Below are 72089 nucleotides of genomic sequence, written 5' to 3'. Positions count from 1 at the left end.
TGGGCTAATATCCACTTATCAGTGAGTGCATATTTAATGACTTCTTTTGTGATTGGGTTAATTCACTAAGGATGATATCCTCCAGATACATCCATTAGTCCAAGAATTTCATGAATCCATTGTTTTTAATAGCTGAGTAGTACTCCATTGTGTAAATGTACCACATTTTCTGTATTCATTCTTCTGTTGAGGGACATCTGGGTTCTTTCCAGCTTCTGGCTACTATAAATAAGGCTGCTATGAACATGGTGGAGCATGTGTTCTTATTCCCAGATGGAACCTCTTCTGGGTATATGCCCAGGAGAGGTATTGCTGGATCTTCCAGTAGTGTTATGTCCAATTTTCTGAGGAACCTCCAGACTGACTTCCAGAGTGGTTGTACAAGCTTGCAATCCCACCAGCAATGGAGGAGTGTTCCTCTTTTTCCACATCTTCCCCAGCATCTGCTGTCACCTGAATTTTTGATCCTAGACATTCTACTGTTGTGAGGTGGAATCTCAAGGTTGTTTTGATTTATATTTCCCTGATGATTAAAGATGTTGAACATTTTTTCAGATGCTTCTCAGCCATTCAGTATTCCTCAGTTGAGTATTCTTTGTTTAGCTCTGTTCCCCATTTTTAATGGGGTTATTGGAATTTCTGGAGTTCAGTTTCTTGAGCTCTTTCTATATATTGCATATTAGTTCCCTATCTGATTTAGAATAGGTAAAGATCCTTTCCCAATCTGTTGGTGGCCTTTTTGTCTTATTGACAGTATCTTTTGCCTTACAAAAGCTTTGCAAATTTATGAGGTCCCATTTGTCAATTCTCAATCTTACAGCACAAGCCATTGGTGTTCTGTTTAGGAATTTTTCCCCTGTGCCCATATCTTCAAGGCTTTCCCCTACTTTCTCCTCTATTAATTTCAGTGTCTCTGGGTTTATGTGGAGGTCTTTGATCCACTTAGATTTGAGCTTTGTACAAGGAGATAAAAATAGATCAATTCGCATTTTTCTACATGCTAACCGCCAGTTGTACCAGCACCATTTGTTGAAAATGCTGTCTTTTTTCCACTGGATGGTTTTAGCTACCCTGTCAAAGGTAAAGTAACAAAAGGTGTGTGGATTCATTTCTGGGTCTTCAGTTCTATTCCATTGATCTACCTGTCTGTCACTGTACCAGTACCATGCAGTTTGTATCACAATTGCTCTGTAGTACAGCTTGAGGTCAGGCATGGAGATTCCACCAGAGGTTGTTTTATTGTTGAGAATAGTTTTTGCTACCCTAGGTTTTTTATTATTCCAGATGAATTTGTAAATTTCCCATTTTATCTCAGTGAAGAATTGAGTTGGTATTTTGATGGGGATTGCATTCAATCTGTAGATTGCTTTCAGCAGGATAGCCATTTTTTACTATATTAATCCTGCCAATCCATGAGCATGGGAGATCTTTCCATCTTCTGAGATCCTCAATTTCTTTCTTCAGAGACTTGAAGTTCTTATCATACAGATCTTTCACTTCCTTAGTTAGAGTCACACCAAGATATTTTATATTATTTGTGACTATTGTGAAGAGTGTTGTTTCCCTAATTTCTTTCTCAGTCAGTTTATCCTTTGTCTAGAGAAAGGCCATTGATTTATTTGAGTTAATTGTATATCCAGCTACTGCACTGAAGCTGTTTATCAGGTTTAGGAGTTCTCTGGTCGAATTTTTGGAGTCACTTATATATACTATCATATCATCTGCAAATAGTTATATTTTGACTTTTTCCTTGCCAATTTGTATCCCCTGTATCTCCTTTTGTTGTCAAATTGCCCTGGCTAGAACTTCAAGTACTATATTGAATAGGTAGGGAGAAAGTGGGCAGACTTGTCTAGTCCCTGATTTTAGTGGGATTGCTTCCAGCTTTTCACCATTTACTTTAATGTTGGCTACTGGTTTGCTGTAGATTGCTTTGATTATGTTTAGGTATGGGCCTTGAATTCCTGATCTTTCCAAGACTTTTATCATGAAGGGGTGTTGGATTTTGTCAAATGGTTTCTCAGCATCTAACGAGATGATCATGTGGTTTTTGTCTTTGAGTTTGTTTATATAGTGGATTAAGTTGATGGATTTCCATATATTAAACCATCCTTGCATCCCTGGGATGAAGCCTATTTGGTCATTTTGGATGATCATTTTGATGTGTACTTGGATTCAGTTTGTGAGGATTTTATTGAGTATTTTTGCATTGATATTCATATGGGAAATTGGTCTGAAATTCTCTTTCATTGTTGGATCTTTGTGTGGTTTAGGTATCAGAGTAATTGTGGCTTCATAGAATGAATTGGGTAGAGTACCTTCTGTTTCTATTTTGTGGAATAGTTTGAGAAGAGTTGGAGTTAGGTCTTCTTTGAAGGTCTGATAGAACTCTGCACTAAACCCATCTGGTCCTGTGATTTTTTTGGTTGGTAAATTATTGATGACTGCTTCTATTTCTTTAGGGGAAATGGGACTGTTTAGATTGTTAATCTGATCCCGATTTTACTTTGGTACCTGGTATCTGTCTAGGAAGCTGTTCATTTCATCCAGGTTTTCTAGTTTTGTTGAGTATAGCCTTTTGTAGTAGGATTTGATGATGTTTGGGATTTCCTCAGGATCTGTTGTTATGTCTCCTTTTTAATTTCTCATTTTCTTAATTAAGATACTGTCCCTATACCCTCTAGTTAGTCTGGCTAAGGGTTTATCTATCTTGTTGATTTTCTCAAAGAACCAGCTCCTTGTTTGGTTGATTCTTTGAATAATTCTTTTTGTTTTCTCTTGGTTGATTTCAGCCCTGAGTTTGATTATTTCCTGTCCTCTACTCCCCTTGGGTGAATTTCCTTCCTTTAGTTCTAGAGCTTCTAGGTGTGCTGTCAGGCTGCTAATGTATGCTTTCTCTAGTTTCTTTTTGGAGGCACTCAGGGCTATGCATTTTCCTCTTAGGACTGCCTTCATTGTGTTCTTTAAGTTTGGGTATGTTGTGGCTTTATTTTCATTAAACTCTAAAAAGTCTTTAATTTCTTTCTTTATTCCTTCCTTGACCAAGGTATCATTGAGTAGAGTGTTGTTCAGTTTCCACGTGAATGTTGCCTTTCTATTACTTATGTTGTTATTGAAGATCAGTCTTAGTCCATGGTGATCAGATAGGATGCATGGGATAATTTCAATATTTTCATATCTGTGGAGGCCTGTTTTGTGACCAATTATATGGTCAATTTTGGAGGAGGTACCATGTGGCCCTGAGAATAAGGTATATCCTTTTGTTTTAGGATAAATGTTCTGTAGATATCTATTAAATCCATTTGTTTCGTAACTCTGGTTAGTGTCCATGTGTCTCTGTTCCCTACTTGGTTTCTGTTAGTAAGATTCTTACGTTTGTCTTTTGCCATCTGGTAAACTCTGGAGTTATTTGTTATAGTTTTCTCTGGTTGGAGCTTGTTCCTCCTGTGATTCTGTTAGCCTCTTCAGCAGACCTGGGTGTATAGCCCTCTCCTGAGTCTAGGTGGTCAGAGTCAGAGTACTCTCTGCAGGCAAGCTCTCCTCTTTCAGGGAAGGTACACAGATATCTGGCGTTCAGATCTGCCTTCTGGCTGAAGATGAAGGCCCAAAACAGGGTCTGTCTCAGAAGCTGTGTCACTTCTGCCTGTTCCAGAAGCTGTGTAGCTTCTGTAGTCCACACTCTCACCTGAGAAGACTAGTCTCTGAGGGATCTGGGACCCAAGATGGCTCCCTTACCTGCTCTGTCCGAGTCCTCCAGGGAAGATACCTCTCCTTTGGCGGGGAAGGTGCCCAGATGTCTGGAGCCCGAAATGGGGTCTGTCCCAGAAGCTGTGTTGCTTCTGCAGTCTGCTCGCTCAGCTGACCTGTGCAGACTGGTCTCTGGTAGCCTTGGTTTTTGTTGTTGTTGTTGTTGTTGTTTTGTTTTCCTTGTTTTTTTGAGACAGGGTTGCTCTGTATAGCCCTGGCTGTCCCTGAACTCACTTTGTAGACCAGGCTGGCCTCAAACCCAGAAATCCACCTGCCTCTGCCTCCCAAGTGCTGGGATTAAAGGCTCTGGTAGCCTATTCTTAAACTATGTTGCTAGCATGTAGTTGTGAGGGCTCTACTATGTAGGCAACAACTCGACTTCTCTATGCTTAATGAGTTGTATCGGTGTTGTCTTAAGCAATGAGGTCTTCTCATCAGTTTGTGGAGGGGAACCTATTGACTTGCCAGCAGCCTGTTTTGTCGGGGGTTCCCTTGGGACATCTTTGGCCCACAATTCAATTACATATAATCTATTCACAGTACTAGAAGTTTGATTTGGTGACAAGATATTCAGTTGGGGCTCTGTTTTCCCCAAAATTTGACTATTTCAGAACAAAGTTAAAAAAAAAAAAAAAAGACCTGAGCCATGGTGAACAATGCCTTGAGGGACTGTGAGAGAGTCTTCAGGAAAAAGGGCAGAGGGCCTTTTATGTCTAGTGGATTTTTCTACTCTGGATTGTAAAATTTATAAGATAGGTTTCTTCTTATTAGATATGAGATCATAACTATAGAACACAATTTGGTCAGCACACCCTGAATCTAGATATGACCTTCTGCCTTGCTTTCATGTTTTCCAAGATACAAATTATAGCAAATGCCAGGCAATTGTGTTTAAATAGGTCCGTCCTGAGAAAATTCCAGGAAAGGGCTGCTCTGTTAATATTTAGTATGAGCTTACTAATGTTTATTTACATGTTTTTCTGAACTGAAACAATCTTCCTTGGATCACTGATTTTCTTTTTCGTTTGTGAATAATGTACACTGAAACTCAGGTAAGGTTGTCTACAGCACTAGGCTCTGGTCCACCTGGTTCTTTCAGGTTCTCAGATCCCAGGTCCATCAGACACAGATCTACATAGGTTGGTGAAAGTTGACAGGCTATTTTATTTAGATTACCTCCATATATGTATACATTTTAGGAAACTTCTACTGTGTTAGGTTTCCACATAACCTCTCAAATGCCTTCAATTTTAGCTGTTTCTGTCCATATTCCCTCCCTCATGTCCCTATTTTCTCCCCCTCCCTACTTTATTCACCAATTCCAGCACTCTACCATCCACCCAAACTGTCTTATTTTTATTACTAGAGAGATCTATCTGCCTGTCTTAGTACCTTACCACTTAAACTTTGTGGTTATATAGTTGTAGCATATTTATCATTAACTAAACATCTAGTAGTCACATACAAATGAGTGCATACCATATTGGTCTTTTGGAGTTTGGGTTACCCAGTTCAGAATCATTTCTTCTAGTTCTGTCCATTTACCTGCAAATTGAATAATTTCATTGCTTTTAATGGCTCAGTAATATTCCACTGTGTATACATACCACATTTTCTTATCCATTTATCCTCTCAGGATACCTATGTTGTTTCCGATTTCTAGCTATTGTAAATATATCATCAATGGATAAAGCTGAGTGAGTATCTCTGTGGTAGGATAAAGCATCCTTTTGGTATATGCCTGAGAATGGTATAACTGAACCTTTAAATAGATCAATTCCTGTCTGTGATGGTTTGTATATTCTTGGGCCAGCGAGTGGCACCATTTGGAGGTGTGATCTGGTTGGAGTAGGTGTGCCTCTGTGGGTGTGGGCTCAAGATCCTCACCCTAGTTGCCTAGGAGTCAGTCTTCCACTAGCAGCCTTTGGATGAAGACATAGAACTCTCAGCTCTGCCTGTGCCATGCCTGCCTGGATACTGCCATGCTCCCACCTTGATGATAATGGACTGAACCTCTGAACCTGTAAGCCAGCCCCAATTAAATGTTGTTTTTTATAAGACTTGCCTTGGTCATGGTGTCTGTTCACAGCAGTAAAACCCTAACGAAGACAGAAGTTGGTACCAGGCACTGGGGTATTGCTGTGATAGGCCTGACCATGCTTTTATTTGAAAGAATGTGGATTTTGGGACTTTGGATTTGGAAACCAGTGGAATGTTTTAAATGGGGCTTAATGGGTCATCCTAGTAAGAATATGGAAGACTGTGTAGCTGGGAGTAAATTGAACTGTGTTGACCTGGCCCAAGAGATTTAAAAGGAGAAGAATTTCGGAATGTGGCATAAAGACTGTTTTTGTGGTATTTTGGTGAACAATGTGGCTACTTTTCCCTTGTCTGAAAAGTCTGTCTGAGACTAAGGTGAAGAGACTCAGATTATTTGCATTGTCAAAGGAAGTTTCAAAAAAGCCCAGCAGAGACTTTGTTCTCTGGTTAAGTCTTATGAAGAGAAGTTTGAACAAGCATAGCAAGCTTAGAAAGGAAAAATATAAATTATATGGTTTGAGTATTAAAGGAGTACCAGGAAGTGAAATGGAGCAAAATCTTGTGTTCTAGGAGATAACAGATTAAGGGAGTGGGACCTTGGGGAAAGATCCTACCCAGCTAAATTTAGATCCAGGCATGGTAGTACACACCTTTAATCCCAGGAGACAGGCATGCTGATCTCTGCATTCAAGGTCAATCTGCAGACCAAGATCCAGGATAGCTAAATTTAGGCAATGAAGGATTTGGAAAACATAAAGCCAGTGATAATGCAATAGTACAAGGGCGTGGGGGGGCATGTTCTAGTTACTGCAAGCAGCAGAACTCAGCAGTTTCCGTCATGTGGCTCTGGCTCTAGAGTTAAGAATGGAAAGGACTACTGGGACAATTAAAGCTGGTTAGCTGGAGCTAAGACATTAGCAGTGATTAAGAAGAGACCAGCATCACTGAGGTGAAATCTTCTGGGAATTGTTTTCTGGGAGCACAAAGAAGCTGTGTTCCAGAGATAGCCAAGGTTGTACCTCATGCTGCAGCTGGATTTGGTAATGTGTAAGAATCACTCAGGTGATACTTGTTTTGAAGGCATGAAGGTGTCATGAAGAACAGCTGAGGCTTGGCACTGTGAGAGGTCATGAAAGGCCATTGGAGAATATGTAGCCTCAGCTGTAGTTGATGGCCCAGGACTGAAGGGGTCATGCAAAGGATTTGAGGCTTGGCACCATGAAGAGAGCCTATGAGAGGCTATTGGTGAAGCCGAGTTGGAGTGGAATATCCCAGTGTATTGGAGACGTCAGTACCATCTCAAAGATGTTAAATATGTCAGAGCCATGGGATACATGCTGAGGAAAGCTGCTAACAGGAAGTGGAGCCAGCCCAGGAGAAAGCAGTTTGTTGCAATCAACAAAAATGAAAAAGGAGTGGAGATCCAAAGACTGCTTTGATATCAGCCATTGAGATGCAGAGTTTGGAGTTTGCCCAGCTGGTTTCCTATCATTCTTTGGGGATTACAGTTAAGTGATTGGATGAATCTCAGAAGAGACCTCGAACTTCGGATTTTTAACATTGTTGAGACTGTTATAGTCTATGAGGACTTTAAAAGTTGGACTAAATGCATTTTTCATTATGCTATGTTTAAGTATGCCCCCCTCCCACAGACTCATGTGTTTGAACAAGTCTATGGGAGCCAGGGAGTGGATTGTGATGGTCTGTATATTCTTGGGCCAGGACACAGCACCATTTGGAGGTATGACCTGGTTGGAGTAGGTGTGCCTCTGTGGGTGTGGGCTCAAGATCCTCACCCTAGTTGCCTAGGAGTCAGTCTTCCACTAGCAGCCTTTGGATGAAGACGTAGAACTCTCAGCTCTGCCTGTGCCATGGCAGCCTGAATACTGCCATGCTCCCACCTTGATGGTAATGGACTGAATCACTGAACCTGTAAGCCAGCCCCAAGTAAATGTTTTTTTTTTTTCTTTTTATAAGACTTTCCTTGGCCATGGTGTCTGTTCACAGCAGTAAAATCCTAACTAAGACACCATCTACCTGCAAAACTACCACATTTTTTTCCATAGTGATTGTATAAAAATTCAAATGCCACCAGCAGGAACTGTCACTTGTTATTATTGACCTAAATCATTGCAACAAAATCTCCAACTAGTTTTGATTTGATATATAAAGATGTTGAACATTCCTTTAAGCATTTCTCAGTCATTTGAGTTTCCTCTTTTGAGAATTCTGTTTAAATTTATACTCCATTTTTAATTGGGCTGTTTGTTTTCTTGATATCTAATTTCTTGAGTATTTATATATATTTGGGCATTAGTCCTCTATCAAATGTGTGGTGGATAGAAGAAATTCCTACTCTTTAGGTTGCTGCTTTATTTAAATGTCAGTGTCTTTTTCCATGCAGAAGTTTTCAGTTATATAAGGCCCCATCTATTGTTGATGTTAGTGCTTGCACTATCAGTGTTGTTTTCAGAAAGCTGTCTCCTATGCCAGGGTGTTCAAGGCTATTCTCTAATTCTATCAGATACAGTTTATCTGGTTTTATGTTGATGTTTTTGATCCATTTGTATTTGAGAATTTTGTAGTGTGATAAATGTAGATTTCTTTGTATTCTTCTATATTAAGCCAACCCGTTTGACCAGCACCATTTGTTGAAGAAACTGTCTTTGTTTCAGTGTATAATTTTGGATTCTTTATAAAAAAAAAAAAATCAGGTGCAGATTTGTCTGTGTCTTCCATTTGATATCATTGATCAACCTGTCTGTTTTTATGCCAGTACCATGATGTTTTTTATTACTATTGCTACACAGTACAACTTGTAGTCAGGGATGATGCTACCTCCAAGAGTTCTTTTATTATTTAGGATTGTTTAAACTATTTTGGATTTTTTAATGTTTTCATATGAAGCTGAAAATTGAGTTTTGAATATCTGGGAAGAACTGTGTTGGAATTTTGATAGTGTTTGTACTGAATCAGTAAATTCCTTTTGTGGGGAATGCCATTTTTACTATACTAATCATAGAAATCCATGAGCATGCAAGACCATTTATCTTGTAATATCTTCTTCCATGTCTTAAAGTTTTTGTCATATAAGCCTTTCATTTGCTGGGTTAGAATTTCCCCAAGATATTTTATATTACTGAATCTATTGTAAAAGGTGTTGAATCCATAAGTTATGTATATGGACAAGTTACTGATATCTGTAATTTCATTTTACATCCTGATAGTTTGCTGAAAGTATTTATCATCTGTAGGAGTTTTCTGTTTTTGATATCCAGCTTTGATCTGTAGTGATCACATAGGATATAGGGTGTTATTTCAATTTTCCTGTATCTGTTGAGACTTTCTATGTGTCTGAGTATGTGGTCAATTTTGGAGAAAGTTCCATGAGTCTTTGGTGTTTGTATTAACTGTCTGTAAATATCTGTTAGGTTCATTTAACTTATGAAGCAAGTTAGCTCCCACCTTTCTCTCTTTAATTTTGTCTGGATGACTTGTCTATTGGGGAGAAGGGAGCTTTGAAGTCATCATTTATCACCTTGTGAGGGTCAATGTGTTTGTCTACAGTAGTATTTCTTTTAAGAACTGGGTAAGGTTCTTGTGTTCAGTTCATAATGGTTAAATATTGCAGTATCTTGCTGCTTGATTTTTCCGTTGATGAATATGGACTGTCTTTCCCTATCTCTTCTGATTAGTTTTAAAGCCTCTTTTGTTATTTATTAAAATGGTCACACTAGCTTGTTTCTTAGGCACACTGGCTTGGAATATCTTTTTTCTATACATTTACCCTGAAGTGATATCTATCCTTGATGTTAATGTGAGTTTCCTGGATCCAGAAGAAAGATGGATACTGTTTTGCATCCATCTTTTAGTCTACATCTTTCAATCAGGGAATTGAGACCAATAATGTTGAGAATTATTGAGCAAAATTTATTGATTCCTGTTATTTTATTTTAGTGGTGTGTGTGTGTGTGTGTGTGTGTGTTTTCCATCTCTTGATTTTCTATTCTGAGATTATTTATTCTTTGAATTTTCTTGAGTGTGGTTATTCTCTCTAAGTTGGAGTTTTCTTTACAATGCCTTCTGCAGGGTTGAATTTTAGAAAGCTGTTGCTTAACTTTGGTTTTATCATGAAATATCTTATTTTATCCCTCTATTGTGATTGAAAGAGTTGCTGAGTAAAGTAGTCTTGACTGGTATCTGTGATCTCTTAGAGTTTATAGAACATCTACCTAGGTCCTTCTGATTTTTAGAGTCTTTTTTTTTTTTTACTGGAAAATCAGTTTATTTTTTTTCCATTTTTTATTAGGTATTTAGCTCATTTACATTTCCAATGCTATACCAAAAGTCCCCCATATCCACCCACCCCCACTCCCCTGCCCACCCACTCCCCCTTTTTGGCCCTGGTGTTCCCCTGTACTGGGGCATATAAAGTTTGCAAGTCCAATGGGCCTCTCTTTCCAGTGATGGCAGACTAGGCCATCTTTTGATACATATGCAGCTAGAGTCAAGAGCTCCGGGGTACTGGTTAGTTCATAATGTTGTTCCACCTATAGGGTTGCAGATCCCTTTAGCTCCTTGGCTACTTTCTCTAGCTCCTCCATTGGGAGCCCTATGATCCATCCATTAGCTGACTGTGAGCATAAACTTCTGTGTTTGCTAGGCCCCGGCATAGTCTCACAAGAGACAGCTACATCTGGGTCCTTTCAATAAAATCCTGCTAGTGTATGCAATGGTGTCAGCGTTTGGATGCTGATTATGGGGTGGATCCCTGGATATGGCAGTCTCTACATGGTCCATCCTTTCATCTCAGCTCCAAACTTTGTCTCTGTAACTCCTTCCATGGGTGTTTTGTTCCCAAATCTAAGGAGGGGCATAGTGTCCACACTTCAGTCTTCATTCTTCTTGAGTTTCATGTGTTTAGCAAATTATATCTTATATCTTGGGTATCCTAGGTTTGGGGCTAATATCCACTTATCAGTGAGTACATATTGTGTGAGTTTCTTTGTGAATGTGTTACCTCACTCAGGATGATGCCCTCCAGGTCCATCCATTTGGCTAGGAATTTCATAAATTCATTCTTTTTAATAGCTGAGTAGTACTCCATTGTGTAGATGTACCACATTTTCTGTATCCATTCCTCTGTTGAGGGGCATCTAGGTTCTTTCCAGCTTCTGGCTATTATAAATAAGGCTGCTATGAACATAGTGGAGCATGTGTCCTTCTTACCAGTTGGGGCATCTTCTGGATATATGCCCAGGAGAGGTATTGCTGGATCCTCCGGTAGTACTATGTCCAGTTTTCTGAGGAACCGCCAGACTGATTTCCAGAGTGGTTGTACAAGCCTGCACTCCTACCAACAATGGAGGAGTGTTCCTCTTTCTCCACATCCACGCCAGCATCTGCTGTCACCTGAATTTTTGATCTTAGCCATTCTGACTGGTGTGAGGTGGAATCTCAGGGTTGTTTTGATTTGCATTTCCCTGATGATTAAGGACGTTGAACATTTTTTCAGGTGCTTCTCTGCCATTCGGTATTCCTCAGGTGAGAATTCTTTGTTCAGTTCTGAGTCCCATTTTTTAATGGGGTTATTTGATTTTCTGAAGTCCACCTTCTTGAGTTCTTTATATATGTTGGATATTAGTCCCCTATCTGATTTAGGATTGGTAAAGATCCTTTCCCAATCTGTTGGTGGTCTTTTTGTCTTATTGACGGTGTCTTTTGCCTTGCAGAAACTTTGGAGTTTCATTAGGTCCCATTTGTCAATTCTCGATCTTACAGCACAAGCCATTGCTGTTCTGTTCAGGAATTTTTCCCCTGTGCCCATATCTTCAAGGCTTTTCCCCACTTTCTCCTCTATAAGTTTCAGTGTCTCTGGTTTTATGTGAAGTTCCTTGATCCACTTAGATTTGACCTTAGTACAAGGAGATAAGTATGGATCAATTTGCATTCTTCTACATGATAACAACCAGTTGTGCCAGCACCGATTGTTGAAAATGCTGTCTTTCTTCCACTGGATGGTTTTAGCTCCCTTGTCGAAGATCAAGTGACCATAGGTGTGTGGGTTCATTTCTGGGTCTTCAATTCTATTCCATTGGTCTACTTGTCTGTCTCTATACCAGTACCATGCAGTTTTTATCACAATTGCTCTGTAGTAAAGCTTTAGGTCTGGCATGGTGATTCCACCAGAAGTTCTTTTATCCTTGAGAAGACTTTTTGCTATCCTAGGTTTTTTGTTATTCCAGACAAATTTGCAAATTGCTCCTTCCAATTCGTTGAAGAATTGAGTTGGAATTTTGATGGGGATTGCATTGAATCTGTAGATTGCTTTTGGCAAGATAGGATTTTTACAATGTTGATCCTGCCAATCCATGAGCATGGGAGATCTTTCCATCTTCTGAGATCTTCCTTAATTTCTTTCTTCAGAGATTTGAAGTTTTTATCATACAGATCTTTCACTTCCTTAGTTAGAGTCACGCCAAGATATTTTATAGTATTTGTGACTATTGAGAAGGGTGTTGTTTCCCTAATTTCTTTCTCAGCCTGTTTATTCTTTGTATAGAGAAAGGCCATTGACTTGTTTGAGTTTATTTTATATCCAGCTACTTCACTGAAGCTGTTTATCAGGTTTAGGAGTTCTCTGGTAGAATTTTTAGGGTCACTTATATATACTATCATATCATCTGCAAAAAGTGATATTTTGACTTCCTCTTTTCCAATTTGTATTCCCTTGATCTCCTTTTGTTGTCGAATTGCTCTGGCTAATACTTCAAGTACTATGCTGAAAAGGTAGGGCGAAAGTGGGCAGCCTTGTCTAGTCCCTGATTTTAGTGGGATTGCTTCCAGCTTCTCTCCATTTACTTTGATGTTGGCTACTGGTTTGCTGTAGATTGCTTTTATCATGTTTAGGTATGGGCCTTGAATTCCTGATCTTTCCAAAACTTTTATCATGAATGGGTGTTGAATCTTGTCAAATGCTTTTTCTGCATCTAACTAGATGATCATGTGTTTTTTGTCTTTGAGTTTGTTTATATAATGGATTACATTGATGGATTTTCGTATATTAAACCATCCCTGCATCCCTGGAATAAAACCTACTTGGTCAGGATGGATGATTGCTTTAATGTGTTCTTGGATTCGGTTAGCGAGAATTTTATTGAGGATTTTTGCATCGATATTCATAAGAGAAATTGGTCTGAAGTTCTCTATCTTTGTTGGGTCTTTCTGAGGTTTAGGTATCAGAGTAATAGTGGCTTCATAAAATGAGTTGGGTAGAGTACCTTCTACTTCTATTTTGTGAAATAGTTTGTGCAGAACTGGAATTAGATCTTCTTTGAAGGTCTGATAGAACTCTGCACTAAACCCATCTGGTCCTGGGCTTTTTTTGGTTGGGAGACTATTAATAACTGCTTCTATTTCTTTAGGTGATATGGGACTGTTTAGATGATCAACTTGATCCTGATTCAACTTTGGTACCTGGTATCTGTCCAGAAATTTGTCCATTTCGTCCAGGTTTTCCAGTTTTGTTGAGTATAGCCTTTTGTAGAAGGATCTGATGGTGTTTTGGATTTCTTCAGGATCTTTTGTTATGTCTCCCTTTTCATTTCTGATTTTGTTAAGTAGGATTTTGGCCCTGTGCCCTTTAGTGAGTCTAGCTAAGGGTTTATCTATCTTGTTGATTTTCTCAAAGAACCAACTCCCCCTTTGGTTAATTCTTTGAATAGTTCTTCTTGTTTCCACTTGGTTGATTTCACCCCTGAGTTTGATTATTTCCTGCCGTCTACTCCTCTTGGGTGAATTTGCTTCCTTTTTTTCTAGAGCTTTTAGATGTGTTGTCAAGCTGCTAGTATGTGCTGTCTCCCATTTCTTCTTGGAGGCACTCAGAGCTATGAGTTTCCCTCTTAGAAATGCTTTCATTGTGTCCCATAGGTTTGGGTACGTTGTGGCTTCATTTTCATTAAACTCTAAAAAGTCTTTAATTTCTTTCTTTATTCCTTCCTTGACCAAGGTATCATTGAGAAGAGTGTTATTCAGTTTCCACGTGAATGTTGGCTTTCCATTATTTATGTTGTTATTGAAGATCAGTCTTAGGCCATGGTGGTCTGATAGGATACATGGGACAATTTCAATATTTTTGTATCTATTGAGGCCTGTTTTGTGACCAATTATATGGTCAATTTTGGAGAAGTTCCCGTGAGGTGCTGAGAAGAAGGTATATCCTTTTGTTTTAGGATAAAATGTTCTGTAGATATCTGTCAGGTCCATTTGTTTCATAACTTCTGTTAGTTTCACTGTGTCCCTGTTTAGTTTCTGTTTCCACGATCTGTCCTTTGAAGAAAGTGGTGTGTTGAAGTCTCCCACTATTATTGTGTGAGGTGCAATGTATGCTTTGAGCTTTACTAAAGTGTCTCTAATGAATGTGGCTGCCCTTGCATTTGGTGCGTAGATATTCAGAATTGAGAGTTCCTCTTGGAGGGTTTTACCTTTGATGAGTATGAAGTGTCCCTCCTTGTCTTTTTTGATAACTTTGGGTTGGAAGTCGATTTTATCCGATATTAAAATGGCTACTCCAGCTTGTTTCTTCAGTCCATTTGCTTGGAAAATTGTTTTCCAGCCATTCACTCTGAGGTAGTGTCTGTCTTTTTCCCTGAGATGGGTTTCCTGTAAGCAGCAGAATGTTGGGTCCTGTTTGTGTAGCCAGTCTGTTAGTCTATGTCTTTTTATTGGGGAATTGAGTCCATTGATATTAAGAGATATTAAGGAAAAGTAATTGTTGCTTCCTTTTATTTTTGTTGTTAGAGTTGGCATTCTGTTCTTGTGGCTGTCTTCTTTTTGGTTTGTTGAATGATTACTTTCTTGGTTGTTCTAGGGCGTGATTTCCGTCCTTGTATTGCTTCTTTTCTGTTATTATCCTTTGAAGGGCTGGATTCGTGGAAAGATATTGTGTGAATTTGTTTTTGTCGTGGAATACTTTGGTTTCTCCATCTATGGTAATTGAGAGTTTGGCCGGGTATAGTAGCCTGGTCTGGCATTTGTGTTCTCTTAGTGTCTGTATAACATCTGTCCAGGCTCTTCTGGCTTTCATAGTCTCTGGTGAAAAGTCTGGTGTAATTCTGATAGGCCTTCCTTTATATGTTACTTGACCTTTCTCCCTTACTGCTTTTAATATTCTATCTTTATTTAGTGCATTTGTTGTTCTGATTATTATGTGTCGGGAGGAATTTCTTTTCTGGTCCAGTCTATTTGGAGTTCTGTAGGCTTCTTGTATGATCATGGGCATCTCTTTTTTTATGTTTGGGAAGTTTTCTTCTATTATTTTGTTGAAGATATTAGCTGGCCCTTTAAGTTGAAAATCTTCATTCTCATCAATTCCTATTATCCGTAGGTTTGGTCTTCTCATTTTGTCCTGCATTACCTGGATGTTTTGAGTTAGGATCCTTTTGCATTTTGTATTTTCTTTGACTGTTGTGTCGATGTTCTCTATGGAATCTTCTGCACCTGAGATTCTCTCTTCCATTTCTTGTATTCTGTTGCTGATGCTCGCATCTATGGTTCCAGATCTCTTTCCTAGTGTTTGTATATCCAGCGTTGCCTCGCTTTGGGTTTTCTTTATTGTGTCTACTTCCCCTTTTAGTTCTAGTATGGTTTTGTTCATTTCCATCACCTGTTTGGATGTGTTTTCCTGTTTTTCTTTAATGATTTCTACCTGTTTGGCTGTGTTTTCCTGTTTTTCTTTAAGGGCCTGTAACTCTATAGCAGTGCTCTCCTGTAATTCTTTAAGTGACTTATGAAAGTCCTTCTTGATGTCCTCTATCATCATCATGAGAAATGTTTTTAAATCTGGGTCTAGATTTTCGGTTGTGTTGGGGTGCCCAGGACTAGGTGGGGTGGGAGTGCTGCGTTCTGATGATGGTGAGTGGTCTTGATTTCTGTTAGTAGGATTCTTACTTTTGCCTTTCGCCATCTGGTAATCTCTGAAGCTAGCTGTTTTAGTTGTCACTGTTAAGAGCTTGTTCTTCAGGTGACTCTGTTAGCCTCTATAAGCAGACCTGGAGGGTAGCACTCTCCTTAGTTTCAGTGGGCAGAGTATTCTCTGCAGGCAAGCTCTCTTCTTGCAGGGCAGGTACCCAGATATCTGGTGTTTGAACCAGACTCCTGGCAGAAGTTGTGTTCCACTCACTAGAGGTCTTAGGATCTCGTGTGGAATCGTGTATGGGCCCTTGCGGGTGTCAGGCGACTCCGCTGGCAAGGTAGCCGGGGCTCGAGTGGAGTGGAAGGGGTTTGTGCCCCAGATCAAGCCCGGGTAGCCTGCTTCCCTATGTACCGCAGTCTCAAGTTCCGCGCGATTGGATTGGGGCAGGCACTGTGATCCACTCACCAGAGGTCTTAGGGTCCCGTGGGGAGTCCCGTGTGGACCCTTGCGGGTGTTGGGCAAGACTCTGCTGGCAAGGTAGCCCGGGGCTCGAGTCTCGAGTCGAGCGGAAGGGACTTGTGCCCCAGATCAGGCCCGGGTAGCCTGCTTCCCTATGTACTGCAGTCTCAGGTTCCTCGCGATTGGATTGGGGCAGGAGCTGTGTTCCACTCACCAGAGGTCTTAGGATCCCGTGGGGAGTCCCGTGTGGGCCCTTGCGGGTGTTGGGCAAGACTCTGCTGGCAAGGTAGCCCGGGGCTCGAGTCGAGCGGAAGGGACTTGTGCCCCAGATCAGGCCCGGGTCTAGAGTCTTTATTGAGAAGTCAGGTGTAATTATTTTTTAAATTAATTAATTGATTTCTTTACATTGTTAATCATACTCTCTTTCCTCCTAGCTTCCCTTCACACCCAAAGAAGTTGTATAAGAAGGAAAATTCAAGAAAGATGCTTGAATCTCAATTAGAATTGGGAATAAAATAGTCAAAGAAGGCAGAGGGACTAGGGGAACTGGGTAAGAGAGAGGATGGAGAGGGGAATGGGGAGTCAGGATCATGTATGGGGAGAAACAGGAGAGAGGGTCAGAGGGCCAGGAGAATGAATGGAAATCTGCAACTGCCAGGGGTAGGGGAATAGGGGAAATTTCTGGGAAGCCCCAGAGACCTGGGATGGAAAAGGCTCCCTAGAGTCATTGTGAGTAACCTTACCTGAGATGCCTAACAATGGGGACATGAAACCAGAAACGGTCACCTCCTATAGACAGACAGAACCCTCAGTGGAGGGATAAAGACACTAACCCACCTACAAAACTTTCTAACCAAAATTTATCCTGTCGGAAAGAAATGCAGGGACAAAGATGAAGCAAAGACTAAAGAAATGACCAGTCAGTGACTGACCCACTTTGAGACCCATCCCATGTGCAAGCACCCTGTGTAATTCTAAAAGGTCTGCCTTTAAATATTACTTGGGTTTTGTCATTGGTTTTGTTCTCTCTCTCTCTCTCTCTCTCTCTCTCTTTCTCTGCTTTGGAGCTTTTGATATTCTTCCTTTGTTTTGTATGTTTGGTCACTATGTGTCCTGGTGACGGTCTTATCTGGTCCAGTCTATTTGGTGTTCTCTATGCTTCTTTGTACCTTGGTAGGCAAAGGAGAATTTTATCTATGATTTCATGGGAAATATTTTCTCTGCCATTAACCTGGGTTTCTTTTCTTCCCTCTGTTCCTATTATTTTAAGATTTGATTGTTTCATAGTAACGCACATGTCCTTCATTGTTTGTGCCAGGATTTTTTTTAGATTTAACATTTCCTTTAAATACAACATCCATTTCTTTTACCTTGTTGTCAGTGACTTAGATTCTTTTTTCATCTCTTGTACTCTTTTCCAAGACTTGCCTCTGAGTTTCCTATTTGAATTCTTATATTTTTCATTATAGATATTTTCCTCTGGTTTTTTTTTTTTTATTTAATTTCCAGTTTCAGGTCTTGAACTCATTTCCTTTCACTGTTTGTATATTTGTAGATTTTTTTATAAAAAGCATTTATTCATTTACTCTTTAAGGATTTCTATTATATATCTAAATGCCATTTATGGTATTTGTTTCATGTTTCAGTTGTGTTGCAATTCTCCAGGGAATATTTTAGTAGAGCTGTGGGATTGTAGTAGGACATCCTGTCCTGGCTGTTATTGATGGTATTTTTATGATGGCATCTAGGTGTCTGGGGTTTGAATGACTGTAGTTTCAAGGTATTGATAGCTGGTCTTTTCTTATTCAGTATGTTTTCCAGTTCTTGGCTTCTTCTTCCTTCTCGGTTTCTTAGGACGGTGTTGTGTCTGTGTGTTATCTGGTAGGAAATTTTCTGATATTGAGCTAGGTGTGGACAATTTGTTTATTTGGTAAAATGTGTTTCTAGGTATTATGAGCTTACATTTAAGGACTAGTAGTCAAAAGGAGAAGCTTAGAGGCTATGGGATCTTGGGTTGTACCTAATAGTATTGGGGGTTAGGATAAACCAATGAGTGTGGAGGAAAGGGGTTGGAGGGGATAATCTGTGTGATGCAATTGGGATCAGGGGAGAGAGTTGGGGGGGGGGGCTACAGCAAGTGGTCTGCTACAGGGCTGGGATGAAAGTACAGGATTGGATTTGGAGGTGGAGAGAGCTGAAGGTCTGCAGTTAGTGTATCTGTTTCCCTAGTTTCCAATCTTTTAGTTATTTAATGATATGTTTAGTCAAGAGGATAAAACCAACTCTACTAATATTTCATGTAAGACTTCTGGTATTTGTATCAGGATAATGGATTTTCTTATCTAAGTTTTAGAACACTTTTATTGTGGTCTCTAGTGGAATGATTATTATTTAAATAGAGACTTCTCATTGTTCCTTTGATCTTTTTTAAGGAAATGGAGCATCTAATTTGCAACTGGTACTAGACTAGGATATTGCCCTACTTCTCTTGCTGGTACCAAGCTAACCCTGGGAGTTCCCTAAGGCAAGTCCTTCATTTAATTCAAAGTCTCTAGTTTATGCGTGAGAGCTTTATTCCAGCACAACAGATACACAGCACTTTAATTAATTATCTTGCCAGTTGCTCCAGGGACTGTGCTGGCTCCCAAGCTAGAGTGTCTTTGGTATTGGGAGACTTTTCGCACTCCATGTGCAAAATGTTTCTTTTGCTAGAATTCCCATTGAGATATCAGTTGTTCATCTCTGCAGGATTGCTTTTCCAATTAAATCCCATCTGTTTTTTTTTTCTTTTTTGTACTTAAAATTTTTCAATTCTCCTTGCCTTCTGAAGAAATCCTTCCCATTTTCCTAGAATTGATTCTTCTATAATTTCAAAGTTTTAGGAGGGAAAACAAATTAAACCTTCTAGCTTGACCTAGAAACTGAATGATGGATTTTGAAAAATAATATTACACTCTAAAATGGAAAGCAAATGTTTTATTTCTAATTAGAGTAGTACTTAAAGGGATATTAATTTAATATCCAAAATCTAGATTGGATAAGAAAAAACAATTCTTAATATATATTCTAAATTTTTACTAATGGTGTCAAAGATGCAATAACTTGGGCCAAAACAGTCAGTCACTAATGATTTGAATAAAGTGGTTCAGTCCTAATCATGATCATTCAAATATATTTTAAAACAAATAACTAATTTCACTTAATGTTTCCCCATTTTCTTGTCAACATTTTCCAATTTAAGCGCATTGTATGTGTGCTTATTGCTTGTATATCAAATCCTTGTACAGAATCAGGTATGCAGTAATATCTGACAATTTCACCCTTTTAACTAACGAACTCAGGAAGGAGGGCAATTTATTGAGTTGAGCAATGGATGTCTAGGCCATAATTCAGTTGCCTATAGCACCATAGTTGTTTGATAAATATTTTAGGTGGTGAGTAAATAATATAGTTAATAATTACATTATGGAATATGTAAGCTATAACTTTATGAAAATTATAATCACTTGTAACCCTGCTGCATACAAGTGAACACTATTAATAATTTGTTGAAAATCTTTTGTTATATTTCCAAGTGAACTTATTCATTATTATGGATAGCTTGTTTTAAAGCAGGAATCTGATAAGGTAAATATTCTTCTTTGGCATGATTCCTTCATGTCTTAATAAATATTTTAATAGAAGAAAGTTTAACATGCATTCACTTTATTGTTCCAAATGATATTTTTATTTTTTTAAAAAAATATTTTGTTTAGTGGAAGCACTGTTTCTAAAGATTAGGTACTGGTTACTTATTCTCAATTGAAGAACTCAGCTAAAAAACATGCAAATGAGCATGTTTTCACTGACGGTTTTGCTTACCATGCATTCCTTAATATATATTATTGGGACTTTATGTCGACTGCGAAGGGTTCTATGAGGTACATTTTGGTGGGTGGAGAGAGTCAAGGCTGTGCTGATAGATCTGCAGTGCAATTGTTACCTGCTTTTCCCTCCCATTTTCTCCATCAGGCAGGAATCACAGCAAAGGCACAGAAGGCAAATAAAAATAAAACTCTTTATCTAGACACTTGTTATTTGTGCCCACTGAGGAACTCAATATGGAATACTTCTCTTTCTTTTGGTACATTCTCATAAGTTGTAAGAATAAAACCCAGAGAATACCTTTAAGGGTATTCATTTTACTTTTAGATTTAGTGTATTTTTATTGGCTCTATGTTAGGAAAAGGCAATGAGCATTTTTTGTAAGATTGTCACTAAACTGTGGTAGTAACAAAAAGTAGGTCTGAAAAGAACTATTTCATCTGAAATCAAGTAGGAAAATATATTCAATATTGAACATAATATGTTCCCAAAAACTTGACTAGGTTTATTTATTTTAAGTACTTGTAAAAGATTAATAGTGCCAATTTGTAACTTAAGAAACCCTATAGAATCCTGTGAAGGTCATATGCCCCAATATAGGGGAATGCCAGGGCCAGGAAGCAGGAGTGGGTGGGTTGGTGGGGGGGAGGGGGGAGGGGTTTTTGGAGGAAAGTGGATAACATTTGAAATGTAAATAAAGAAAATAGCATGAATAAATAAATAAATAAATAAATAAATAAACAGAAAAAAAGAAACCCCATAGAATAAAATTGATCAGTTTTATCTACTGGACTCAGTGTTTAAAACTAGGTTCCAAGTTTCCTAACCAAGTCAGTATTTAAAAGGTAAGTATTATCTTCTTTCTCTTTTACAGTGAAGCACCACTCTTTGATTTGAGCCTGTTCCCATGTATGAAGTGAATCGGTTTCACAGGAGTGCTTGTGAACCAGTAACTATAAAGAACTCAGAAGTAGGTCTACAGAAAATCCCCCTTCCTTAGAGGGCAGAGAAGTCTGAACTAAATGGGAGTCAGTCACATGCATGCCTCTCTACCTGCTTTCAGTTTTGCCTGTGGAGTAGTCTCCTGCACAGCTATCAACTGTATGTACTGAATACTTGCGTACTTCCTTACCTTTTTTGAAAGAACATTTTACTTACTTGTTATTTTTATGTGGATGGATGTTTTGCCTGCATCCATGTTTATGCACCAGGAAAGGACATCAGGTCTGCTGGGACTAGAACCACAGACTATTGTAAGCTGTCATTCAGGTGCTCTGAATTGTACCTGGGTCATCTGGAAGAGCAGTCAGTCTTCTCCATTGCTGAGCCACCTCTGCAGCCTCATATATCTATTTTGTATAGCTGTTTTTCTGTGCTTTATTTCTTTTTTCCTTTCTCTTACAACATACCCTAATCTTGTGCACTGGGAAAATCTTTACCTGTCATTCACTCTCAAGAACAAATATTTGTCTATTTTTGCCTATCCCTGTCCATTCTCCATAGCAAGTTAAAACAATAATAGCTCCCTTACATGTGTTATCACAGAATCAAATGCTCATTACTCTTTAGCATCTGTCCCACATCTCTTCACTCTGCTTCACTCTCAGGTGTCATAGCTCCTAGTGCAAAGTGCCTACTTTACATAATTTATTATTGATATTGTTTTATAAGCTTTATCGGCTATCATCCTGTTTATCATCCCTACCATACCAGAGATCACAAACAGCTGCTGTTTAATTGAGTGAGAATAAATGAATGTTTCAATTTTATAGAAACACATAATTTGTCATAAGAAAGCATGAGCATTTAACATTCTAAAATTTAAACATTAGGGATGCAGAAACTATTCAAGCTAAGTTTAATTTTGGATTGTTTTCATTATGATGTACTTGGATTTTCCAAAATATCTTTTCTTGGAAGTCTTTGGAGGCAAGGTCTTTTAACCCATTCCTGACTTTATTCCCTCACAGCTCATTCCTGTCACTCTCTTGGATATTTACTTATGAAAGTCTTCATGTACTTTGAATGCTGTTTTATTTCAGAATGTACAATCTCATACACTCTTGTTTATTCAGTATTTTTAGAAATGCTTAGGTAAACACTATTTTAAAATAATAGACCAGACATGATCTAATGAAAGAAACATATCAACTTAATCTAAGATACACAGAAAAGTTTATTATCCTAGCTGTTGCCATAACACTGTACTGTTTTATGCAATGAGTATGAAGATAGCATTGGTGATGGTGATTGTAACCAACACTTTATAGGATATGAGAAGGGGGGAGAAGAAGGAAAGGGAGAGGGAGAGGGAGAGAACTGGAAGAGATAATTTGAATGGGGGAGCATCTCTGGGATGAGCTAGAATCCTAGGACAATGGAAACTCCCAGGAATCTATGAGGGTGACCCTAGCTAAGACTCTTAAAAATGGGGAATATGGAGTCTGAAACAGTCATGTTCTGTAACCAGGCAAGACTTCCAAAGGAGGGACTGGGATACCACCCCAGCCACAAAACCTTTGACCTACAATTTGTCCTGCCTACAAGAGGTGCAGGCTTAAAGATGGAGCAGAAATTGAATTAATGGCCAAACAACAATTGGTCCAGATTGAGACCCATGCCATGAGAGGAAGCCCAGCCCAGACACTGTTAGTGGCATTCTGCTATACTTGAAGACAGGAGTCTAACAGAACCCTCACTAGAGAGGCTTTTACCCAGCAACTGATGGGAACAGATGCAGAGATTCACAACCAAACAAGTGAAGCTTGAAGAATCCTGCAAAAGAGGGAGAGAAAGGATTGTAGGAGTCAGAAAGGTCAGAAGACACCATGAGAAAACCTTCAAAATCAACTAATCTGGGCACACAGATGCTCACTGAGACTGAACACCAACCAGAGCCTATGCATGGGATGGAGCTAGGTTCTCTGCACATATGTAACTGTTGCGCAGCTAGGTCTTCATGGAGGACTCCTAACAGCAGGAGCAGGGGTTCTCTGACTCTGTTGCCTACCTTTGGAACTCTTTGCCCCTTCAGGGTTGCCTCTTCTAGCTTCAGTAGAAGATGTGTCTACTCTTACTGTATCTTGATGTGTCAAGGCCAGTTGATATCTATGGGAGAACTCCAGTTTTCTGAAAAGAAAGGCAGGAAGAGTGGATATAGGGTGGAGGAAAGGCAAAGGACTTGGAGGAAAGGAGAGAGGAAACACTGTAGTCAGAGTATAAAGTATATTAATTAATTAACTAATTAATTAATTAAAATAAAAAACACACTGTGAAAATGTCACTTACATTATGCCAATATAATATTTCTTACTTTCATAAACAAATATCGATAAATTATTGCATTTACCTTGCTGTAAATTATCATTATTTTACAGAGTCTGTTTAATTACAGAAGCAAAGAGAAGATAAGAGTTCTGAGAACTTTCAGTGTTTCTGTCAGATCCTTAGCAAAATGAAGAAATGTTAAATATCTATTGTACAGCTGGTGACATTGGTGACAAAGTGAGAAAGGAGACATAACATGATGGACCCATCTGTTGGAAAGAGACACATCATTTGTCATTTCTACAGTTAAACAACAAGTGCTCCCTAAATGTAGCAATAACAAGAAGATCTTATCAAACTCTGTGAGGTGTAAAGGCAATGGTAGCATTAGTGCTATGTAATGGGTGACAGGATCATTGTGTCTGAGTATATATCCTCTGGTTTATTTAAGCATCAAATGTTTTTTTATAACGATTTCATTTTATTAATAACTAATTTTAAGTGTGTGTGTGTGCATGCACATGAGTACAGGAGTTGGCAGAGGCAGAAGAGAATACTTGAAGCCCTGATCTGAGGCTGGATGACAGGCAGCTGTGAAATGCTTGATATGGTACTGAGAACTAAACGTGCATCTTCTGTGAGAGCAGCTAATGTTCTTAACCACAAAGCCATGGCTCTATTCCTTCCATCTTATTTTATGTACTAAGATTTAAGGCTATTTGAAAGCATCCTCTTCTCAAATTTTAGACCTTCCCTTACCAAGCCTTTAGAATATACCTACAGTATGAAAGTGTGGATGACATGTTAGAGTGTTGAATACAATAGATATATAGCATGGAGTTTTATTATATTTGTTATTCTCTCCAGTGTAACTCAGGGCTAGCAATGTCCCTCACTGTGGGATAAGGTACATTCCATTGCCATTCCCATATAAACGCTATGGACCTGGCACACATATACTCAGAAGAATTAGTTCTGTGATCGTTATCTTGACTTTGCTGTTCAATGACATCAAACCTGTATCTCCAAATTGGATATAGCAGTAATACAAATCAGAAAATGTCTCCAATCAATATTTCTTTTCTATATTTGTTATATTAACTAATTCAGACTGCAGTCTTACCTGCAGAGCACTGTGTAAACGTGATCTCTACCTTGCAATGTGGAAACTGATAACACCTATCTTAGAGAAAACCTTTCTATTTCCTCTGAGCAGGCATATCTACTTCCATTAAATGTAAGTGTCTTGTTCATGTTACCAGCACAAGTATTTCATGGTGGTTGATTTTATTGAATTAAGTTTTATTTTAAAATATTAGCAAGTGTAAGAGCCTCATCCACATCTTATCACTTCTCTTTTTGTCTACACTTGGAATATGGCATTGGTGAGTCAAATATTGAATGGATACATAGACTACTCCTGGTAGAATTATTAATCAAAGAGAAAACAATTAGCAACCTTTGGGGAATTTTGTGCTGTTTTGCATTTCATTTTTTCTCTTATTTTACAAATTTGAAAGCAGAATTACATCAATAATCTTTTAAGGAACTACTGAGATGTTTTGGAATTGTATTTTTATTTACATTTGATGCAATGACTATTCACCAAATCCAACAGGATTCCTTAAAGTAGAGTTTTGTTGCAGCCCCAGTGGGCTTCATCTCTAGTTTTACATAGTAAAATTCTGGTCTGCAAAAGTTCATAATAGTGGCAAAGAGTAGTTTCTGCAAACATTACTGACTGGAGAAAACACACCACACCACACCACACCACACCACACCACACCACACCACACACCACAACAAAACAAAACAAAACAAAACAAACAAACAAACAAACAAACGAACCCAACCAAACAAGAAGTCTGGAAATTTGCCAGGCCCAAGGAACCTACAAAACATATCTGGGTTAATATTTTAACAGTGTTTTAATTGTCAATTTTTTTGCAGTGATAAATATGATCAAAAGCAACTGGGAAGGAAAGGCTTTATTATAATATTTATATTATATTTACAGGCTACACTACATCATGAAGGCAAATCAGGGCAGAAATTCAAGCAGGAACTGAAGCAAGAGCCATGGAGGGGTGCAGCTCATGGTCTTTGTCCCTGAATCCTTGATCAGCCTGTTTTGTCATCCAACTCAAGACTGCCTCATCCCAGTGGACTGGGCCCTGATAGAGGCAGTTGTGCAATTGAGGTACCCTCTTCCCAAATGACTCTATGTCATGTTATGTCAAGTTGATATAAAAGTAACCAGCACACATAGTGATATGAATTCTTGAAACCCCTTCTCTGGATTACTAAACAATATAAGAGTTATAAATTATAAAACTACATCTTCCCCAGGCCTGGTTTCAGTATACCTAAATTTTCATATGTTCCAAACTCAAGAATGGTCATGCCTAGAGACCTTCTTATGTCTGTAGACATAGAAGAATTGAAAGAATTGCAATTATATTTTGTTAATGCCATTTCAGTTAAAGACATTTCTCAGAATTATTACTTAACTCTCACACCGTTTCACATTATATTTATATATACTGCATCATTATCCAGGTAAACTACCTCCAAACTCATCAGAAACATTGTGCACCTTTCAAAATTTGCAGACTTCTGAATCTATCTAAATAGTTTCTGACTCAATAGATCAGATGATATGGGAAAAGGGACCATGTCCATGCATATGACATGCTGTATGTGTGTGTGTTCTTGCCTGTGGGCATACACAAATATGAGTGACACAGCAAGCACGTGGATGTCAGAAGACAATTTGTCATTGGTTCCTTCTTTCTACCACATGGGGCCTGGGAATTAAACTCAGGCTGTTAGGATTGGTGGCAAGGGCTTTGCTCAATGAGCTATGCTGGCCCTAAGGACAATTTTTATACCTTTTATACTTTAATATTTTATACTTATAGATATAAATGTAATGCAATTATTTATAAATATAACATAATACATTTATTTATAAACATATATAATATTTATGTATAATAAATAAGAATATTTTATATCTTTTCCTTAGCTATTTAGAATTGCACACTGATGAAAAAATTCAGAATAATGTCAAGCGAGGAGGACTACAGTTTTCAGCTATCAAGATTTATAAACTCTAATGAGAACAATGTCAATGACTTAATACTAATTTGCGTTTAACTTAAAGTCTATGCTTTTCAGAAACTCAGCAGTTTACTTTCTTGAAGTAGCAAATGAAAGTTATTTGTCTAGCCATACCATCCAACGGTCTAGATCTTTAGTTTCACAGGAATGCTTCTCATACAGTATCCTTCCACATTCCTCCTTCCTCCTATTCCTTCCTTATCACTGCTTCTCTTCTTTTTCAAACACATTGTATTCTACTCAGCCTCTTGTCCTCTTCCACCAGTCCTCTGCCCTCCTCCCTCTCTCCCGCCCCTCCACCTCTGTCTCCCACCCCTCCCATTCTGTCTCCCACCCCTCCACCTCTGTCTCCCGCCCCTCCCACTCTGTCTCCCACCCCTCCACCTCTGTCTCCCACCCCTCCCACTCTGTCTCCTGCCTCTCCACCTCTGTCTCCAGCCCCTCCCACTCTGTCTCCCACCCCTCCCCCTCTGTCTCCCGCCCTCCCCCTCTCTCCTGCCCCTTCCCTCTTTTCCATGCACATTTCCTTTGTCCTTCTCTTGAGGCCTCTTCTTATCCTGCTCTGTTCCTTTCCCGTCTGTCCTCCTCATAGTTCTGACTGTCTCTTGCTCTTTAGCCATTTCCCATTCATTCTCTATCCTTTTCTGATACTTTCCACTTCTTGGTTCCTTTTCGAAATGTTCTAATGTATTTTTCTCTTGACTATTAAATTATCTGACTAGTCTTTAAAACATGTAGACTCATATCCACTTGTTATGTGAATGCTTTAATTTTTAAAAGATGTTCCAAAAATTAAGGATATGCAGAATATAAAACAAGAAACTAAATTAGTAATTATGGGTTATTAATCCATTTATCAATTAGTAAAGGTCCAGTTTATCATATGTGTCCAGATGACCATTCAAAATATTGAAAGAATACTCTGAATGTATTTAATTTTGTGCTTGCATAACTTCATTTTTTTTTTTTTTTTTTTTTTTGCTCCAGGAAACATAGTTTATTTAGTCAATCACCATTTTATTTTAAATCACTCTATTTTAAATCATGCACAGCCACTCCAGTTTCTTCCATGTCTGTACAGCTCCCATAGTCTTGATGCTTTATGTATATGTCTTTTATGGCTTCTTACCCAGGAACACTAATATTCTCTGTGACTTTGCATAGATACAGCACGTTTTCTTTCAATACAGTCTTTTCATCTTATTCAGATTAAGGGTAGAGTATAAAGTTTATTCCTAGAGGTTTGATTCTTTGTTACTGTGGAATCAGCCGAGCATTCATGTTTTGCGACCTCCCCCTCCATACACATATGCTCATTATGAACACTTTCCTTTTTTTTTTTTTTTCACTTCTGAGGACTAGGCTTTAAGTATCTGTACAAAGGATTGTACAAATTGGCCTTGGAGGTACAGTGGCTTGTTTGCCGTCCCCCAGAGGGAAACATTTTAGCATGACACAGGTCAGTCAGCTTTGGAGACTAGCAGAAGCTGCAAACCCCACAGATGGCATTCTATCAAACAGCTTAGCATTTAATCACAGTGGCCTTCAAAGCAGTGTCTCATGGATTCTCCCCTATCTATAATGGTAAGTTTACCATTGAAATTCTCCCATATATTTTATATAAAGAAGTTTGCTTAGATTATGTCTGTGGGTCTATCCCATTTATAAATCCCTTTAAAATGAGTAAAAATTGAACTAGCTGAGAAAAGTTTACCTCGGATTCTCTTTCTGAATGCTACTATACAATAAAAAGGCACAGTTGAGTCTTTGTCATCCAGATGGCCGCCATCAACTGCTCATTAGTATGTGTAGTCATTCTTGAACTTATTGGGAGACAAGAAACGTTCACTCATAATGCTTAATCCTCTTGATTTCCATTTAAAGGGGTATCTATTCACAAGGGTATGACAGTGTGAGCTTATTCCATTTAAAGAGCCAGGAGATTTATTCACGACAATCCATGTCATCAGAATATAAATATACAGTTACTTTGCCTCTGAAGGATTCACAGACCTTTTGTACTTAACAGACTGGACTGAGGAGGAATCAGTGAGTAAATTTTTCCTTTTCTCTTAATTAATTATGATTTGTTCTACTGCCATGTCTGCACCACGGGCTCCAGTGTGCCATGCCATGCAAACAATCATACACTGTTTTTGTTGTTTTGATTTTTCAAATCTAGATGAGTCCACCACCACTGCTCAGTTTTCCTTCTATCAGAGTGTTTACTTCATTGTAGGCAAATGTTAGTTGTCCTTTCCCATCGTCCTCTGTAGGAAGTTTCCATATGATATAAGAAGTGTATTGTCCTAGATGTCGAACTGGGAATAGTAAGCAAAGCAATTGGCTTTACCCTAAGGACCCATCTTCCTTTTGTGAACTAGCAGGCAGAGGAGAAGAAATCCTAGGAAAAGATACTACATTGTAATAAAATGAATCAGGGAAATTACTGAGAATTTTCTTTGCCTTGTGAAATGGTTAAGATAATACTTGATTTCCAGATTAATAACCAATTGCTTAAATTAACTGCAGAGCAGGGAAGCAACTATCACAGTATTCCTGTTCCCAGCTTCTTTAAGTTGTGATTATTGCTTTCTTTCCATTAGCCTTTGAGGAATTAGCCTACCTGAAGTAATCCCAGTGAAACAGGTACACATCTCATCACACATGTTTTGTATAATGCAGAAGAAGTACATTAAACACAGAAAAAACCAGATTGTTATGTGCTGAGTATGATGCTATAGGTATAGTAGGAGTTTATGTCTGTTAATCCAAATTAATTATTTATATTGTTTATGTAGTCAAGAAAATGAAAATTATAACTATTTATAAAAACAGAAATAATTAAGTCTTTCAGTACTTAAATAGAAAATCTCTCGTCTTCTTTTGCACTGAAGAATCATTCAATCAGTACAATGACTTGATTTTTAACTTTGTAGTGCAATTAGTTTGTAAGAATGACTTGAACTGCTGAACTGTCTTTTTGCATACACATGTGCAGCTAGTGCATGCCTGTTCCTGGCTGTCTTGTTTGGTTGGTTATTTGGTTCATATACATCTTCTGATGGACCACTTACCACAAAGATTCTGTACTCATTCCCCACTGCCCACTACAGTCCCTATGTCTTGAACTCACTATTTCTTGATCAAAGCTTAAGCTGCCTTTCCAAAATCCTTTATTATAATACTGGCAGATGTACAAAATTTTATATTAATAAATGTACAATAAATTAAAAAAAAATACAAATACCTATTGTGGGCAATGGACCATGCCAGGAAACTTGGTAAGGTTGAGTGGGTTCAGAGACTCTGGAACCCTTTGAGGACAGTAGGCATTTCTCAGTTCCCTACTGGCCCAGAACATGTGTCCCACATAGGGAGATGACCAATGGTTACCTAGCCAAGAACATAGTTCTCCATGCTAATAAGATATCCAGAGACACTAAGGGTTTAGTCAATGAGCTTTCTTTACTGGACAGTCCTCCCTGCAAAAGGTATTTAATCGCTGGTCCACTTTCAGGAGGTGGCATGTACCCATTTTCCATGATGAACAATCAATAAACAGCTGGGAACCAAAGGCTGTCTCTTTCATCAAGAACTGCTAAGGAGAGCATAGTAAAAGCCTTAGTCCACAGAGCTGTGCGGCCTAAGTCTCCAGCAGAAGGCCCCTCTGCGCTCCCAGACCGTTGCTGCTAAGCTAAAGACAATCACAGCTGAGCTAACCTGGAATTCCCCATGCCCCTGGCCCTGGGCTCTTCCTCTGTTCTGGACTCTAGAAGATTTCCAGTGGTGACTAGATACCCAGGAGTCAGGGAACCCCAGCTTTGGCATCAGCCTATGTCATTTCTCACTCAGGCTGAGGCCCCTAGCCTGGACTGTATTCTCTTGCCTCATGAGCAGTGCATTGGCACTTCCCACAAACCCAACACCTGATGATAGGCATAAGGTAAATGTAGTCTAGTGTCTACCATCTTGCCTGCCTAAGCTGCAAAATGGCTCCTAGTGGCTAGGAGGATCTGGGACCACATATGATACTCAACAGGAACAAGTGACCCACAACCTATTTCATATTTTGTATTAAATTTAAATTAACAACTTTCTAGTTAGGATAATGAAAATATTTTATTAGAAAGAGTAAACTTAAAGAAACTCTTTTAAGATTTTTTTAATTTTATCAATACAGACCACCAAACCATTTTTATTTTTTTATATTTGTTTTTAATTTATTCTGTAGACAAAACATCGTGTGCTATGGGACTGGAGAAATAGTTCAGTGGTGTCAAGTATTTATTGTTCTCACAGAGGTCTAGAGTTTGCTTCCCAGCATCCACAAGTGAGTCACAACTTGCTCAGATATTCCAGTGTTCACTTCTTGTCTATATAGGGATAGTATGCAGCAATATGTACACAGACATACAAACAGACAAAACATTCATACATTTAAGGTAAGAATAAAACATTTTAAGAACCTTACAGGTGAACCATTTTAAAGAAAGAAAATTTATCATTTTTTCCCCACTGTCCAAGTATGGAAGAGACAGGCATGACTAATGTTTGTGAACCCCGATTGCCTCCTCCCTTGCCATCTGACTCCAATGTCTATTTCCCACAAAGAAATGAGAGATTGTAGTTGCTGAGACTGTTGTCTAAGCTGTTGCTCAAAAAACTGCTTACTTTTTTTTTTACACATACCTCTGCCTTTTTTGGGGGGGGGGGTGTCCCTTTAATGTTTCTTTAAGTGGTGTACCTGGCGAAGAAGAGCCCAGCTTGACCCTACTTCATTTCCGTTAGTAGGTGGAGTACAAGTTCTATCTTCTGCCTCTGCTTTCTTTCCCTTCCTGCCTCCCCTGTGACAGGAAGAAGTAGAGGATCATGCAGCATGGTCAGCTTTGAGGCATTTGCTCACAGTTATTGGCACTTGAGTTTGCTGGCTCAGAACATATGAATCATAGTCAAAATCATAAGGCAAGGAAATTTTCTGTAGCATCTGATGACAATATGACGCCAGTGCTGGTGAAAGTGAGGTTCATTTAGATATGCATTTTCATGTCTCCTATCAAATATGATTAGGCAACATTTTGTCCCACGGCCTGGTTATAACCCAAGTGTTATCTCATTAAGTTTCCTCTAAATAAGGAATACAACAAAGATCAGTCCTTTATCACTTCAATTATCACTTATTTACATTTTTGGATTTATTTTATTTAGCTTCTCTTACAGACTTCCCTGTTACCAAATGCTTCATCTATGATGTCTCTGATAGTTCTTCTTTTTCTTCTTTCTCTACCCTTTCTCCTTGGCTTACTTCTTACTTCCTTCTTTCCTGTATTTTTAAAATTTTTCTCCCAAGCATCCCTAAAACCACCTTGTTTAACAAATCCTGGCTACAGAAGAAAGACTTGATCAGTTTCACTCTTGTGTTGATACACAACACATCACGTAACTCTGATATTTCTTTCTTCATCCAAATACCAAAAAGATTTCTTTGACTTGACATGACCTTTTTGTTGTTATTGTTGGTTTTTAGAAACTTCAAACATGTATTGTGGGAAACTGAGAAAAATCCTGTCCACCCAGGTGCCCATCTGGCTTGAACTTAATACCATCTGGAAAATGAAAGTAAAACCAGGACCAGACAAAAGGAAAAATAAACAAACAACCCCCCTACACTCCCCCCACTCCACTTTTGAACAGCAAATGAGAGATTAGGTTACTACATAAAAGCTTGTCTAGGGAAGGGGGCAGTAGATTTGAAGGCCAAGCCCCAGCAGAGACAAGGACAACTACTCTTAGATAGCGTAACTGCAGCAAGGAAAAGGGGTATTGAAGATGTCACATCTCCCTTACTCTTTCCAATGTAAGACTCTGGTGAGTCTTAACTTACCGGAGACCCCACCCCCAGCCTCCAGTGAATCAGGAATCGATGCAAAAGCAAGAGGAATTTTATTATTCTAGCAAGCTGGGGTTTCCTTGCTCACGAAGGAGAGAGAGGCGCAGCACATTGGGTGAGTTTGTATAGAGTTTTCAGAGCAGCAGCCATTAGGCACAATGTGATTGGCAGAACAGTAAACTGATTGGTCTTTAGGGAATGAGGTGGCAAGGAACTCCCTTGTCTGTAGGTGCTTACACCCAACAGTCTTAAATCAGACACTTCTGTGAATAGAATCAAACTAATTACTATGTATAAAGTCTATTGTAAAATGGTGCATTGTGTGTAGTACTCAGTGAAGGATACCAGATAGAGTCATCAGTCTTGGAAAGACAAGGTAAGTATCTAGAGGTTTCAATTGTTTCTTGAAGTTGCTGCACATATCACTTCCCTAATCTTCTGTCTTTCACAGATACACACTACAGGTAGATCTTAAATGGTCTCTACAATGAAGAAGTAGCACCCATGTCTCTACTCACCCTCACTCCCTTCTTCCTCCCAACTTGGTCCTCTTCCTCTCTTGTTTTGCTAAGCATTAGAACCTTGGACTCATAGTAACATCTGCACACTTTTCTTCCTTCCAGAGAGGATCTGGTTCATAAAAGTAATTTATTTTACATCTCAGTTTTCTAATATCAGATTTAAAACACATAAAATACTCAGCTAAAAGTCAATATAGACAGAGGAATACTGCTTTTATATCTAAATTCAAAGAAAATTCATTCTTTCTATGAAAGCATGTATACCTTTGCCCAGGAAAGACAATGAACTTTGGTAGTGTCGGAATTAAGGGTATTTTGCTTCATGAATCTAAAAATTTACTAAACATCTGTAAAACAGTTAAAAATTTAAATATGTAACATGGCCAGAAAACAGCTTACTGTATATAATATAATGTATTCACATTATTCGTGTCTTACTATTAAGAGTATCCTTATAAAAACACCTGTCAATGAGTTGTAAGATCACTTCTTTAAGGTAACCTATTTTGATGCTTAGTTCCACACATGTTTTCCTAATGTTTATTAGTCATATTCTGTATTTTCCTTTTATCTTTAGTTGGAAATTTTGACTCAAAATACAACTTTCTCACAATATCAAACATTGTCCCAGTAGATCAGCCACAGACTCCCATGCTGAGACCACTATATTCTCAGCACCAGCTAGAGATAGCATTTCCTTTTGATTCTTCTAAACATTTGATCATGCTTTCCCATCAATATAATGTTGTCCAAACAAGGCATTTGTATTTACTGGCATGTGTTTTTGCCCCATAATTCATTTGAGATTCATAACACTGGGTTATATCATCACCTGTGCACATAATTCCTGACATCATATCTTCTCGACTCCGTTATATTCTTTGCAGTGAAGTTTTAATAGCTGAGAAATAAATGATTTAAACTAAATTGTAGTGTAAATATGTTGCAGGATTAAGGATGTTATCACATTGAAAAGCTCTTGACACTTCTGAAAAGATTACCAGAAGAATGAAAGTTGCTCTCTTTTTTCTTCCCCTTGGCTTCTGGTGTTCTGCCATCCTCAAGTGCTTTGTCTTTCCTACTTCAGTCAGACACCTGGACACTCTAATGGAAGAATTCACATGATTATCTGTGCTTTCAAAGAAAAATTAAGCACTTAAAGATTGTTTTCACAAGTAAGTTTATAAATCTGAAATGTATACTGATGGCAGTTTGAACCACCAGCTCTTCTTCCTAGCCTCAGCCCTCAGAGACACACAGATGGATAGCCTGGAAGATACACTGCACACAACTTAAAAGTGCTCATGGGATTCCTGAGTAGTTTTAATTTCTCTGCTTTATAACTGTTCAGACAAAATTGGCTGACATATATTTTCCCAAGGATGAAAAAATATCTGTAACCATGAGCTATGCAAACATATTATTCAAATTATATAGTGCATGTGCCTCAATGGAAATCATTTCATTATTAACTCTACTAAGATTAAGCAACCATCTTAATAACACTCTCTATAATTATATTCAGGGTAATTTTGAAAGGTTCACTGAGATTTTTGGCCCATGTGACAGTGAATGTAACCACAAGGGATGAGCCATGGCTGGGGATGACTAAGCTCAACAGTCTTTTTCATATACTTCTCTGAAGCTACTTCAAATAGGAACCTGATAAATACACTTATGCTTTTTAGATAATAACTTGTAGACTCTCATAGCCAGAAAAATTTCCAGACATTAGTATGAATCTGGCCACAGTTGGCTGCATTATTAACTGTCATTAATGTGCTGGGTGATTCACTTCAACCTCTTCTGGCAACACGAAATGCTTCTGCTGTTGCCTTGCAAAAACTGTCTTCCAAGAAATGTGAAGTTAGATATCTATAAACATGACATAGTGTTCATAAAATGCAATCATTAGCAGATGGAGAACAAAAAACCCTGACTTCTAATAAAACACCCATAAGTATCCTGTTTCTTATTTTGAACCCATATTTTACTCACTACCTCTATATAATTGTATAGAAGAACAACTTGGTATCTCTAGGTTAATTGTGGTGAGACAAAGGAATCAGACATAATATTAATTTTATATTTTAAAAATACTGTACTGTAAAAGTTAACTATGGTAGGTTCCTGGTATTCACCACCATTCATAGGCTTGCTCCCATGTAATTAGTTTAGTGTGTGGTTTTGGTTCACTGCTGCAAGCAGAACATTGAAGCATGCTATATATGTATATGACTATGTATATGGAGTATATAATGTATATAATGTATTTGAAGTATATGATGTGTATGATGTATGTGTATGTATATATACATGCATATATATATATAATTTTTATTTTTATTTAAATATTTTTATGCATATATTCTGGTCAGTTACCTCTTCTCCAAGAACTTACAGATAATCCCTACCTCCCAACTCACTCAAATCCTCACCATTCTTTCTCACCAAAATGCATGCCCTTTCTTTCTCTTTCACATTAGAAAACAAACAGCTAAATTCAAAAAATGAAAAAAACCAAAATGTTAAAACAAACAAAACCCCAAAGAGATGCAGACACACAAACTTGTACGAACAGACATCTCATGAAAACACAAAACTGGGGAAACTATACTACGTAAGGAAAAGACCTGTGAGGCTTAAAAAACAAGACAAAACAAAACAAAACAAAGCAATCTAGACAAAGCATTGGAAGGCAAAACCCTTCTATAAATGCCATTGAGTTTGTTTTGTGTTGGCCAGTATACTGGGCAGGAAGCCTGCCTTTAAGTGTGGTGTGTATACCCAGGGAGAACCTATTGGAGAAAACTAATGTTACCTCTGCCAGCAGATGTTAAGTGGTGATGGCTTCTGGGCCAAGGGTGGTGCTGGGTCCTGCTCCTCTCTAGTTACAGACACCCCATCTGGCTTAGACCTATGCAAGTCCCATGCATTCTCCCACCACCATATGAATTTTTATGTATACCCACCCTGTTGCACCTAGAAGACCTTTTGTTTTCTATGTGTATTCATCCCCGCCCTGTTTTTGTGATCTTTATTATGCCCTCTCCTCCACACAATTCCTTAAGTCCAGAGGGGAGATATTTGATGAGATATATTATTTAGGGCTGAGTAGTCCAAAATCTCTCACTCTCTACACATTGCCTAGTCTTAGGTCTCAGAGTTTGTTTCCATCCACTTTAGGAGGAAATATTTTGTTGATGGTTGAGTAAGACACTGATCTAAAAAGTTCAGCAGGAATGCCACTAGGAATCATTTTATTGCCATGTTCCTTTAGCAGACGAATTTGGTTTTCCCAAGGTCAGTGACCTATCTAGGCCCAGTTCTTGAACCCTGTTCAGTGTCAGGGATGGGTTCCATCTCATGATGAGGGCCTGAAATCTAAATACATAAAGCTTAGCTACTCCCTCAACTTTTATATCAGCATAACATGCAGGTATGTTACCACTGTAGATCAAAGGGTCTGTAGTTGGGTTGCTATTTAGATTTTTCTTCTGGTAGCATGCAAAGTATGTTGGGGCCAATGCCATGAAGACTAGTCAGTAAGGATGAAGACTCTAGGTAGGCACTCAATCGACTTTTACATATTCAAAGAATTATGTATGTACTGTCATCACCAATGGAGCATTATTATCCATTGGTGAAGAACCATGAAGAGCCTAGTCAGCAGCTTGGGATGTTTGGGGGTTTCTAGGAGGAACATTTTTCAATAACTCAATTAGGTATAACACATTCATAGCACTGGAAGTTTCATTTGGTAGTTAGAGAGGTCTAGTTGGGCTTCCTCTCCCTCATTATTGGTGATTCCTGATATATTACTTTAATATTTGTATATGTTTACACCAGTTTCTACTGTAGTAGGTTTCCTTATAACCTCTCAAATGCCCCTTGGCTTTAGTTCTCCCTCCCTGAATTCCTTCCCTTACTCATCTCTTCTCTTCCTAAATCCTTACCCACCCAACCCTGTCCATTCAACCACATATTTTATTTCCCCTTCTACTTGAGATTCTTTTCTCCCCAGTAGTCCATTTCTCTACCTAACCTCTGCAGTTGTAGCAATTGTAGCCTGCTTAACAAAGACTGGAAGCTAATATCAACATATAAGTGAATCCATATCTTATTTGTCTTTTTGATTGTGAAATATCTCAGGATGATGTTTCTCCTCCTCCATCCATTTACTTATAAATTTTGTGATTACTTTTTAATTTTTTTAACAGTTGAGTAAGTTTCCTTATCCATCCATCTATCTATCCGTCCATCCATCCATCCATCTATCCATCTATTGATAGACATGGCAGTTTCCAGTTTAGGGCTATTATGAATAGAACAGCAATGAACATGGTTGAGCAAGTGTTCCTCTAGTAGGATTTTTGAGACACTTGGGTATATTTCCAAAAGCTGTATCTTGAGGTAGATCTATTTCCACCTAAATCATCTGAGGAACCATGACACTCATTTCCTTCACATTGGTACTGTGAAAAATTTTGTCTTACTGATTTCTTTCTCAGTAAGTTTATGCTTTGTATATAGGAAGCTACTGGTTTTGTGTATACTTCTGCTTTGCTAAAATTGTTTATCAGTAACAGTTTTATGGTGAAGCTTTTGAGTCATTTATGTACACAATCATATCAGCTACATATAAAGATACTTTGAATTCTTCCTATTTATTTGTATCTTTGGTTTCCTTAGGTTTTCTTTTTGCTCTAGCTAAGCCTTCACAGGAAATATTAAATAAATATAGGAAGAGTAGCAACATAGTCTTGTTCCTGATTTTAGTGGAAATGCTTTTAGTTTTTGTATATTTAGGTATTTAAGTTGATGTTGGCTTTTTAGCATGAATGGCCTTTTCTGCATCTAATGAGATCATGTGGCTTTTGTCTTTCAGTTTGTTTATAATATAGATTACATTTATTGATTTACATATATTGAACCTTTGCTGCATCTCTGGGATGAAGCCTACTTGATCATGTTAAGTGATTTTTTCATGTGTTCTTAAATTTGATTTTCAAGTAGTTTGTTGATTTTTCTATCAATGTTCATATAGAAACATTGTTTATAATTTTCTTTTCATTGGATCATTGTATGGGTTAGATTATCAGTGTAACTATGGCTCCAAACTGAAGTGAGTTGACATGCATTGAATTCTCTCTCCCTCACCATTATAAGTAGTCTCCCTTTCCTGTCTGTTTTCATGAGAGTTGGGTGTATCCCATCTCTGACTCATTCTTTCAAATCTTTCTCTGATTTGTCACTTTGTCTGCTCCTCAATTAGACATCATTGTGTAGGATTAAAGGTGTATGTACTAAAGGTATGTCTGTATTACATCCAGAAGGATTAAAGGTGTATATTCCAGCCAAAAGGATTAACAGTGTGTGGGTTGTCTGAATTCCAGCTGAATCATATCTTTGGTTATGATCCCTTGCCAGAGCAGCATGTTGGTGAATTAAAATTCCTGTACTCTTTGTTCTGTACTTTTAGTGTGTTGATAATTGTCTTATAGAGAATATTTTTCTTTTCTCTTCCAGTATATTTGGTGTTCTGTACCTTGACAGAAAATTGTCCTTCTTTATGCTAGGACAATTTTCTTCTGTGATTATCTTGAAAATAGTTTTTGTTACCATTGACTTGGGCTTCTTCTCATTCCTCTTTTCTTATTATCCATAGACTTGTAATCTTCATAATGTTTCAGAATTCCTGGATATTTTGTGTCTGGATCTTTAAATATTTAACCTTTCTTTGACTGAGGTATCCTATTTTTTATCCTGTCTCTACAATGCCTGAGCTTCTCTCTTCTATGTTTTTTATGTATTCTGTTGTCGAAACATCACAGTTTTTGTTTGACTTTATAAAATTACATTTCTAGTTTTACCCCAGTTGGATGGTGTTTAGTGATTCTATTTTGATATTCAGGTCTTACACTGTTTTCAGCATTTTATTCTATGGTTTTCAGTTTCACAGACTGTATTAATGGATTCAGACTTCAAGGTCCTTGTCTTATATTTCAGCTATATTGTATTTCTCAGGAAATACTGTAGTAGGGTTAATGGGTTCTGGTGGAGCATGTTGTCCTGGATGTTATTGTTTGTTTTAGTTAGGTGTTGTCTTAGTTAGGGGTTCATTGTTGTGAAGGGACCAAGGCAATTCTTATAAAGGCAAACATTTAATTGGTGCTTGCTTACAGTTTCAGAGTTTAAATCCATTATCATCACCGCAGGAAGTATGTCAGCCTGCAGGCAGACATGGTGCTGGAGGACCCAAGGATTCTACATCTTGATTTGAGGCAGCCAGAAGAAAACTCTTTCCTCACTGGGCAGAGCTTGATCATAGGACCTCAAAGCCCACGTCCACAGTGATGAAGTTCCTCCAACAAGGCCACTCCTCCTAATATTGCCAATTCCCAGTGGCCAGTATATATTCAAGCCATCACAAGTGTTTACTACTTTAAAATTTGATGTCCACCTCATAACCTGACTCTCGGATGCACGGCATGATGAGTCTCAATAGGGAAATTCCCCAGGCCACAGATGGTGTCAGCAGGTCTGTCCTGTTGTAGTAACCTCACCACACTGTTCTTATGACATGATCATTGTATAGTTCTCTCTACTTCCTCTACAGACTTAGGACAAGAAAACGTGACCCTTTATTTTTTCTATTCTTTTTTAGGCTTTGCTGAGAACTATCTCATTGTCTTCCACTTATTTGCCTTTCAACTTTAAATATCTTACTTAAGTCAGTTTCTTTTGCAACTGCTAACAAATCTAACTGAAAGAGAATTTCTAACTTGAAATTAAAAAAATAAATTGATACATCAGCCTTACTCTACCATAAGATTAGAAGCCTTCTTGTTACAAGGCCAAAATAAGTTAATTCCTGTTTTCTAAAACTTAACTATGACCATATCTTGACCCATTTTCTGGAACTGGACATGTTTGTTCTATATCCTATACCCTGACTTTCATAATGATAAGATAAAATGTTTTCTGGCAAATCATTTTCAAATGGTCATCCAATTTCAAATATTCAGTAATTTGGAAAAAAAAAAAAAACCCTAGCTCTTGAAAACCCTCAGGCTTGTAGGTTTTTAAAGGTATATATACCTCACTGTATCCTGTGTTCATGGCTGTTGTCTCAGGGACATGGGCCTGCCTGAGGGAAAATAAATCTTGCTTAATTCAACCAAAAGAATTTGGGTAGTGAGTGGTCTTTCCTTTCCTTTGTGGAATTAACGTAATTACTATAAATATAAAAGATGATGGAAGACACATGTACATCTGATGAGCATCATTTCCATTTGCTACAAGGTTAATTGCCCTAAGAGAACGCTGGGAAATTTGTAGTGAAAATAGAGTAGCACACTAAAAAATAATTAGAATGGTAGTAGGAGATCATAACACAAGTGACCGTGGAGTGGTAGTCTGGGTAACAGTTGGGCTTTGAGGAACTATTTCAGAACCTCCATAAACATTCCTGTTTTTATGAATGAGACATGTGTGTGGGATTTGTCACAGTGTTTATGTCTGCAAAGCATCTTGGCCATGCTACTCATGTGCTTGGAAGCTTACTGACATAATATTAGAGACACAGTTTTTAGTTACAACATTTATACTGGGAAAGTACTCCTGTTAGCATAATGAAGCCGCATTCTACAGTGTTTGCTATTATTTCATTTATCCATACTAGAAGCTTTAGTGATTCTATTTTGAATTTAAAAATTGAGGATTTCATGCATGAAGTTCTATCATATTTGCATCTTTTTTTATTCCTTCATTTTCCTTTCAAAATCTCCCCATGTCTTCCATCTTATTTCTAAAATCATTACATCTATAATTACTGTTTCACACATACACACACACACATACACACACACACACACACACACACACACATTATTGAGTTCAATTATTGCTTCCTGTTGTACCAATGATTATGGCTGACCACTTGGGATTAGAAAACTGATCAAGGGTGTTGTTTCTGGAGAAAACGGATTCTCCTTCCCTCAGCAGCCATTGATTCCCATTGTAAGGTTGGAACTTATAACATATTTTCCATCCATGTAGTCGACCTTGGTCAGTCAAATGTATTGTTGACACTTTATGGGGGCAATATCTCTGTTACATATGGAAGATACTATCTCATAGCAGGCTTCAGAGTCCTCTCACTCTCAGTCTTTTCCTCTATCTTCTCTGCTATCCCAAAGCATTAAAGCAAACTCACAGACAAATAGAAGAGAACAATGAATACACCTGATCATCAAACACTAAGGTCCTAAAAGCACAGACTAAGTCTGTAGTTTTTCCAATATTATGCTGGAGACATTGTCTATCAACACGAAGAAGAATGAAACCACAATCTCTCATTGTGTACAAATGTAAATTGAAAATATATTGAAGACACATAAAACACGATTATGAAATCATTGAAAAAAAACATGGAGGAGACATTTGAGAGTATTCAAATGCACAAGGATTTTCTGGATATGATTCCAAAAGCATAGGTCATGGAATGTAAAAGTAGTTAAGTAAGCTTATGTCAGGTTGAAACCAGAGAGTATGCCTGCCTCTCAAGTCAAAGGCCAGTGTGAAGATAGCGCTCACAGAATGTGGGAAAACATTCACATAATTCTGATGAATGCATGTTAGTGCCTGGCTTGCTTCTGCCATTATCTACAGTTTTGAATCTAGTGTTTAGGGTATAGTCCCATCTACCACCAAAATGAATATTCCCACATCATTAACATAATCAAGATATTTTTCCGCAGGCCTGACACTCAGATGACTCTAGGTTCTGTCAAGTTGACATAATAAGCACTAATTATCATCAAAACAAAACAAAGCAAAACAAAACAAAAAAAGAAAGGAAAAAAAAAAACCAAACCCAACCAACCAAACTAACAAAAACCCCAAACCAAACCAAATAAAAAAATCCCCTCAAACCTTTGCTTTTATTTAGCTATTTTGAAATAATGACAGGATTCCATGATGAACACAAAACAAGATACAAGGGAGATTTGAAGTTCTGTGGTCTCTTCCTTGTGTGCTTTTGATTCAACTAGATCCTGCTGAATGAGTTAGGGTGTTAGTAGAGTGCACTGTTTTAAGGGAAATGGAGTTCAGTGTACATGATCTACCAAAGCATTGAGTGGAGCCCTGAAAGACGGAGCCTGCACGTGAATCTCTTCTATTGCCTCTCCACACAGTACTTCCCAGGTGTGTAATGCCCCTTGTCAGGTCATTATATGTATGTCTTAATTTCAAAAACACCCTGGAAGGAAATGGCATTACTTTCATTGTTGATGTGATTAAACTGAGACATGTGGTGGGTATTTGAGTGGCCTAGGATAAAGTAAGCCATGAAGAAATAGCCCCATCAGAGGAATGGATACAGAAAATGTGATACATTTACACAATGGAGTACTACTCAGCAATTAAAAACAGTGAATTTATGAAATTCTTAGACAAATGGATGGATCTGGAGGATATCATCCTGAGTGAGGTAACCCAATCACAAAAGAACACACATGATATGTACTTACTGATAAGCAGATATTAGCCCAGAATCTTAGACTACCCAAGATACAATTTGCAAAACACATGAAACTCAAGATGAAGGAAGACCAAAGTGTGGATACTTTGTTTCTTCTTAGAAGGGGGAACAAAATACCCATGGAGCAAGTTACAGAGACAAAGTTCAGAGCTGTGACAGAAGAAAGGACCATCCAGAGACTGCCCAACTGGGGATCCATCTCATATACAACCACCAAACCCAGACAGTATTGCACATGCCAGCAAGATTTATCTGACAGGACCCTGATATATTTATCTCTTGTGAGGCTAGGCCAGTGCCTGGCAAATACAGAAGTGGATGCTCACAGTCATCTATAGGATGGAACACAGGACTCCTAATGAAGGAGCTAGAGAAAGTAACCAAGAAGCTAAAGGGGTCTGCAACCCTAGAGGATGATCAACAATATGAACTAACCAGTACCCACCAGAACTGTGTTTCTAGTTGCATATGTAGCAGAAGATGGCAGGTTCTCTTTAGGGCATGCCAGCTGTGCTATGGTTATGGAGTCTCTGTTGAGGATGTTCCATTTTACGTCTATAGCAACTTACCCTTTCTGCTTTTCAAAGCACGTATTCAATTTATTTGCTCATGTTGGATGGTATGAGAAAACATGCAGCCAACTTCTTAAACCAGCATCTATTTCATCTTTGTAGAAAGACAATAATAGTGCATACATATATATATATATACATGTATATATATAATTAATATAATAAAGCATTTTAAGATGAAAGCAGGAATCTCACAATTCACAGTTGAAAAACATGCCATTTAGTTTATTTATTCCATGTTCGCCTGTCAAATTGTCAAAATACATTAATGCTTTCATATTTAAATAAGCACAGTATATTAAGGAGTAATTTGTCGCTGAAGTGGCCAAGTATCCCCCAAGCAGCAAGAAGTTGACATTCAAAAGTTAGAAAAATATTTATAATGTAAGTGATTTTCTTAAAATGTAGTATAATATAGGAACAGTAAAATATTAAGACAAATGAAAACATAAATGTTGAGAATTCGGCATCATAAAGTCTCTGAAACCATCCCAGGACTAGCTTTCCTTTCTGTTGTGGTGCTCAGATTTCTAGCACCACAGGGCTGTTTATCTCCAGCTAAAGTGACTGGCTGTGGTGCTGATCACTATAGATAGTACAGATTAACAGAACTTGAAACAGTCTTTACAAAGAAATCCCTTTAAATCTTATGTCAAAGTGAACGTCTCAGGATATCTTAGAAAAGGTTAAAACGTTTCGGGTAGATGCAGACATTCTAACTTATGCTCTCGTATTCTCTATCATGCTCCCAGAAAGCTGTGCCAGAAAACTGCTGGAGATGGTTAGAAGACTGCAAATGAAAGGCAGGCAGAATGAGAAAGTGCTCAAAAGCAAGTGGCCCTGTTAGCCTTGCCAGGTCCCCATCACCCTATAACGTAGATGGCTGCCCCTCCTTCATTCAGAGGAGCTTAATGCTTCAGCAGGTTAGCACTATCTCTCATGACTGAGGAAACTGATGGACTAGACAGATAATATGGTGATGCAAATAAATGTCCCCCTAGCACAAGCTGATGTAAATAAAAGTCCCCCTACCCCCCTACCACAGCTGGTGCCAAGTACTGTGATGAATACTGTGGTGAAGGAAGGCAGCTGCCACCCACCCACCAACTATTGGCTAATTTGGGCTCTGTCACCTGGTGACATATCAGTCCATGTCAGATTGCCATTTACTATACTATATAGGAGGAAAACTTGTGGTACCCAGACAGTTCTGAGCCTTGTGTGGTCATGTCCATAGGTTCACTGCTCTGGGTGAATTGTCACAGCCGACCGGAGCCTTGATGCTCAGAGAGTGCTCTGGAGTCTCGCACAATGCCTGGGAAGAGCTCACAAGCAAAGGTGGGAGAACTTGCCGTTCCCCCACTTCCCAATCCACTGTGAAGCAAATCAAATGGAAAGCCTGCGTGGTTGTTGCTCCACTTTCCCTACTTGATTCACTTTCCTGAAAACTGTTTCTGGAGATTTTCCTCAGGCACAACTCAACTGTGGGACCAAAGCCCCACAGAAAGAAGTAGAACTGATTTGGTGTTTTACATTCTAGGTTCAAAGAAATGACAGGCTGACTCTAGATGGAGGAGCAGGTGAGTAGTCACAAAGGAGTCCCTTTCCCTTAGAGGCCCAGTCACCTGTCATTCAAATGAGTGGTGTTCTAGAAACAATGTGGTACACAGTGTGTTCCAGGCCTGCTTTGTTACAAGGAGCAGCAGGCAGGGAAGAAAGGGTACAAACTCCATGGGCTTCTCAGTGGGGAGAATTTGCGAGACTGCAGGCGCTCACTGAATCAGTCCTGTGCTCACTCTCCTGTTCTCTTCTCTCCAAGGAATCTCCCCACAGGAGCTGCGATCTGTCCCTTCTCAGGGACTCCCATTGCTCTAGGCATTATTTTCTCTGCGATAGGACTGGAGTAGAGCAGACTTGAATGCTGGGATTATAGGCATGCACCGCCTTGCAAACTCGCTCTCACAGCTTTTAGAAGAAGATCCTTGATTGCAATGTGTGCACTTATTAACGGAAAATTTCCCGAAAAGTCACTGGTGAATGAGATAGCCCCAAAGGAAACGAGATTTTTTTATTCCATGTATGCCTGTCAATTGGTCGCACTGCTGAGTGAAAGATGTTGCTGTAGAGTGGGAACGCTTTAAGTAGGAAGCACAGGTTCTGTTGTACTACGCTGACACCTAGTGGCCACATGAAAGCATACATCGGAAGGTATTGTCTATGGAAGCCTTATGTGCCATTTAGATGCCTAGTTAAGGAGTGCCATGTTTTAAAAGACTACAAGCCAATGAAGTGATTTAAAGGGTGAAAACATGATTTCTTCTTTGCCTCTCAAAAAAACAAACAAAACAAAACAAAACAAAAAACCAACCAAACAAAAAAAAAAAAACCCAAACTTATCAAAGCCTAATGCACCCATTTCGAAATTACTGTCTGCCTTCTTGTATTACAGTTATTACAGTTTGCATCTGTGGATCTATCTATCTATCTATCTATCTATCTATCTATCTATCTATCTACTTATTATTGTCTTTTTCTTCTATCTGTAACATGACTCTGTCCATGCTAAAAATGATATTGTGAAATGTAGAGTCAACGTAGGTACACAAAGTGCTTTCAGCCAATACCTACTTTTTTCTTTCTGCCTCTGGAGTGGAAATGGCTTCTGTCTTTCTTCCGTCCTTGCTGTCGTCACCAAATACCAGAAATGGCAGAGAGGTCAGCTGTAAATCACAGCCTTTAATTGACAAGTGCAAGTTTCGCTTTCTCCTTCCTGTCTGGTCAGCAAAGGGTGCAGGGATCCCTAGAGTCCCTTCAGACCCTGCTTATATACACAGACAACACACAGATTGTGAGTAACTGATAAAGCAATCAACAATCATACTGGCTTCCTTATTTCCTTAGTTCATACCGACAACACAGCAGTCTGGATTTTGACAGCTCCTTCCCAAACCCCCATTTACCATTGGCTTTTGGCTCCACCGCACATGCAGAATCGGAACTTAATCACAGAGCAACAGTTGGAAATCTTAGGCATTTCCACTAATCCAGACACCACCCTCTCTTTGCACTCAACTCTTCAACCATGGTGTGTAAAACTACAACATTCAGTTCAAACATTTTCCGTTTTAATTTGAAGTGATAAAAATTCCTGATTTTTATAGCAAGAATGTAGTGCTATAAGCATGTAATGTTTTCAAGTATGTGAAAGTACATAGGCCAGATTATTTGAAATGCCCTAAAATAGGATAACCCCTCTGCTCTTTTCACCCTTTAAATCACATTGCTAGTTTGTAGTCGCTAGGTGGCAGAACCATGCTCTTAAAGAATGAACATTTTATCTTGAGATAGTTGCGGGTTCATGAGCAATTGTAAGTAACAACACAGACAGAGCTTTATTTGTTATTTATTGGTCTTCTTCAAGGGTAACATCACAAAAAACTCTAACACAATATAATAACCAGGACATGAATGTTGCCTTATTCATGAATCAGCCTTATTCAGATTACCCTAGATTCACTTGTACAGTGTGTCCGTGAAATTTATGGAATGATATCATATGTAGAAATTCATGGATCCACCAAGAAAGTCAATAGATAGAAGTTTCATCTCTATCTATTCATGCTACCCTCTCATAGCCTTTTCATGCTCTCTCCACCACCCTTACCTCTATTTTATGTTTTATATTTTATGTACGTTCACATGTGCATCAGTACTCTTGTGTCTGGAGGAGAGTTTCCTTGGAGTCATCTCCCCATCTTGGGCTTTTACAATCTTTCCATCTCTTCCTTCTCCTCTTCCTCTTCCTCCTCCTCCTTTTCCTCTTTGACCTTTGGTCCATGAGGGGAGAAATTTAATAGAGACATACTATTTAGGGTTAAGTTCTCTAACATCTCTTACTCTCTGCACATTGTCCACTTACGGGTCTTTGGACTCACTATTATCTATTGTCAGAAGGAACTTCTGTGATGTGAGTTAAGTGATTCACCAATCTGTGGGTATAGCAATGTGTCATTAGGAATCATTTTCTTTCTATGCTCCTTTGGCAAAACAAGAGTATTAGGCTTTCTTTAGGGCCTGTGACCTATATAGTCTCATGTTCTTGGCCCTTTTAACAGTATCATGTGCGATTTCATCTCATGAAATGGGCCTTAAATCTAATTAAAGGGTCGGTGGTCACCTCTATAACATTTGTGTTACCATTGTATATAGCACATTTTCTTAATTTCTAATGGATGCAGGAGTCCCAGCTCACTTTGGGCAGTGCCCCGAGTAGTAAAAGAAAAGGAGTTGAACACGATTCAGAAAAACTAAGAAGAGTTTCCTATGGTTTCTCCTTGAGTTGCTGTCTCGCAGTGATAGATTATAAATTGTAAAATGAAATGACTCTTTTTTTTTCTCCAAGTTGCATTTAGTTGGTATTTTATCATGTCATCTGGGAAGTAAACTTAGATAATTTGGTTATGAAAAATGGCCAAATTTTTATATATTAGTTGATCAGTTTCTCTGCATATTAGATGGCAATTGTGTTGACATTTGTCATTTGTATGAATGTGTATGCTGTCTCCTTGTAGTTTGGTTTGTGCTTTCCTAGTGGCTGACTTTGAACACCGTTCCTGTCCCACTAGACATCTTGTATCCTCATCACTGACACGTTGGTGCCATGTTTTATCCATCAACCAGATGCTTTGTTCTTTTTTTTCTTTTTAAATAATATTTTTGTTTTTTGACAATGCCATATAGTTATACAATGACTTTTGATCAAACCCATCCATCACTAACCTCCCTCCAACTCCTTTTGTTGCTCCTACCCCACACCTCTTTCCCGACCTCATGACTTCTTTCTTTATTTCTATTAATAACCTCCTGAGGCCAATTAATGCTGCCCACAAGCACATAGGTGTGGGGCCATTCACAGGGTCGTTGGCAAACTAATATGTGTCATGTTCCATTTTATTTCTTGTTAAATCCATAGTTTTTTTATTAGATATTTTCTTTATTTACATTTCAAATGCTATCCAGAAAGTTCCCTGTAACCCCACCCCCCTCCGCCCTGGATGTGTTGTTAGAGTTCATGATAGAGTCTTCATGCTGGTCTTCTCCCAGGCTTGTGGGTTTGGACCATTTCCCCTTGATGCATAACTTGTATTCTCATTTTCTTAGCAGAATGAAGCATCATTATCTCTTATAGAGCAAGGGCATTTTCCTCATTAATTTGTTTACTCACTTTACATATCAATCATTGCCCCCATCCCCCACTTACACAGTTCATTCCTCACCCCCTTCTCCTCCTTCTCCTCAGAGGGGTTAGAGCCAACATGGGTATCACCTGGATGCTGGTACATCAAGTCCTTGCAGGGCTAGGCACATCCTCTTCCACTGAGATTAGACAAGGCAGCCCAGTTAGAGAAACAGGATCCACAGACAGGCAACAACTTTAGAGAAAGACCCCATTCCAGCTGTTGGGGTACCCACATGGAAGCCAAGCTGCACAACTACTATATATGTGCAAGGGGCCTAGCGCCAGCCCAGGTATGATCTTTGTTTGATTGTTTAGTCTCTAAGGGTCCCCATTGGTGCAGGTTACTTGACTGTTGGTTTTCCTATCCCCTATGGGGTGATGTCAATCCTTCCCCCAACTCTTCCATAAGACTCATCAAGCTCTGCCCAATGTTTGGCTGTAGGTCTTTGCATCTGTTTCAGTGAACTACTGCATAGGGTCTCTCAGAAGAAAGTTATGCTAAGCTCCTGTCTGCAAGCATAACAGACAGAGTATCATTAATAGTGTCAGGGATTGGTGCTTACCCAAGGGATGGGTCTCAAGTTGGTCAGGTTATTGATTGGCCATTCCCTCAGTGTCTGCTCAATCTTTGTCCCTGAATTTCTTATAGACAGGATAAATTTTGCGTCAAAAGATTTGTGAGTGGATTGGTATCCTTTATCCTTCCACTGGGGGGTCCTACATGGCTACAGGAGGTGGCCACATCAGGTTCCATATCCCCACTGCTAGGAATCTCAGCTAAAGTCATTCCCCATAGATTCCTGGAAGCCTCTCCCATCCCAAATCTCTAGCATGTCCTAGAGATGCTGCCATCTCCAAACCCTGCCAGCCACAGATTTCCATTCATTCTTCTGGCTCTCTGGCCCTCTCTTTTGTCTCTCTGCATACCCGATCCCGAAAACCTCCCTTTCTCCTCTCCACCCACTCTCCCACCCAGTTCTCTCCCTCCATCTGACTCCTAAGACTATTTTATTCTCTCCTCTAAGTGAGAGTCAAGCATCCTTGCTTCTGCCTTCCTTTTTATTTAGCTTCTTTGGGTCTGGGAAGTGTGGCATAGGTATCTTGTACCATGCATACCATGCGTGTCCTTTCGAGTCTTGCTTACCAAATTCAGGATAATATTTTCTAGTTCCATCCATTTCCATGTGAATTTCATGAAACCATTGTTTTTAATAGCTGACTAGTATTCCATTGTGTAAATGCACCACATTTTGTATATCCATTCTTTGGTTGAGCATCTGGGTTGTTTCCAGTTTCTGGATATTACAAATCAAGCTGCTATGAACATAGTTGAACAAATTTCCATGTGGTATGATGAAGCATCTTTTGGGTATATTCCTGGAGGCACTATACCTTGGTAGAAGTATTCCCAATTTTCTGAGAAACTGACAAATTGAGTTCCAAAGTGGTTGTGCAGGTTTGTACTCCTACCAGCAACAGAGGAGTGTTCCCTTGGTCCATATCCTCAGCAGCATTAGCTGTCCTTTGAGGTTTTTTTCCCTTTTTTCTTTTATTTTCTTTATTTACACTTCAAATGTTATCCCCTTTCTAGTTTCCCTTCCGAAATCCCATATTCTCTCCCCCTCCCCCTGCTCCCCAAACTACCCACTCCTGCTTCCTGGCCCAGGCATTCCTTTATACTGGGGCATAGAACCTTCACAGGACTAAAGGCCTCTCCTCCCATTGATGACCAACTAGGGTCATCAATATGCAGCTAAAGCTAAGGGTCCCTCTTTGTGTTTTCTTTGATTTGTGGTTTAGTCTCAGGCTGCTCTGGGGTTACTAGTTAGTTCATATTGTTGTTCCTCCTAGGGAGCTGCAAACCTGTTCAACTACTTGAGCACTTTTTCTAGCTCCTTCATTGGGGACCCTGTGCTCCGTCTAATGGATAATGTGAGCATCCACTTTTTAAAAAAATATTTTTTATTAGGTATTTTCCTCATTTACATTTCCAATGCTATCCCAAAAGGCCTCCATACCTTCCCCCCCCCCCCATTCCCCTACCCACCCAATCCCACTTTTTGGCCCTGGCGTTCCCCTGTACTGGAGCATATAAAGTTTGCAAGTCCAATGGGCCTCTCTTTCCAGTGATGGCCAACTAGGCCATCTTCTGATACATATGCAGCTAGAGACACGAGCTCTGGGGGTACTGGTTAGTTCATATTGTTGTTCCACCTATAGGATTGCAGATCCCTTTAGCTCCTTGGGTATTTTCTCTAGCTCCTCCATTGGAGGCCCTGACTGTGAGCTGACTGTGAGCATCCACTTCTGTGTTTGCTAGGCCCCAACATAGTCTCACAAGAGACAGCTATATCTGGGTCCTTTCAGCAAAATCTTGCTAGTGTATGCAGTGGTGTCAGCATTTGGAAGCTGATTATGGGATGGATCCCCGGATATGGCAGTCTCTAGATGGTCCATCCTTTCATCTCAGCTCCAAACTTTGTCACTGTAACTCCTTCCATGAGTGTTTTGTTCCCAACTCTAAGAAGGGACAAAGTGTCCACACTTTGATCTTCGTTCTTGAGTTTCATGCGTTTAGCAAACTGTATCTTATATCTTGGGTATCCTAAGTTTCTGGGCTAATATCCACTTATCAGTGAGTACATATTGTGTGAGTTCCTTTGTAATTGGGTTACCTCACTCAGGGTGATGCCCTCCAGGTCCATCCATTTGCCTAGCAATTTCATAAATCCATTCTTTTTAATAGCTGAGTAGTACTCCATTGTGTAAATGTACCACATTTTCTGTATCCATTTCTCTGTTGAGGGGCATCTGGGTTCTTTCCAGCTTCTGGCTATTATAAATAAGGCTGCTATGAACATAGTGGAGCATGTGTCCTTCTTACTGGTTGGGACATCTTCTGGATATATGCCCAGAAGAGGTATTGCTGGATCCTCCGGTAGTACTATGTCCAATTTTCTGAGGAACCGCCAGACTGATTTCCAGAGTGGTTGTACAAGCTTGCAATCCCACCAACAATGGAGGAGTGTTCCTCTTTCTCCACATCCTCACCAGCATCTGCTGTCATCTGAATTTTTGATCTTAGCCATTCTGACTGGTGTGAGGTGGAATCTCAGAGTTGTTTTGATTTGCATTTCCCTGATGATTAAGGATGTTGAACATTTTTTCAGGTACTTCTCTGCCATTCGGTATTCCTCAGGTGAGAATTATTTGTTCAGCTCTGAACCCCATTTTTTAATGGGGTTATTTGATTTTCTGGAGTCCACCTTCTTGAGTTCTTTATATATATTGGATATTAGTCCCCTATCTGGTTTAGGATAGGTAAAGATCCTTTCCCAATCTGTTGGTGGTCTTTTTGTCTTATTGATGGCGTCTTTTGCCTTGCAGAAGCTTGGCAACTTTATGAGGTGCCATTTGTCAATTCTCGATCTTACAGCACAAGCCATTGCTGTTCTATTCAGGAATTTTTCCCCTGTGCCCATATCTTCCAGGCTTTTCCCCAATTTCTCCTCTATAATTTTGTTTGGAGCTGAGACAAAAGGATGGACCATTTAGAGACTGCCATATCCAGGGATCTATCCCATAATCAGCTTCCAAATGCTGACAGTATTGCATACACTAGCAAGAATTTGCTTAAAGGACCCTGATATAGCTGTCTCTTGTGAGACTATGTTGGGGCCTAGCAAACACAGAAGTGGATGCTCACAGTCAGCTCACAGTCAGGGCCTCCAATGGAGGAGCTAGAGGAAATACCCAAGGAGCTAAAGGGATCTGCAATCCTATAGGTGGAACAACATTATGAACTAACCAGTACCTCGGAGCTCTTGTCTCTAGCTTCATGTGTATCAAAAGATGGCCTAGTTGGCCATCACTGGAAAGAGAGGCCCATTGGACATGCAAACTTTATATGCACTGGTACAGGGGAACGCCAGGGCCAAAAAGGGGGAACTGGTGGGTGGGGAGTAGGGGGGTTATGGAGGACTTTGGGGATAGCATTGGAAATGTAATTGATATTTGCTGACCCTTTAAGTTGAAAATCTTCATTCTCATCAACTCCTATTATCCGTAGGTTTGGTCTTCTCATTTTGTCCTGGATTTCCTGGATGTTTTGAGTTAGGATCTTTTTGCGTTTTGTAATTTCTTTGATTGTTGTGCCGATGTTCTCTATGGAATCTTCTGCACCTGAGATTCTCTCTTCCATCTCTTGTATTCTGTTGCTGATGCTCGCATCTATGGTTCCAGATTTCTTTCCTAGGGTTTCTATCTCCAGCGTTGCCTCACTTTGGGTTTTCTTTATTGTGTCTACTTCCCTTTTTATGTCTTGGATGGTTTTATTCAATTGCATCACCTGTTTGGTAGTGTTTTCCTGCAATTCTTTAAGGAATCTTTGTGTTTTCTCTTTAAGGTCTTCTACCTGTTTAGCTGTGTTCTCCTGTATTTCTTTGTTCTCCTGTATTTTTTCACTCACTAGTTATTAAAGTCATTCTTGATGTTCTCTACCATCATCATGAGATATGCTTTTAAATCTGGGGCTTGCTTTTCGGGTGTGTTGGGGTGCCCAGGACTAGGTGGGGTGGGAGTGCTCCGTTCTGATGATGGTGAGTGGTCTTGATTTCTGTTACTTAAATTCTTACGTTTGCCTTTTGCCTTCTGGTAATCTCTGTAGCTAGTTGTTATAGTTGTCTCTGGTTAGAGCTTGTTCCTCAGATGACTCTGTTAGCCTCTATCAGCAGACCTGGGAGACTAGCTCTCTCCTTAGCTTCAGTGGTCAGAGTATTCTATGCAGGGAAGGTGCCCAGATATCTGCTGTTTGAACCTGCCTCCTTGCAGAGGTTCTGTTCCACTCACCATAGGTCTTAAGATCCTGTGGAGGGTCCTGTGAGGACCTTGGGGGTGTCCGGAAACTCCGAGTGCAAGGAATCCCGGTGCTAGAGTGGACCGGAAGGGACTTGTGCCCCTGATCAGGCCGGGTTTTCTTTTTCCCTAGTTAATTCAGTCTCAGGTCCCACGCGATTGGATTGGAGCAGATGCTGTGTTCCACTCACCAGAGGTCTTAGGATCCCGAGGGGGATCCTGTCTGGGTCCTTGCCGGTGTCCAGAGACTCCGCGGGCAAGGCACCCTGGTGCTGGAGTGGACCGGAAGGGACTTGTGCCACCATGCAGTTTTTATCACAATTGCTCTGCAGTACAGCTTTAGGTCAGGCATGGTGATTCCACCAGAGGTTCTTTTATCCTTGAGAAGAGTTTTTGCTATCCTAGGTTTTTTGTTATTCCAGATGAATTTGCAGATTGTTCTTTCTAATTAATTGAAGAATTGAGTTGGAATTTTGATGGGGATTGCATTGAATCTGTAAATTGCTTTTGGTAATGTAGCCATTTTTACTATATTGATCCTGCCAATCCATGAGCATGGGAGATCTTTCCATCTTCTGAGAGCTTCTTTAATTTCTTTCTTCAGAGACTTGAAGTTCTCATCAATCATACAGATCTTTCACTTTTTTAATTAGAATCACGCCAAGGTATTTTATATTATTTGTGACTATTGAGAAGGGTGTTGTTTCCCTAATTTCTCAGCCTGTTTATCCTTTGTGTAGAGAAAGGCCATTGACTTGTTTGAGTTAATTTTATATCCAGCTACTTCACTGAAGCTGTTTATCAGGCTTAGGAGTTCTCTGGTCGAATTTTTAGGGTCACTTATATATACTACCATATCATCTGCAAATAGTGATATATTGACTTCTTCCTTTCCAATTTGTATTGCTTGATCTCCTTTTGTTGTTGAATTGCTCCGGCTAGGACTTCAAGTACAATGTTGAATAGGTAGGGAGAGAGTGGACAGCCTTGTCTAGTCCCTGAATTTAGTGGGATTGCTTCCAGCTTCTCACCATTTACTTTGATGTTGGCTACTGGTTTGCTGTAGATTGCTTTTATCATGGTTAGGTATGGGCCATGAATTCCTGATCTTTTCAAGACTTTTATCATGAATGGGTGTTGGATTTTGTCAAATGCTTTCTCTGCATGTAAGGAGATGATCATGTGGTTTTTGTCTTTGAGACTGTTTATGTACTGGATTACCTTGATGGATTTCCGTATATTGAATCATCCCTGCATCCCTGGGATGAAACCTACTTGGTCAGGATGGATGATTGTTTTGATGTGTTCTTGGATTCGGTTAGCAAGAACTTTATTGAGGATTTTTGCATTGATATTCATAAGGGAAATTGGTCTGAAGTTCTCTATCTTTGTTGGGTCTTTCTGTGGTTTAGGTATTAGAGTAATAGTGGCTTCATATAATGAGTTGTGTAGAGTACCTTCTGTTTCTATTTTGAGGAATAATTTGTGAAGAACTGGGATTAGATCTTCTTTGAAGGTCTGATAGAACTCTGCACTAAACCCATTTGGTCCTGGGCTTTTTTTGGTTGGGAGACTATAAATGATTGCTTCTATTTCTTTAGGGGGATATAGGACTGTTTAGGTCATTAACATGATCTTGATTTAACTTTGGTACCTGGTATCTGTCTAGAAACTTGTGCATTTCATCCAGGTTCTCCAGTTTTGTTGAGTATAGCCTTTTTTAGAAGGATCTGATGGTGTTTTGGATTACTTCAGGATCTGTTGTAATGTCTCCCTTTTCATTTTTGATTTTGTTAATTAGGATGCTTTCCCTGTGCACTCGAGTAGTGAGTCTGGCTAAGGGTCTATCTATCCTGTTGATTTTCTCAAAGAACCACCTCCTCGTTTGGTTGATTCTTTGAATAGTTCTTATTGTTTCCACTTGGTTGATTTCACCCCTGAGCTTGATTATTTCCTGCTATCTACTCCTCTTGGGTGAATTTGCTTCCTTTTGTTCTAGAGCTTTTAGGTGTGTTGTCAAGCTGCTAATGTGTGCTCTCTCTAGTTTCTGTTTGGAGGCACTCAGAGGTATGAGTTTCCCTCTTAGAAATGCTTTCATTGTGTCCCATAAGTTTGGGTATGTTGTGGCTTCATTTTCATTAAACTCCAAAAAGTCCTTAATTTCTTTCTTTATTCCTTCCTTGACCAAGGTATCATTGAGAAGAGTGTTGTTCAGTTTCCACGTGACTGTTGGCTTTCTATTATTTATTTTGTTATTGAAGATCAGCCTTAGTCCATGTTGATCTGATAGGATGCATGAGACAATTTCAATATTTTTGTATCTGCTGAGGCTTGTTTTGTGACCAATTATGTGGTCAATTTTGTAGAAGGTACCATGAGGTGCTGAGGAGAAGGTATATCCTTTTGTTTTAGGATAAAATATTCTGATCCATTTGTTTCATAACTTCTGTTAGTTTCACTGTGTCCCTGTTTAGTTTCTGTTTCCATGATCTGTCCATTGGTGAAAGTGGTGTGTTGAAGTCTCCCACTATTATTGTGTGAGGTTCAATGTGTTCTTTGAGCTTTACTAAAGTTTCTTTAATGAATGTGGCTGCCCTTGTATTTGGAACATAGATATTCAGAATTGATAGTTCCTCTTGGAGGATTACCTTTGATGAGAATGAAGTGCGCCTCCTTGTCTTTTTTGATGACTTTGGGTTGGAAGTCAGTTTTATTAGATATTAGAATGGCTACTCCAGTTTGTTTCTTCATACCATTTGCTTGGAAAATTTTTTCCATCCTTTCATTCTGAGGTAGCGTCTATCTTTTTCTCTGAGATGAGTTTCCTGTAAGCAGCAAAATATTGGATTATGTGTAGCCAGTCTGTTAGTCTATGTCTTTTTATTGAGGAATTGAGTCCATTGATATTAAGAGAGATTAAGGCAAAGTAATTGTTGCTTCCTATTATTTGTGTTGCTAAAGTTGGCATTCTGTTCTTTTAGTTTTGCTGAGGGATTACCTTCTTGCTTTTTCTAGGACGTGGTTTCTGTCCTTGTATTTTTTTTCTGTTATTATCATTTGAAGGGCTGGATTCGTGGAAAGATAATGTGTGAATTTGGTTCTGTCGTGGAATACTTTGTTTTCTCCATCTATGGTAATTGAGAGTTTGGCTGGGTATAGTATCCTGAGCTGGCATTTGTGTTCTCTTAGTGTCTGTATAACATCTGTCCAGGCTCTTCTGGCTTTCATAGTCTCTGGTGAAAAATCTGGTATAATTCTGATAGGCTTGCCTTTATATGTTACTTGACCTTTTTCTCTTACTGCTTTTAATATTCTATCTTTATTTAGTGCATTTGTTGTTCTGATTATTATGTGTCGGGAGGAATTTCTTTTCTGGTCCAGTCTATTTGGAGTTCTGTAGGCTCTTGTACGTTCATGGGCATCTCTTTCTTTATGTTTGGGAAGTTTTCTTCTATAATTTTGTTGAAGATATTTGCCGGTACTTTGAGTTGAAAATCTTCGTTCTCATCCACTCCTATTATCTGTAGGTTTGGTCTTCTCATTGTGTCCTGGATTTCCTGGATGTTTTGAGTTAGGATCTTTTTGCATTTTCCATTTTCTTTGATTGTTTTGCCGATGTTTTCTATGGAATTTTCTGCACCTGAGATTCTCTCTTCCATCTCTTGTATTCTGTTGCTGATGCTCGCATCTATGGTTCCAGATTTCTTTCCTAGGGTTTCTATCTCCAGCATTGCCTCACTTTGGGTTTTCTTTATTGTGTCTACTTCCCTTTTTATGTCTTGGATGGTTTTATTCAATTCCATCACCTGTTTGGTTGGGTTTTGCTGCAATTCTTTAAGGGATTTTTGTGCTTCCTCTTTAATGTCTTCTATCTGTTTTGCAGTGTTCTCCTGTATTTCTTTAAGTGAGTTATTAAAGTCCTTCTTAATGTCCTCTACCATCATCATGAGATATGATTTTAGATCCTGGTCTAGCTTTTCAGGTGTATTGGGGTGCCCTGGACTGGGCAAAGTGAGAGTGCTGGGTTCTGATGATGGTGAGTGTTCTTGGTTTCTGTTAGTAAGATTCTTACGTTTACCTTTCACCATCTGGTAATCTCTGGAGTTAGTTGTTATAGTTGTCTCTGTTTAGAGATTGTTCCTCTGGTGATTCTGTTAGCCTCTATCAGCAGACCTGGGAGACTAGTTCTCTCCTCTGAGTTTCAGTGGTCAGAGCACTCTCTGCAGCAAGCTCTCCTCTTACAGGGAAGGTGCACAGATATCTGGCATTTGGACCTCCCTTCTGGCCGAAGATGAAGGCCCAAAACAGGACCTTTCCTAGAAGCTGTGTTGCTTTGGCCTGTCACAGAAGCTGTTAGCTTCTGTAGTCCACACTCTCACCTGTGCAGACTACTTTTCGCAGAGTCCCGGAACCAAGATAACTCCCGCTGATGCTGAGGGAAAGCCCTCCCGGGCCATGCGGATACCTGTTCTCTGGCCGGGAAGGTGCCCGGATGTCTGGAGCCCAAAAAGGGTGCTGCCTCAGAATCTCTGTGGCTCCCGCCTGTCCCAGAAGCTGTTAGCTTCTGTAGTGCACACTCTCACCTGTGCAGACTACTCTCTTTCGGTGGAGTCCTGGAACCAGGAGCATCCACTTTTACCTGAAGATCTAGCAATACCTCTCCTGGGCTTATACCCAGAAGATGCTCCAACTTCTAATAAGTACACATGTTCCACTATGTTCATAGCAACCTTATTTATAACAGCAAGAAGCTGGAAAGAACCCAGATGTCCTTCAACAGAGGAATGGATATATTTACACAATAGAGTACTACTCAGCTATTAACAGCAATGAAATTCACAGGAGAATTCTGTTTACCTCTGTACCCCACTTTTAAATTGAGTTATTTGGGCTGTTGGTGCCCAACTTCTTGAATTCTTTATATATTTTGGATATTAGCCCTCTGCCAGATCAAGGTTTGGTGAAGATCTTTACTCAATCTGTAGGTTGCTGTTTTGTCACATTGACAGTGTCCTTTGCCTTTCAGAAGCATTTCAGTTTCATGAGGTTCCATTTATTAATTGTTGATCTTAGAGCCTGAGCCATTGGTCATCTGTTCAGGAAGTTTTCTCCTGTACCAATGAATTTAAGCCTATTTCCCACTTTCTCTTCTATTAGATTTAATATATCTGGTTTTATGTTGAGGTCTTTGATCCACTTGTTTTTTGCCTTTATGCAGGGTGATAAGTATGGATCTATTTGCATTCTTCTACATGCAGACATCCAGTCAGACCTACAATATTTGTTGAAAATACTTTCTTTTTTTTTTTCCATTGCATGGTTTTGGCTTTTTTTTTTATAAATCAACTGTCCATAGGTGTGCTAGTTTATTTCTCGATCTTGATTCAATTCCATTGATCAATCTGCTTGTTTCTATACCAATGCCATGCAGTAGAGCAAAGGATTTAAATAATGATGAGTCCAGATTTTCATATTTTCTTACAGATTATATTGTCACAGCTAGTGCAAAAACTCTTTGATTTTTCCTAATATTGAATATTACTTATTATTATTTAAAATGGTAAGAGTCTCTGTTTTACATTTAAACTTATGGTCTCTTTCATTTTAAATAACCTGCGAGGTTTAGAATATAATCATGATTTTATTTATTTTGCTAGGTAGCTCAAACAATATAACTCTAGTAAATTATTGCTAATTACATTGTTTATATTTTGAAAAAAAATCACAATGCAAAACCCTTACATGATTTAGATTTCATAAACCATTTCTTTCAAACCATGGCTCCCATCTGTAGCCACTAGGTGGCACGATTGACCTTTTAAAATTTTTAAATTATTGGCAAGTGTTCTGTGAAGTTTTCTCCACCAAATTTCTTTTATATTCAAAGCTGTTATAGGCATTTTTAAAAAGCCCTAATGGAAGTGCTCTAAATATTGAATAAGTAAGAACTATTGTATTACTGTATTTAAAATATCATTTATTATCAGTGTTGGGTTTGAAAAGCTGTGAGCACGTGTCCATCCTGATAAGTATGTTCTTAAAACCTGCTGATTGTTTAGCTGACAGAGTAAGTTTAGGAGTCTTAGATTCCACGATGAGGCTGAAACAGCTGTTATGATGGTTTATTCTTTTATTTACTAAAACCTCTCCTTTTTGGTTTGAGAAATGTTTATTGATTTTCAAAACATTGAGATGGGGGCAGTGACTTTCTAAAGGAGTCATTCTCAATTAGGGAGTTGTGACCCCTCCTTGGGTGTCACACATCAGACATCCTGCATATCAGGTATGTACATTATAATTCACCACCGTAGCAAAATTACAGCTGTGAAGTAGAAAGGAAATAATCTTATGGTTGGGAGTCAGCACGATACAAGGAACTGTATTAAAGGGTTGCAGCATAATAAAGGTTGAGACCCATAGTGTTCTAAAGTCAATACAACGGAAAGAGAAATTCACTAGGAAAGATTTGTGTTGGATAAAGCTCGTAGTGTCTATGTTTTTACTGCACATTTCAATTCATGTCCTTTGAGGTGAGTTATTAGCTGACATTGTGTCCATCAGTGAATACAGACACTAGAATGTGTTTCACCAAAACCATGTGGCTCTCTGGAAACTCTCAGAGAGCCTTGAGCAACAGCCTAGCACAAAACACCCGTGTTATTATTTTTTTTTCTTTTTTAAATAGTTTACCATACTGATTTATGCACCTTCTGGGCCTCAGATGTCAATTTTACTTTGAAGCAACTGAGTACTTATCTTAGAAACTTATCTTGAGTAGAAGCCGGAGAAAACAATATGCTGGAATATTTTTCACATAGTTTTAAGCTGTCTGAGATGATACAGGTAAAACTGTAATTATGATTTTATAATCATGTGTTTGATAACTACTATTTTAACAATGGCCAGAATTACTCCTTGGAGGAGTAATACAGATTTATTCAATTAACTAATTACACTTAAATTTTCTACTTGTTGAGAAATCAGATAATTACTACAGACCTGGTCAGACACAGCTTTCACTTGTTTTTCTGATTCTACATTGTTATCCTGAGTCCCTGGGCTAGTAAACCTTGCCTCAAGATGAGTTCATTGTTTTTTCATTTTAACTCACTATGAAACTGTTTTCATTTTTTCTGTCACTCAGGGCCTACTATCATGAGTATCTTTATATACGTAGTTCACAATGTAATGTTATTACATTGCAGAATTAATGTGCTCACTTAGCAACATCATCACTGGCCAGGGACAACAAAGCAGTTAAGTAGCAGATGGGCATTTGCATCCAAGTTTTGCTTGGAAGCCTACTTTTTCTGTTCATGACTCTCATATTTCTCACCTATAAAATAGAAAGATTAGAATATTTACATTGTAGAAACCAGAATTCTGTAACTTGGGGGGGGGGGGACTCTTGTGGCACCAGAGGGATCCCCAAGTCTTGTAGCTGTTGTTGTTTATTGATGTGCAAGAAACAAGAACAATGAAGAACTCTATGTCAGAAATTTGCAGATAGAAATAGCAGGTGGACAGAGTTGTGTGATAATAACAAACACTTTCATACAATCTCCACTAATGCTTAATATTTTCATGGACAATGATATACCTTTTTTATCCAGTAATTCTATAAGGACCTATGCATTAGTAGAAAACAAGAGAGGAACCACTGGGACAACTGTAAGAGGATATTTTAGTGGTAACAGTGGGTAGAAAAGGAGGCTAAGATGATCCTAATCAAATGGTACATCTAGGTGAGAAATATCACCCTGAGGCCATCTTCAAATACTGGATGAGAAACATGAATGAGGGCCTACACCCTACAAATGGCTTTAAGTACAGGGAAACCCATTATGTTCCTTGGTACAGTTCTACAATAAAGGGAACCTGTGCAAGCAATTTTTGCCTCCCTTTGTATGTTACTAACAACATGTTTATAATTTACAGGCAGCTTTTTATGTCCAGTATTCTCCTTTGTTTTTATTCCAACAACAATCAAAAGTGAATTCTCTTTTGACTATTTGAAGGTGTCAAATTCATACATTAACAGAGAAAATAAACCTGACATGCATCCATGACATAGAGTGGGATGAGAAGAGAAAATTAACTGTTTTTAAAGATATTACTCGAATGCATATAGTAAATTAGCAATGGGAAGATAGAACCATGATGGGGACCTGCCAGTAGATGGGGAACTTGCTTTGAAAATGACCTGTCAAGAGGGAAACTAGAGCCAACTAAACTTTGCTGCCTAGGCAAAATTTGCTAATTTGGGTTATATATTAGGCCACTCTGTTTTAGTGGTCAGCGTCGTTCACGTCATGAGAGGACATAATTTCTACAATAACTAAAGTTGAAATTAATACTCAGAAACGAGCCATACTCTATTTAGACCTAAAATCCATTAAGTTGTCTGCATTAGAGGAAGGAGCTGATCCAAGGAGATAAAGCCCATTTGTTATATTGGAATAGCTGAATGGGGGGAAATTAACACAGTGCCCAGAATGAGAAGGGTGGGATCGAACTCTTGTAGGCCCATGCTATTTTAATGGCAGTTGTGAAGGAAAGCACTGTTCAAAGTATTTTAAATGGCACTGAGATAACATTCCCTAACCTTCATGGATGAAGTTTTACCAATTTTTGATCAGTTATGGAAAATTAGAGAAATGTAAGTGTGACAAGAGCATTGTACTGGCAGAGGTTTTAGAAATCATGTAAAAAACTTGTCAGTCGATGACAGAGATGCAGTCGACCTAAATGGAGGATGCTCTTGCAAGCCCTAATTCTGGTTCTGTTGGTCCACTGTTTTCATCTCTACACGGGCAACTCATTTCTGCAGGAAAAGAGAAAGAATCTCTGTGAACAAATGGGCAGACGGACGGGGTGTGCGTGCCAGGAGATGCTGCATGTTTTGGGAAGTTGTTCCAGTGTTATTGTCCAAGAATGGAAAAGTAACTCCTGCCAAGATAATTCAGTGTTCCTCAAAGCATAACACCATATGTATGCACCACAGTCAAAGTTGCTTAAGCGTCTCAACTATACCAGTAGTCGTGTGTTGTTTCCCTTGGTTTTTCTCTTTATTAAATGCCACCAAAAAGCCTCTGTACTAAAAAAAAGCCTTGAAGTTATCAATTGTTTCAAATGATATTTAATTATAAAGGTTTCATATTTTTTACCTATATTCTAGTATATGTTATTTTTTTCTATTCAGATTTTGCTTAATTTTTGTTGTTGTTGTTAAGAACTTAGTAACTTTACAGATGTAATATCATAGAGAAAAGCAGAATTGCATTAGGCTAAATGTTCCTAAATGTCTGATGAGTTCTGCAAAAAGATAGCACCTAGTATTATTTGTTGTTGCTAAATTACAAAAAAAAAAAAAAAAATCTATGACTTTCATGTGTCAAAATCATGTGGTAAGATTATTTGTCATTTTATTTTAACACAGATCTATCAGATAGAACCAGAAAGATTATGCTTTCATATATTGTGACTTTCGTTTGCAGAGTATTCAGGTTTGGAAACTGTCCTGTGGTAGAAATGCGATCTGTGTGTTGTAGCACTTGTGTGTAATATTGTGGTCCAGAATATCTGTGCACAGGGTCAGTGAGAGCATACATAGGGATGTCCTTAGGTGCCAGAGCAGACAATGTGCACCAACTGTATGGAAACCTGTAACTTTTTTTTTTTTTAACTTTCTCACTGTATTTCCAGTGTTCTGTATAAAGCCTACAAAACAACTTATTTATTGACTAAGTATTCATTCAGGATGCTTGAAAATTCAGTTTCCTACCATGACATAGACCATGTAAAAACCAAAGTTAAACTTTATTCTCTCAAGACCTTATATGTGCACACTCATGGGAATGGGTCTCAGAAACTTAAGCCTTCACTCTCATATTAGACTGTTTTGTTTTTGTTTTTGTTTTTTTCTAATCTTCACAAAACTTCCCTAAAATGTCAGGTTTTTTTTTTTTGCTAAATATTTTAAGGTTAATCCTTTATTGTTTTTATGTTCTTTTAAAATTTCCTTCCTTCCTCTCTCCCTTCTTCCCTTCCCCCCCTCCCCGCCAAGTGTGTGTGTGTGTGTGTGTGTGTGTGTGTGTGTGTGTGAATGTTGCATGTGTGCAGAGGCCAGAAAAGGATGTCAGGTTCCTTGGAAATGGAGTAACACACACTTGTGTGCAGTCTTCTGTGGATACTGGGGGTTCCCAGTATAGCTAGTGCCACTCACACTCATTACAGTGCTTCTCAGGAAGTCACTGTTAGTGACAGAGAGGTGTCGCACATATCTGGAAAGACTAAATGGTGGGAGCAAAAACTCGAGGCTTACATTTCAGAGCCATGTTCTTCTATGTTCTTATTTCTTAGTAGGTAGTGTGGGTGACATATTCCCCAGAAATGCACACTTATCACACAGTGATGTTTCAGTAGCCAGGCTTTTTTCTCAAGTGGATTGACCAACTCATCCTCCAAAGCCCTGTGCAGGTGTCATTTCTGATGTTCCTCCAATTTTCTCTGGTTGAGATACAATGCCTTCCTGTGGGGCTTTTTAAATGTCCTTCTTAGAATTTTATAGCAGTGATTATTAATCTAATTACACTAGAATTATATAAGGATTTTTATTGCATAGCTTGAGACTGTATCAATTGGGTATAGTGGCTTTCTGTCTGCAGTTTGAGGGATTTCAAAGCTGCCAAGAATATGCTAATGTTGTCTAAATCAGTGTTAAGAACCACATGATTTATGTCATTGAATCTTTCTGGTTTTGTTTCTTAAATTTCCATGTGGTTGAGATTTTAGATATGCTAATTTAACTCTCCTCTGAGTGCAGTTCAGAATTAGTTCCAGACAGGCAACACAACATAAAAATGGTTAATGTCACAGAGAGAATTAATTGAGGGAAAATCTAGAATGAACAAGACTTAAGAAAGTCATGAGGATCGTCTTATAAGATTGAATATGAGCAGAAATAGGGAAATAGTTGGTAAGGGTCACAGGGTAGAGACAGATTATTCCTTGAATTATAATATGCTTAAGATGTATATTCAGTAGACAAGTGAAGAAGCTGTAGAAACTGCAGCCTCCAGGAAACATGGAGTGACTTTCCAGACTCCCATAGGTAAGAGGAGAATACAGATATATAGTATTTGATTTGCCATGGAAGCTTCAACACAGCACAGTTACATATGTTTCCTAATTTGAAAAGTAAATTCTCTTGTTCCAGTACTAACCCAAGACCACACAGCACTTGAGAGGTGGATGGTGCGTCACCACTGACCTTGACAGGGGCATAAACACACATACAACACACACAGTGAGAAATTCCACTAAGTTCAAGGTTGAAATACGAACATGCATGAACTGAAACTCTAAGAATGGAATCCCCATTAAGCAGTTTGTGTGATATTTTAATTTTGTAAAGGATATTATTCTTCCTTACTTTATATTGTTTTTCTCATTTCCTCAGTAACTTGATTTTTTTTTTTTTTTTTTTTGGTAAGAAGTCATCTGAATTGTATCTTGGGTATTCTGAGCTTCTGGAACAAACCACATGAAACTCAAGAAGAAGGAAGGCCAAAGTGTGGACACTTCCATCCTTCTTAGAAGGGGGAACAAAATACCTATGGAAGGAGTTACAGAGACAAAGTGTGGAGCAGAGACTGAAGGAATGACCATCGAGAGACTGCTTCATCTGGGGATCCATCCCATATACAGTCACCAAACCCAGAAACTATTGTAGATGGCAACAAGTGCTTGCTGACAGGAGCCTGATATAGCTGTCTCCTGAGGCTCTGCCAGTGCCTGACAAATACAGAGGTGGATGCTCACAGCCATTCATGGGACTGAGCACAGGGTCCCTAATGAAGGAGCTAGAGAAAAGACCTAAGGAGCTGAAGGGTTTTGCAGCCCCATAGGAGGGACAACCATATAAGCTAAGCAGTACCCCTAGAGCTCCCAGGGACTAAATCACCAATTAAAGAATACACATGGTGGGACACATGGCTCTAGCTGCGTATGTAGCAGAGGATGGCCTAGTTGGTCATCAATGGGAGGAGAGTCCCTTGGTCCTGTGAAGGCTCTATGTCCCAGTGCAGGGGAATGCTAGGGCCAGGAAGCAGGAGTGGGTGGGTTGGTGAGGGGGGCAGGGCGGGAAGGGGATAAGGAGTTTTCTTAGGGGAAACCAGGAAAGGGGATAACATTTGAAATGTAAATAAAGAAAATATCTAATAAAAAATGGAAAAAAAGAGTCATTTGAGACACTTAATTTGAAGAGCTATGGAGAAAAGATTTAAATGAAACGTGAGAAAGTAAACTGAAATTTAGTAACAACTTTCTCTCCCCACAGACCTTAACATATGTAATAGATTTATATGTCTTATTGTAAACACTGTTACATCTTCCCTCCACCTGCTAGAGGGAGTTGGAGAATATGCTTTTAAGAAGAAAGATAAATGAACCAAATGTCACCAAGCCCCAGGGGGATCAGAGATGGTGAAACAAGAGGTTCAGTGTTCTGATTTCCTTTTCTAATGCATGTAGTGAGATAACTTTCAACTAATCTCTGAAACCACACAGCTGAGTCTGCCCTCTGCCTAGGCTAAGAAATATTTGCCCCAAATGAATGAAGCAGATGAGTGAATAATCACCCTCACATTTTAGTTATATGAATAGCTTGAGAGGAATGATATGAGTAGATACTGTATTATAACTGTATTTTAACTGTATTTTAAAGAACTGTATACAATGATATTTATGTATATTTTTTATTATTTCCAAGCTAGATTCTCTTAAGTGATGATTCTAAATGGTGTAGCACGTTGTCTTAGGATTTTACTGCTGTGAACAGACACCATGACCAAGGCGGTCTTAAAGGCTGGTTCACAGGTTCAGAGGTTCAGTACATTATTATTAAGGCAGGAGCATGGCAGCATCCAGGCAGGCATAGTGCAGGAGGACGTGAATGTTCTACTTCTTCATCTGAAGGCTGCTAACAGAAGACTGGTTTCCAGGAAGCTAGGATGAGGATATTAAGGCTACAACGTTCTAATAGTGCCACTCCCTGGGCCAAACATATACAAACCATTGTACACTTTGATGCCATTTTTTCCCCCCTAGGTGACTCAAACAATCAACTACCATCAAGGACTCTTGAGCTTCAAGGCACTGTAGTTCTGGTGACTTTGTGGGTTTTACATATGGATATAGAAATAGAATGTACTTGAAAATCAGGTAGACTTACCACAACCTTGAATAACATTGAATTTGACAAAAGGAAGAAAGCAAGTGAGAAGGACTGAAATTAACACTTGAAGAAAAGAAGGACTGAGGGGAAGGGATCTACAGACTTTACAGATCCTATTCAACTGAAAACATTTCTCAGCATGTAAACTGAGAGATTGTAGTCAACTCATGATAGGTGAAGAAAAGCAGTAACCAATGATAAAGACTAATTCAGTTGATAAATCATCAATACTTCAGTAAGTATGTGCATCATGAATTTTAGCTATCTTTTGATTAGCATACTGACTATGTGACATAGTTGGCTTAAGAATACCCCAGATATAAGATACAATTTGCGAAACACATGAAACTCAAGAAGAAGGACGACCAAAGTGTGGACACTTTGCCCCTTCTTAGAATTGGGAACAAAACACCCATGGAAGCAGTTACAGAGACAAAGGTTGGAGCTGAGACAAAAGGATGGACCATCTAGAGACTGCCATATCCAGGGATCCATCCCATAATCAGCCTTCAAATGCTGACACCATTGCATACACTAGCAAGCGTTTGCTGAAAGGACCCTGATATAGGTGTCTCTTGTGAGACTAGGCTGGGGCCTAGCAAACACAGAAGTGGATGCTCACAGTCAGCTATTGGATGGATCACAGGGCTCCCAATGGAGGAGCTAGAGAAAGTACCCAAGGAGCCAAAGAGATCTGCAACCCTATAAGTGGAACAACATTATGAACTAACCAGTACCCCGGAGCTCTTGACTCTAGCTGCATATGTATCAGAAGATGGCCTGGTCGGCCATGAGTGGAAAGAGAGGCCCATTGGTCATGCAAACTTTATATGCCTCAGTACAGGGGAACGCCAGGGCCAAGAAGTGGGAGTGGGTGGGTAGGAGAGTGGGTGGGGGTATGGGGGACTTTTGGGATAGCACTGGAAATGTAAATGAAGAAAATACCTAATTAAAAAATAAAAAGAATCGGTGGTTGTAAGCAACGTCATTGGAGATTACCTTGATAAATGGGACTAAGAAAGTGCTAGTTCTGTTTAACCCAGGAGGTCTCTTAGTGATTGTGTTTCAAATACTCAGGCTAGGTCATGCTTGCTTCTCAGTTTTGTGTTCTGTGCAGACACTGGGAAATGTTATTTAAAGAACGTGTTTTTGATAGCCAGGAGATAACTAGATTTGGGAAGGAGCAGATTTAGGGTTGTAAATTAGAAGAATGACATAACATTTTATGAAAATATTAAGTCTTTAATGCGCTTTCTACATTTGTAATTTCTCAAAGAGGAATGCTGTAAAGAGAGTAAGTCTAGCTAAGATATAGAAATGCTTTTATATTATAGTAAATCAGCTTTTTTTGAGTATATGTAGTGTTTTATAACATACTGAATTATACTCAATTGGGACATATTTGTAGGCCCACTCACATATCTGTGTTTATTTCTCCATCCACACAGGTATTTATTTACAATTCATTAAAATATAAAATGTTTTAAGGGGCTCAATATAAAAATAAGTGCATGCTGAAATGTATTTTATAGTAATTACACTTGGTAGTGATTTAATATGCGAATCTTGTTTTCCTAATTACAGTATTTCAATAGATCCTGATTGATACTGTCTGCCTCGTGTGCATAAAGGGCACTGTTAGGACATTGCCTCTTTATTTAGTTTCCAATAAATCCATATGCTGTAATGCAAAATTCTAGTTTTTCAAAAACTTTCTATTAATATGCATGACATTCCTTTGCCTGTTTCCAAGCATGGACTCTGGCTAATGTAAGGTATCCGTATCATCAGAGCATAATCTCCTTCCTGCTCATCCAGATCTGCTCAGACACTCAGTTCTTTCACCTACACGTACACTTTCCCCATCTTCAGCCATTGTGAACTCTATCTGTTTGCCCACAAATGATTCCTTTTTGCATTTTAACAGAGTATTCATTCAAGAAAATTCTCAGTTCCAAATTTGTTGTTTAAAAAATCAGCTATATGTATTTATTTATGCCTATATAAATGGTATACCAAGAGTTTCTTTCTATCATTTGTTCACCCATTTAACCTGGTTTATGGGGACTTACTGCATTCTGTATTCTTATTTTATAAAACCATTGTGAATCTGACACATTTCCGATCTGACCACTACAGCAATCCTTTGACTCCTCATACATGAAGTTAAAGTCTTGTGTAAAATGTAAAACCTATATTTAAAATCAGTGTCCAGGTGTTTTAGTTTTTGTTCATAGTCACATAAGGGCATGTGAACACAATTGAACCAATTATGAAATCACAAGTCACTCTAGTGGTGATGAAAAAGAGGTTAGACAATAATGTCATCAGTTTCTCTAAGTACAGACATTCCATCAGCCTTAGGTAAAGGGTAAGTATTTCTAGGCATCCAGACTTCCTTAATGGCTGTCAGGTGTGCACTGAAAATTTGGTACTCCCTCAGGGAGGTGGTAACAATCCATCAAGGTTAAAACTAGTATGCCTTTCAAGACACATAGATCATCTGGCATCATTGTCAGCTTGGTGTCCTGTCAGATGGACACTGTGGATTCTAAGGATTTCACAAAGCTTTGCTTGTACATGGCGTTCATAGATGAACACATGGGTTTTACATCGCCATCAAACCTCTCCACCATTTTATTCTAAACAGAATAACTGAACACTTACATTAGGGATAAAATAATATCATACTCTTATGGAAAAAAGACTAAAGACACTTAAAAAAATACAGCATAAAAATTTCCCCAATGTGAAGGGGCTGCCCATATCTTTGGAGAAGTCGGTCTATACTAACTAAACCTTAAAATGCATTTTAATGGTCATGTGCTTCTCTGTAACTCAGAAGACTTTCCTGTTTTTTTTTTTTTTTCTAGAACCTGTGTCACATTTACAATGCTTCTCATGGTGGGAGAGAGAAGAGAGGGGATATAGTAATATCATAAGAATTAGAGAAATAGAAAAATAGGAATCGGTTATCAAATTTACTCTTACACAAAACATTCCATAGCTATATCATACACTGGTAGAAATCTTTATTATTTTTTTTTCTGGTTCTTTTTTTTTAATTAGGTATTTTCCTCGTTTACATTTTCAATGCTATCCCAAAGGTCCCCCATACCCATCCCCCCAATCCCCTACCCACCCACTCCCCCTTTTTGGCCCTGGTGTTCCCCTGTACTGGGGCATATAAAGTTTGCAAGTCCAATGGGCCTCTCTTTGCAGTGATGGCCAACTAGGCCATCTTTTGATACATATGCAGCTAAAGACAAGAGCTCCAGGGTACTGGTTAGTTCATATTGTTGTTCCACCTATAGAGTTGCAGTTCCCTTTAGCTCCTTGGGTAATTTCTCTAGCTCCTCCATTGGAGGCCCTGACTGTGAGCTGACTGTGAGCATCCACTTCTGTGTTTGCTAGGCCCCGGCATAGTCTCACAAGAGAGAGCTATATCTGGGTTCTTTCAGCAAAATCTTGCTAGTGTATGCAATGGTGTCAGCATTTGGAAGCTGATTATGGGATGGATCCCTGCATATGGCAATCACTAGATGGTCCATCCTTTCGTCACAGCTCCAAATTTTGTCTCTGTAACTCCTTTTATGGGTGTTTTGTTCCCATTTCTAAGAAAGGGTAAAGTGTCCACACTTTGGTCTTTGTTCTTCTTGAATTTCATGCGTTTGGCAAGTTGTGACTTTCCTGTTTTGTTTGTTATTGGGACAATGACGGTAGAATTTAAGTTATCAAATAAGTGGATGGGATTTTATGACAGATAAAGTTTTGTATATTAACTAAATATTAAACACAATTCTTTAAAATGCCTACTCATGTATATATATGTAAAATAAAATTTGTTAGGATTATGATATTGTTTGAATTCTATATTGGTTAAAATTTTTCTTTTGTTCTTGATATTATAGTATAATTACATCATTTACTTCTTCCCCTTCCTCCCACCAAAGCCTCTCATATACCTCTTTCTTTCTTTTCAAACTCACAGCCTGTGTTTTTACTTAGTTATTATTATTTGAATATGTGTATATATACATGAGCATTCCTAAATAATGTCTACTCCATGTGTATAATGTCACTTTTTTTTGTATATGTTAAGGGCTAACCAATTGGTTTTGGACATTTTACTTTTATTTAAACAATATTTTTCTGTAATTCTTTTTATGGCCTACAAATGTAGACTTAAGTAGAAAAGATTTATCTCGATGTTAAATTTTTGAAAATGCATAGTTAACAAATATATATGATGAAAAGAGTAGACAACCACTTGAATCTGTATTTCCATGTTCTAGAATACAGTTAACATTTTGTATTGTTAATTCTTGAAAAAACTGTTGAAATTAATATTCTGTTTAATTCCTATAACTTATAAAAAAACTGATGTTCACAGGGCATAGGCAACTTGTTCAGCTGAGTGAAAATAAAATCTGAAACCAAACTGTGGTGGTTAGTTTAATTGTTAACTTGACACAATCTAGAATCACCTGGAAATGGAGTTACACTGAGAGATTTTCTGGATCAAATTGTCTTGTTGTTAAGACTTGGGGAATTATCTTTATTATGCTTATTAATGTTGGAACCAGTTCACTGGGTAACAGAGATGCAGACGAGCATTATATAGGGAAAAGTCTTTGAGAGAGCATAACCCTTGAATAAATGTAAAGGCTCTGGAAGAAATTCTATGCTTTCTTTAAAATTGAGATTATTTTGTCAATTTTGGAACATGAAGTTAAATCCATTTGCAACTATAAAGGTTTAATTAATTTCCCAGAACAGGGTCCATAATTAGTAGTACTGCAGGCCAAATTGGACAGTCTATGTACTTTTGTTCTTTCATTTTTAAGTAGCTACATTTCAAAGTTGTGCATTTACCTACAATATTCTTGCACTTATGAAGCTTAAAGTATGTTATGCTTCACACCTTCAAGTATTTGCTAAGTGACCCCTAGGAGAAAATTGGGTGTCTCCAGTTTAGTGCATTTCATAATTAGTTATTACATGTGTAGAATACACATGTATTGAAGCTCGACATTATGACTCCTAATCTCCCCTTTAGCTTACATTTTATGATATTTAGCTGCTTTTAGATTATATTGAAAGCCTTACTGAAGAAATTAGAAATAATAACTCTGTCCTAAAGCTGTGGTATCTAAGATTTCTGTATCAGGTGTCTTATTTTAAAATTTAGAATTTGCAGATAAATGCACTAATACATTGAAAATTTCCTAGAATTTTTTATTTTATATACATTGGTGTGATGGTGTGAGATAGCCCAGAATTAGACAGTTACAGGCAGTTGTGAGCTGCCATGTGAGTGATGGGTATTGAACTCAGGTCCTCTGGAAGAGCAGCTGGTGCTCTTAACCACTGAGCCATCTCTCCAGCCCCTAGAGTTCTTAGAACTTAGCCTTTCTTTTTATGGGCCATATGGATATTTAAGCACAACAGGTTTAAAACTTCTATTCTGTTTCTTTAAAAACAAAAGTTTGGTTATTTATTTGCTTTAACAGTGGCTGCTATATCCACAGACACAGAAGTTTTCATCCACATTATCTGTTTGCTTTCCTTTAACAAGGGAAATGAGCTGGCCCTGAATAAGAAATTGGTTGGTGGACATTATTGTGTTTTTTCTCCTTTAAGTTTGATTCAGAAGCTGCCTTTAGTGGTTCTTCTTTCTTCAATGGTTAGATGATCTTTTGCAAAGTCAATTATAAATATGGGGAATATAAGAAGCTACATTACAGCTCTCCAATTGGATTGCCATTCTTCATCCTTCATCTGGATAGAAAGGAAGCAAAATATTTATGTCAAAG

At 38.6% G+C, this 72089-nt stretch overlaps 1 long non-coding RNA gene across 1 annotated transcript; it reads left to right on the top strand.

Moving 5' to 3' along the window:
* Window positions 1-28305: 28305 nt before the first annotated feature.
* Window positions 28306-66664, top strand: Gm34923. Its single transcript, XR_381461.2, has 3 exons — window positions 28306-28462; window positions 44484-44523; window positions 64535-66664. It is a non-coding gene; the product is annotated as a predicted gene, 34923 (long non-coding RNA).
* Window positions 66665-72089: the final 5425 nt, after the last annotated feature.

The sequence above is a fragment of the Mus musculus genome, chromosome 12 (assembly GCF_000001635.26).
Source record: "Mus musculus strain C57BL/6J chromosome 12, GRCm38.p6 C57BL/6J".
In the NCBI taxonomy this organism is placed as follows: domain Eukaryota; kingdom Metazoa; phylum Chordata; class Mammalia; order Rodentia; family Muridae; genus Mus; species Mus musculus.
The sequence above is the reverse complement of the archived record's forward strand: the minus strand, read 5'-3'. Positions and strand labels throughout refer to the sequence as shown.